The sequence below is a fragment of the Sinohyriopsis cumingii genome, chromosome 6, assembly GCF_028554795.1.
Source record: "Sinohyriopsis cumingii isolate HCF-2022 chromosome 6, ASM2855479v2, whole genome shotgun sequence".
In the NCBI taxonomy this organism is placed as follows: domain Eukaryota; kingdom Metazoa; phylum Mollusca; class Bivalvia; order Unionida; family Unionidae; genus Sinohyriopsis; species Sinohyriopsis cumingii.
Window position 1 is genome coordinate 53,084,197 of NC_142966.1, and position 60,948 is coordinate 53,145,144.

The 60,948-nt window shown below is 37.8% G+C and overlaps 1 protein-coding gene across 1 annotated transcript; it reads right to left on the bottom strand.

The window, feature by feature from the left end:
• Positions 1 to 25,381: 25,381 nt before the first annotated feature.
• LOC149796941 (retinol dehydrogenase 16-like) lies at positions 25,382 to 60,055 on the bottom strand. Its single transcript, XM_089961623.1, has 5 exons — positions 59,927 to 60,055; positions 34,897 to 35,236; positions 34,050 to 34,311; positions 32,479 to 32,642; positions 25,382 to 26,906 (listed from the first exon to the last, which is right to left on the bottom strand). The coding sequence occupies exons 2-5, from the start codon at positions 35,219 to 35,221 to the stop codon at positions 26,662 to 26,664; spliced, it is 996 nt and encodes a 331-aa protein (XP_089817749.1). The 5' UTR covers positions 35,222 to 35,236; positions 59,927 to 60,055; the 3' UTR covers positions 25,382 to 26,661.
• Positions 60,056 to 60,948: the final 893 nt, after the last annotated feature.

The window sequence follows — 60,948 nt, forward strand, 5'->3', positions numbered from 1 at the left end:
CGTACTGAGTTCTTATTGTGGTTAATATTCTTATTTGTACCACGTATCTTATTTAAAAAATCTTTATCACCTGTCCACAGGATATCATCATAGTTACTATAAAGTCTATAATTTTTAGAACTATATTGTTTTCGTAGTCTACATCTATGAATAAAATGCTATTTTTGTTATACTTATAATTTTTGCATATTTTCATGATTAACTTTGACCTATTGTGTTTAGTTTTATCACATTGGGCAATCGTATGTAGTTTGGTGAAGTTCTATGTTTTACATAAAGGGCATTTCGGCATTATCCTGATCATACGACGTTTCATTGCTCCTTCGCCTGTTAGCCAGGCGTTGTGCAGGTATTTAAAAATTATACTTTGTGTTTTGACATATCTTATTTTTTGGTCCAATTTACACCCCAGTTGTCCTGCTCTGCTCTACATTTTATATTTCTGGTTACCTCCTCACTAATCCTAGCGTGACATTTACTTATTTCTACTTTCCATAAATCTGTTTTGTCCCTATATGTTAAAATTAGTGCTCTTATTTGTATAAATTTGCGTGGTACTTCGAATTTGTTTTATTAATTTGTTATTTTTGTGTATCTCTGGTCGGTTTCTCAAGGTAAGACCGAGCCAGTAGATGTACAGTGCTTCCCACGCTGTAGCCGGGTCTGATTGTAATTTTTTATAATCTATTGATTATGTTAGTTAATTTTAGTAGTAGGGGGCTCGGCAACCCCAAGCCTCCTCTACTTTTGTCACTATATAATGTTTCTTTTATTACATAATGCATTTTACGATTCCATGTATAATCTATTATTTCATTGTCTATTTTGTTTAAAAGTGTATTATCCATATCTATGGATTTAAATATATAGTTAATATTTGAGTATAAATAAGTCCTGGCAACTTCGGCCCGCTCCATGATACATAATGGCGCCATGGCCCAGATTGTCACATTTTCTCTTATTTTGTTGATAATATGTTTATAGTTTTCTACAGCTTCTTTTTTACCAAAGTAAACCCCTAGAGCCTTTACCGTGTCTCTCAGTAGTTGGGGGTGGGTAATCCAGGGTGGTTGCCCCTCCAGTTACCTATTTTTACGATTTCGGTCTTGTCTTGGTTTATTTTGGAACCCGACGCTTTACCAAATTTTTCAAATTCTTCTATTAGATGCTTATAGCATTTCCCCTCTCTTATAAAGTTGGTGCAACCATCTGCACGTTGAAGCATTTTTAATTCTGTTTTTTAGGTTTGGTATTTGTATGCCTTGTATTTCTGGGTTGTTTCTTATCTTGTGACTTAGAATTTCAATTGCCATTACGTATAATAGCATTGATAGTAGACATCCTTGTCTCACTGATCGTTGTATTTTAAATTTTTTCGTGCATTTCCCGTTTACCTGTACACATGAAATTATCCCAGTGTATAGGATTTCAGTCCATTTCCGGAAGTTGGGTCCGAAACCAAATTTTTTTAAAACATTCTGTATATAGTTTTGTTCTAATCGGTCTAAATCTTTCTCATGGTCGAAGGGTACCATAGCACCCTTCGTACCAGTTTCATTTATGTAGTAAATTATAGTTTTACTGCTTAAAATATTGTTTTGTATATCCCTCCCTTTTCCCCCACAAGTTTGATTTACATTAATTATTTTGTTTATCCCACCCTTTACTCTATTTGTTAAAATCCTACTTAAAATCTTATAGTCCGTGTTTAAAAGTGATATCGGCCTCCAGTTTTTAATCTCGTCTCTATCCCCTTTCCCTTTGTATATAATTGTGATAACCCCCTACGTCATAGATTTAGTAATTTTATTTTTACTTAAAAATATATTATTATACAAAGCGTTTAAGATCGGCGTTAGTTCACCGTGGAACTTTTGATAGAATTCCACGGTGAGTCCATCTTTCCCTGGCGATTTCTTTTTAGTCAGTGTAGCTATACTCTTTGTGATTTCTTCATCTGAGATGACGTCATCACAATCGTCTCTTTGTGCTCTTGATGTCATCTCACAGTCGACATTTTTTAGGTAGCTGTCGATTGTGCTGAAGTCTATGTGCTGTGTGGTTTATAATTCTTTATAATATTGGGAAATACTATTTAGAATATCTTTTTTTACAGTATGGGTTACATTGTTTTGATTTTTGTTTAAAATTGTATCACCTCCTTTTCTAAATTCTTCTCGTTTATATAAGTTTTTTGCCTTGTTGTAGATCTCTGTAAATTGTCCCGCTCTTATTATTCTCCTCTGATTTTCGTCTTCTTCAATCATTTTAATTTTGTCTGTCAATCGTTTTTTTTCATCGTCGTTTGTTATTTTGCTTAGTTCTTATTTGAGTTCGTGTTTGTCTTTGTTCTGTTTTTCCGCCCTTCTTTTTGAGTACTGAATAGATATTATTTTTATTATGTTTTTTAAAACATCCCAATCATTTATTATATTAATACTTTCTTCATTTTTGAAGGTTTCCATTTCTTTTTTTATTATTACTACATATTCTTTGTCATTTAAAATCTTATTATTTATTTTCCATAGTCCTGGCCCCCATTTTTCTCTTTTTTCATTTTTAGGTCCATAGTGACCATGAAATGGTCTGATAGTTTTTGGTTGGTTATGCAGTATTAATATATATTAATGGATCATAAAAATTACCCTAAAATTTATCAATCTTTCTAGACTGGGTTTGTTTGTAGTTAAAGGTAAATTCTCTTCTCAATATGTTCAGTTTTCTATAAATGTCATGTAAATTGTGTTTATTTAACAAATTTATCATTTCAGTTCGGTATATTTTGTCACATGTTGTTAGGTCAGTCATTCTGTCAATTTATTCCCCTTCCCAAATGAAATCTCCCCCATGATTAGATTTTCCATCGAGTATTGTTGTACGTAGTTAGATAAGTTTTCTATAAAATTTAGTTTCTTATTTCTATTAGCTGGCATGTACACATTTATTATATGCCAATTTAACATTTTAACATTTAGCAACTGTCCCTTAAAAAATTATCCCTCCTCAAACGTTTCCCAGCTTACTCCCTGTTTATTTTTTATTATTGTTGCTACCCCTCCTCTAATATTATTATTTGTAAAATTGTTACATATCACTATTGCGTTAAGTTTGTCTTCTAATAAATATTTGAAATCTGGCGTTATTCCATTGTGTGTTTCTTGTATCATTATTACATCAAAGTTTGTCGCATGAGAGAGAGAGAGAGAGAGAGAGAGAGGGAGAGGGAGAATGGCGGTCTTTCATTTTAAATTTAAAATAATCGATTTTTAGAATAAGAATATGTTTAAGAAAGAATAACATCAACAACAAAGCGTTAAACATATTGCAGTGTGTGTCTTGTAACCAAAAAAATGACCCTGTATTTTCGACATTCTATAGCAATTTATATTATTGATTATATAAACACTGTAAACAAATCCAAGGGAAAGTGTACACATATCGTTACAACAAAACATATTCTTGCAGGTTACCAGGTGTAAACACAGTTACAAGGTTTTCATATAGCCTAAATTCTTTTTTCGTCACTTTAGATTTCTGCGTACTTTGTTCCTTATGCAGGAGGGAGAACGGAAAGCAGAAAGGATTGCGATGAAATTATGTACCACTTTAAATTCATTTAGAAAACGGGGATTATTAATACTTTATATCATTATTTTAATACGTCACTAATGATTAATGAATGGAAATTCATCATTGATCTATAGGCCTAGATCAAGAGCACCCATTATCAAAATGTTTATATGTGCGTATTATTGCTCCACGTGCGAATAACAATTGTATTAGTATATCAAATTGCTTTATACCAATACCTTAAAATCCATGTTACTTGTATATATATATATATATCTATATACATACATACATACATATATATATATATATATATATATATATATATATATATATATATATATATATATATATATATATATATATATATATATGTGTGTGTGTGTGTGTGTGTGTGTGTGTGTGTGTGTGTGTCCTTTCTATATAGCAGGCGGTGTTTGCAATGTATATATATATATATATATATATATATATATATATATATATATATATATATATATATATATATATATATATATATATATATATATATATATATATATACGTGTTGTTTCAAATTTGCATGTGCGTTCGTTTAACCACCGGACGTTTTATTGAGGTCGCACTCCCTCTGCTGCGATAAATGTATGGGTAATTAAATCATTATTCTATCAATAGTGGAATCTTACACAAGTAGATTAGTTCGAGAAAGATTAGAAGCAATCAGAAGATATATGCCTGTTCGTGACGCTCTCAAACAAACACAGCAAGAACGTCAAGAAGCATAAGTTGAATATGCAGAAGGTAAAGAACAATTTTTTAAACATGTTACAAAGATAACTGAAAGAATTGCAGATGCTACGGAAAAGCTTCTTCTGGCAGCAAAACAAACTGCTAATCAAACTGAAAAGATAGCAAAAACAGCCAAACAAAGAAAACAGATTTGAAAAGATCTTCAAGATCTAGCTGTCTCTCAACTTCCTCCTGCTCCTGAACTTTAAGGCGCTGTTGGTGAAGAAACAAAACCAATAACAGAAAAAGAAAACTTTGAAATGCTTGATAAATTTACTGAAAAAACTATTAAGGTAATACAAAACAGCAAACCAGCATATTTAGCTGCATTTGCTGCTGAGAGTTATAGTTACAGAGAAAGATTTTTAAAACCGGAATATGATAATAATCCGGTTTAAAGAGACAATTGGCACAATTAAATATTTCGAACAAAAAACGGAAATTAAGCAAGCTAGAAGAGTTGATTTTGATCATGTTGTATATATGAATGAAATAAAGAAATATTTAGCGATAGGACAACAGCTTAGAAAAAGACCTTTACAATCTAAACCTGAAGTTGCTCTTCAAGATAAATTGAATATTAGAAGACGTTTATAATATTGCTGCAAAATATAAAAATAAGGACAAATATGTAAGAACGAAATATACTGATTATGGGACAAAGGATGATTGTGTTTGAGATGTATATATTATCTCTGTTAAACAAGATTCTCTCAAAGCTGATGATCCTGCTTTTAAAAATTGAAAATGTAAGAAAAAGCGAACAACCTCAACAAATACAAATTTTAACTGAAGTTCCATAACGATCTCCTCGTCGACAACTTCCCCAACTTCCTCCACCGCAGCAACAAATAGAACGACAAAAATTACAGGCAAAACCTGAACAACAGTTACCTCAGCCAGAAGAAGAAGATTTAGTACTAATTAATATTAAATATAACTTTAAGCCTGAAGGTATTACACAAATCATTAATTTAAACCGCATAAAATTCTTAGATGATGCTGCATCTGGAGGCTTTGCAACCAGAAAATATGTAAAACCTGGATATGTAAATGATTATTTGATAGACGACAATCTTTGGGTTAAGGATTTAAATTATGTACATCATAGTAACTTTCCCAGCCATAATGACCAGACTTTTATTGATTTTAAACATGATTTAGACGTACATAAAAGACGAGCAGAGGAGCGAGAGAAAAAGACGAGAAAAACTAGCAGCAGAAGTAATACTTGTATTTCCATCGTCAGATAAAAAAAGAAAGCGCTGGAAGTGGTTTTTCTACCCAAAGAAGTGGAACAGGAATTTGTTCTGACAGTGTTCTTGCCGATGTTGACCGACTAGAAATTTTGAATGGAGGAAAACATTCAGGAAATAATTTTCCAGACATTATTAATGACATATCTCATATTTGCCGAAGATTGTTTACAGGACGTTTTATGGATCATAATAGTTGTCATTCTCTCATTAATGTAATTGGTAATGATTATTACATCGATTGAAAACAATTAATTAATCAGCATGTAATTTTAAAATGATTGTACATAATGCTCAACGTGGGTCTGTGATAATTAGAGTAGTAAACGCACGATTGCTACGTACGAAGCAATTTAGGGGGATGGACTTGGTGATATTATTCAAGGTTTATTTAAGAGAATAGCCCCAAAATGTAGACAAAAACTATAATACAGTAAATACTAAATTAACAACGCTGCGAGCTGGATATGAAGTTCACGTAAACATGTTTTCAAATCTTCGTAGAAATTTTCAAAAACGTCAGTTCGTTATTTGTTGACGTGAAATTCTCTGCAATTAACACAAAACTCTGTAATATTAAAACAGCTATATCAGACATTGAAATGATCAATAAACGACTAGGTGTTATCAGAGATCCTAAATCATTTTCATAGATAATCACGATATCGCAGAGTCATATCAATGATCATAGAAACAAACTAGGATATGTTATAAATGAAATTCCTGATATCGTTAAAAACTTTAATCTGACTAAAATTCCCTACAAGCAGATTATCAACGTGGTATGCACAGTGTCATAAATTTCATCAACATGATCACATCAAAATAACACTATCAAACACACCGCAGAAGTCACAGGTGTGTATAGGCTTTCCGTGTTCAGCAGAGCAAAATTTACTATATTCACCACGTATCCATGGCGTCATTCAACCGACAGTTTTTCTGGAACCGTGTCTGTTATGTTAAATAAAGTTGACTAAGAAACGTTTATGCTGGAATCATCTGATGCAAAAGTAATCGCAGCGTCATACTGGTGGTGTCTGGAATTTGTCGCTGAAACACCTCAACTGGTTACTAAATAATTAAAACATAATGAGTATTCCAATCAACGTACAACGTTTTAGATAAAAATCAAGAACGTGAATGTCAAACAAACTAAACATTATCATTGACGAGTATACATTAAAAGCAAAATATATGACATATGTGTATTAGTCGTTGACATAACTGTTTATTCAGCATCTGCTGTTATCGCTGGAACCGGTGTATTATTATCAATAATGACATCATCGCTAGTGATAGCATCAGTAGTTGTAACATTATCATCGCAATAAAAATGTACATGCACAAATGGAAAATTGCATGATTATATACTAAAATTACACACATCGACGTTAACATACTCATAATTATCCTCGTTAGTATCAACAATCCTTAGTGATGGAGGAAAAATATAAGATTTTGAGTTCACGGTGATTAAAATCTACAAAGAAGAAATGACTGTGATATATTCCACGCTTGATTTAAATAATAATACTACTAATAATGTCAACTCCTAACAAACTGCTACAACACATTTTCCTTAACACAAGTCCATAAAAACAAGCTCAACTAATCCAGAATTAAGTGTTAATTTTCCAACTGCAATTCCAGCCAGAAGAAAATACCGCAAGCACAATTACGAGAATATTACAGCTGGTCAAATATTAGATCAAAATCATTCGGTGGACAACCGACGAATAATTCGATTGTATTTGCATGCAAAATAAAGATGATGGAACTCCCGATTGGCAAATTGTCGAAATTTCAACAGGTAATTATCGATTTGAAAAGTCAAATGGAAGACAATCAAAAATAGTTATAACAGTTCACGAACCAACTTTATCAGCTGCGATATAAATATATTCACAAGATTATGTTGTAGATATTTATCAATCATCGAACAGAAGTGTGTTAGGGTTGCTTTAAAAAATACACCAATGTATAAAGAACTGCCTGAACCGCCTCGAGATGATTTTATCACAAATGATAAAATATTTATAAAACTTCCAGAATACCGAAAAAGAAATCCATGGTGGCATATAGTAAAACCTGTAGCAAATCCTAGTGATCCTTCTGGAACACGTAGCTATACTACGTCTGATGGTACAAAACCTGCAGTATTATTCACAGCAATATCTACAAGAGACATTCTAAGTTATATTCCATATATCAATGAACAAGTTAACGAAGCATTTCCTGACGATATTAAACCTAAATACACACGCGTAGTTAGTACCGGTAATCTACAAAATTTATATTCCAGTATCATACAGTACTAACGTAACGATGTCAAACAACAAATCATCGAATCAATACACCATTTAAATCAGGTTATATCCGATCTTGAGCTTGAGAACTGTGTTATAATTGAGAAATTATTATCAAACGAATTTGCGTTAGCACATAAAAAAGGATATGTAGTAACTCAACACAGACTAAAATAATATGTCTCGGTAATTATAAAATAACTGAAGCAGAATTACCAACATTTCTGATACATGGATTTCAAACTGGCGAACGAAAACAATCAGTCAACAATCTTATTAATGAACACTTTCCAAAAATTGTTGAGTCATTGATAAAAAATGCGCCCGCCAACATCTCTTTTCAAACATAACAATAATCCACACGGTGGCAGCAGATATATTCCACCAGGACTTGTAAATACCACACCAAATATTGCAGTCAATCTTGTATGTGATGCAATTGAAGACAGCTATCAATCTTTATGTACACTGACAGTATCTCCTAAGATATTTGATTGTACAAGAGCCTATTAATCCTGTTTACATGTATTATCATAATCCGTGATTGTCAATGATACATTCCAAACTTACTGACCAATCCGGACGTTTAATTTATTTACGAAATGAATATTTGAATATAAATATCTACGTAAGATCTTTACGATTTCATGAGTATATTCAAATTCTTGAAAAAATATTGCACAATTCAATTTTTTTAAATATTTCTCACGTAGAATAAAGTGAGACGAGTCTTAACCACGACATGGATCCCAGTTGCAGTAACCTTCATTTTCATCAGTGACGTTGTCAATACTTTCACCTTCAAAATCCCCTTTACTATTTTCCCTTTCAATTTCACTAATAACTTTGTCATTGTCTTCATTTTCAAGATCGGACAAGATCATTTATCTGCCTCACGCGCGTGTTAATAATTTGTTTTGTTGTTTCGTATTCCTGAACTAATTCTGATATAATTTTCTCAATCACGCTTGAGAGAGATATGAAATTTTGAACTTCTGTATAATTCATAGTAGCCAAAGTTTGGAATATAGCCTGCTGGATTTGCTTTATAAATCTGTCCTCCACTGGTAGCGTATATCTATCTTCAAATTTAAGTACCTGTAATAATTCAAAATCACAAATAACTTTTTCTTGATCAAGTCGAATTTTTATGCCGTCTTTCTATAATTTTTAATTGCAGAAATATATCATTAATATTATCGTAATAAATAATATAATAAACATATACATTTAAATTATATTCATCAACCAAGATGATATAATACAACTGTGTCATTTAGCGCAAAAACCCAACCTCTAGATTACTAAATAAATGTTTCTTTACCTCTGTTTACTCCCGATGCATTTCGAGACTGACTAAGGGAGAGCGATTCTGTGTATTTCATAGTCAGGAATACACCCACGCAAATGTTCTAGAAAATACGTTGGAAATTCAGTCATTTTGTGTAGATGAATGTTTCAGAATGTTCCAGAAAATCACCTGAAATAATTTTTATGGAAACTCCGTCATTATTAGAATATTTGCGTCCTTGTATTCATGACTATTAAAGCCGGCCAGAATCGCTCTCCCCAGTCAGTCTGGAAGTGAAAATAGGTAAGTGAAATATTTTCATGAACCTTTTTGTGTCAATTATTACACAGACGGTTAAAATATTTATAAAATTAGTTACGATGGCACAAAAAATATATTCGTAATTAGTAAATTAGTAATTTAAATATTGCATGGTAATAAGCGACGTAACTACTTAATTGTTCTGCTGGAGAGAGCTTTAGCTTGACAGAGTTATTTCCCTTAAACAATAGAAGTCTCAAAATAGATAAATAACCGTTATATTATGACATTCTACCCATCATAAAAAAACACCTTCCCTGTTTTATGACTGGCATATATATATATATATATATATATATATATATATATATATATATATATATATATATGTGTGTATATATATAAATGTATATGTATAAATATATATATATATATATATATATATATATATATATATATATATATATATATATATATATATATATATATATATATATATATAGCGATGTGTGTGTGTGTGTGTGTGTGTGTGTGTGACTCCGGTTCTTTCCCCACGAATGACTAGAAGTCTAAAATGAATAAATAATTGTTCTATCAAAAATTATTCTGACAATGAATATAATGACACATGCAAATTAAATAAATATTAACATAATATTAGTAGCAACAAGCAAGGTAATTACTTAATTACTCTACCGGAGATATCTTAGCTGCACAGATTTATCTCCCTTCAACAATAATGCAAACTTTTCTTTTGTTTATATTTCTTAAAGAAAGCAGATCCGAATGCGCTGAACCGAATGCATGCAAATATCAAAACATTTGCCAGCTGCAGACATCAATGAAAATATAATATCTTCGCCAGTCTCTGTATTTATAGATGTAACCGCGCTCTTTCCGGTTGTTCTATGCCTACCGGTATTTCCAAATTTACACTTCTAACTCAATATGAGAGTAATATTTTTTCATCCCATTAACACCAAACATTAGATAACCAGTATTAGTGACAAAAACGACCGGTTCTTTTATTTAACATTTCCTGTTTACACAATCATCCGATGCTTTATAATTCCTAATGATAGGATGTTTCACAAATTAGTTTTGCTTCATTTACATATAATACAATTTGTTTACATAATGATTTGTCTAAATCATTATTTGTAAATCTAGCTAGATAGTATTAAGCATTTCTTATAACTCTGACATCATTATCAATGTTGTGTTTTATCATATCATCTTTTCAGCTCTGTATTTTTTCCACCACATTTCAAAACAAATGGGGGCCCCGGGTGGCTGAGTGGTCTAAAGCGCTCTCCGTTACGGATCACTGCCATCTCACCTCTGTCTGCGTGGATTTGAGTCTCGGATTCGGCTAATGTGGGAATGTGAGAAGGCTTGCCAGTAGCTTCTCTTGGGTCGGTGATTCTTTCTGGGGTTTTCCTGGGTTCTTCCTCCACCATTAATACTGGCCGCCATGTATAGCCTATCGTGTGCTGAAAAATGGCGTTAAACCTTATAACAACAACAAAAACAACTGCTTGTCTCCTCTAATCCCAACACCACATTTCTGTAACACCCTCTCCTTACACTTTGTAATTGATATCCGCAGATATATATAATTGTTTTGATTATAATACGTTTGAGATATTATCTAAGATTAAAATTAAGCCTTCTAAAGAGAAATTCAATCTTGGCAGAATATCCCCTGACTTACCAATGCGAGCCCTCTTTGGTCCGATGAATAAAACTTTGATCAATACTATTCACCACGCCAAGAAAGAAATTAGTAAAGATGGTGCATCTCATGTGTGATCAACGTTCGAAAGCATACACAACACCGATGGTGTCGACGATGATATCAATACTACAATGAAAGACAAACGAGTGGCAACGATTATTAATGTCTCGAAGATATGCACAAAAATATATTTTAACTATTAGTACTTTGCTCTTCTTTAGTGCTGTATTTACAGCCCTGAATAAATTGCAAGCAAAAAGCTCATTAACTCTAGAGAAATGCAAATGTGTGCATCTGATTCAAAAGCAACCGTATTACATGATCTTCCAAAGTAAATCATTAAATACTCCGCTAATAATGTTGAGACTTGCAAAATACACATGAAACTATAAAATAAAAAAAAGAAAGAATACCGGTAAGGTTGTAGCTATATATTGTCTAAAATTAATTTCATTAATAAAAGACAATACTGATATATTTAAACGTTATATAATAATGTTAACAACTGATTGCTCTGTATGTATCAAATCATGTAATTCTGTATTTATTCATATATCTTTTGTACATTACATGCGTATGTGTATCTTTGGTTCTTTTATACTGCAAACTGCTCTCTCTCTCTCTCTCTCTCTCTCTCTCTCTCTCTCTCTTATATTATGGGATATACATGCATAATACTAAATCAAAACGTATCTTGCACACGCTATAAACAGCAGATTTAGGCATACCCTCTATAAATGACGCACACCAAATGTTGAGCGATGTTGAATTTTGGGGCTTGTTAGGGGCAGTAAATGCACTCAGATTTGTTCTCAAGGTTCTGATCTGCTCCCACGTGGTCCAGCAATAATGCGTTATGATAAAGCACCAATCAAATCAAGATGAAGTTACTCGAAGTCAAATAACACTGGTCAACAGTGAAATCATTACTGACTTGAAAAGGCCCTAATCTGTAGTATTTTGGTGTGCCGAACACGAATATAACCGTGAAAAATTTGTATTGGCTCTCGTTTTGAAGATATTCATATACCTCATTTTCTATGTTTCACTGTGTAAATTTCTCCAGTAGGACTGCAGCAACATCCGGAATAATGATGTAACATTGCATAATACCATCATGCTCACATCATCCACAGTTGATTGCATCATTTTCTGATGCAATGCAATACTAATGCCATGCGGCTGCTGAAGTAAGTTGACGTCAGCAGTGTACTATACATGTGTAGGCCTATTATACTAATGCCAGGCGGCTGCTGAAGCTGACGTAAGCAGTGTACTATATAAAGCCCAATCAGATAGGTTCAGCATTTAAAATATTTTAGACGTTGTGCGAGACAGTTCAAGCTACTGTTACATAAAACTTATTATTTTATCCATTTACGTACAATAAAGAACAGTAATGCCTCGAAAGTGTGTTAATACCGCGGACAATTTTTGCTATATTTGTGGGGAAGTGACATTTGCCAACCAGAAGAAAAGTATCAATTCTCAAGTGAAGAAGGCATATCATCTTTACTTCGGATGCAAGGTTGGTGACCAAGACAAGCCTTGGGCTCCGCATATATGCTGTGCTACATGTACAACACAGCTTTCACAGTGGTTGAATTGCAAAAGGTCATCAATGCCGTTTGCAGTCCCAATGGTGTGGAGAGAGCCAAGCAACCACCTAAATGACTGTTACTTCTGCTTGGTTCCTCCTCTTTCCGGCGGAATAACGAAGCGAAAGAAGTCGAGAATAGTCTACCCAAACATTCCGTCTGCATTGAGACCAGTTCCACATGGTGAGGGACTTCCTATTCCAGAACCTCCAGCAGAATATTCTCTTGATTCATCTGACGAAGACAAAGGTGAGTCGACCTGTTCTTCTCCTGGTCCATCAGCATGCAGTGATCCAGATTTTCACTGTGGTGCATCATCAACCCCACACAGAATAACACAGGAAGAACTAAATGACCTGATTCGTGATTTGGACTTATCAAAGAACAAGGCAGAATTGCTAGGATCAAGACTCCAACAATGGAATCTTCTAGAAGAAGATGTCACAATTACTGCATATCGAAAGCGCCACCAGCAATTGGAGCCTTTCTTCAGAAAGGAAAGTAATCTGATATTCTGTTCCGATATTGAGGGCCTCATGAATGCTTTAAAAATCACTCATGACCCACAAGAATGGAGACTATTTGTGGACTCTTCGAAACTGAGTCTCAAGGCTGTGCTTTTGCACAATGGAAACATTCTTCCATCTATTCCAGTAGCGTATGCTGTCCACATGAAAGAGACATACGATAACTTAAGGCAGCTACTGAATTCCATTGAGTATAACAAGTACAGCTGGCACCTCTGTGGTGATTTGAAGGTAGTTGCCCTTTTAATGGGACTGCAGCAAGGATATACAAAATACATGTGTTTCTTATGCGAGTGGGATAGCCGAGCAAGGGAAATGCACTACATGAGGAAGGAATGGACTCACAGGCAGAATGTAGCCATTGGAGAGAAGAATATCCAACACCCAGCTCTGGTTGAGGCTCAGAAAATCTTGCTACCACCCCTTCACATCAAACTAGGTTTGATGAAGAACTTCGTGAAAGCCATTGACCGGACTTTGCCAGCATTCCGATACCTGCATGAAAAATTCCCTCGACTCAGCGAAGCAAAGATTAAAGAGGGAGTTTTTGTGGGTCCTCAGATTCGAGAGCTTTTCAAAGATGACCGGTTCAACAACTTGCTGGAAGGTGACGCGAAACAAGCATGGAATGCTTTTCGCCTAGTTTCTACAAACTTCCTCGGAAATGTTAGGGCAGAAAACTATAAGGAACTAGTAGAAGACATGTTGATGAAGTATAAGAAACTTGGCTGCAATATGTCTCTAAAGATTCACTTCCTTCATTCCCATTTGGATTTCTTTCCTAGCAACTGTGGTATTGTTAGTGATGAACACGGCGAACGTTTTCATCAAGATATCGCAACAATGGAACAAAGATACCAGGGAAAATGGTCCACTACAATGCTGGCTGACTACTGCTGGACACTCCTCAGAGATGCTCCCGAACAGCTGTACAAGAGACAGGCGAAGAAATCTAAGATGTAGTCAATGACTTGATTTTTTATAGGTAGGCTATTACAGTTGACCTTTTACTATTGGAATGCATTTCGTTATGTAAACATTAATTTCTTGCAGATTACAAAAAAACTAGAGCCAATTTTGCAATTTGACTGTCATATTCGTGTTCAGCACATAAAAATTGATAAGAATTGACTAATTTTATTTCAGTAACATGACTTTTGTAAAAATTTGTTGTCCAGTGTAATCAAAATCAAGAAAATACTGAAGCAGCAGAGGGGGCGAACAGACCGACTTTGGAAGCGTCCAAAAACCGAAATAAGCCTTCCTAAAAAAAGGGATTAATAACTTTAAAAATCAAAATAACTAACTACAGAGGACTCTCTCCAAGAGTTCCTCCAAGAGTCCCTCTTGGGTTTCGTCCATGTTATTTCTCCAACTAAAAACTTGTTAATGGCGAGTATATTACAAAAACGAACCAACTTGAGGTCCCACCCCCTCTGCTGCTATAATTAAATCATTATGTTATAATAAAATGGTACATCCGGAATCTCATACTGCAAGGATAGCTCGAGAACAATTAGAAGCAATCAAAAAATTTCTTCCTGTTAGAGATTCATTCAGAATAAAACTACAAGCGCAGCAGGAAGCACAAGTTGAGTACGAAGGAGACACTAAAAAGTTATTTAAACCCGTCACTACAGCTACTGAGAAAGCTGCAGCGGCTGCTGAAAAAATTATACGGGGAGATATTAAGGAGGAAGATGAGAAGAGGAAAAAGGGTATTTTTCCAGTATTAGAACAAACTGCAGCGCAGACTGAAAAAATAGCAAGAAGAGCCAAACAAACAAAAAAGATTTTACGAGATCTTCCAACTAATATAGCTGTGGCTCAACCTCCACCTGTCGATGAAGAAATACTTGAAGATATTGGAAAACTTCGTACTGATGTCGTCAACGTGAGAAAAGAACTTGCACTTGAACCCAAACCAATAGAAGAAAACTTAGAATTGATTGCAAGATTTAGGAAAGGGTTTGTCGAAGATATTAGAAATACTAAAAGAGAAAAATTACCCGAAACAATATTATTTGGTATATTTAATAAATCTGATATTTTAAAACCCCGTCATGAAAAAGTAATTGACGATAATCTTATTAAATGGATATATCGCGTATATAGAAACAAAAAACAAGCCAGAGAGCTAGAATATAAAAATCTTGATAAAGAAGTAAAAAGACTCTATAGAGAGAAAATAAAACAACTAGAACAAGAACAACTCTTCCAGCAGGAACCTTCATATCAACTTCCTCCACCTCTGCAACAAATAGAACAACAACAATCTTCTTCATCGCAGAAAGAGATGATGTTGAAACCATCTAGAGAGAAAAGGAAACAGGTGGCAAAAGAAATGAAGCAAAAAGTAGAAGAAGAATGGAAACAAGAGAAGAAATATTCAGAGATATAGAAACTAAACAACGGGAGATATTACGTTCACTGGGTAAAGAAACAGATCCTGGCGATGATTCTTTTGACGCTACTGGAAGTGATCTTTCTTCCCTGAATACAGTGGGAAATAATTTTGTTTGTCCCGATAATATCCTCAATGACGTGTCACGGTTAGAAGTTCTCATAGGGGTAAAACGTGCCGGAAATAATTCACCAGAAATAATTAATGAAGCAGCTGATATTTGTCGGCGATTATTTCGCGGTGGCATCATGGATATCTGCGTTTACCGGGAACTTATTGATGAGCTCGTTGATGATTAGTCACCGCGATTAGATAAATGGTAAATAAAATAAGATGATCGTACACAATAATCATCGTAAATCCATACAGGTCAGAGCGGTAAACTCACGATTACCAATCTATAGAGCAATTTACGGAGATGGACTTGTTGATGTTATTCAGGGATTATTTACAAGGTTAGCCCTAAAAGCAGCGCCTATTGCAAAACAATTATCGATGAAAGCTATTGATATTGTTTGTGAAAAAACTCCTGGTGCAATTGTCAATGTTGCTGGTAAGGTGTTCTCGGCGATCAAAGATAGACTAGCACGATTAATAAGACGAAAACGACAACCAGTAAAATTACCAAGTACTGAAATTATGCCCGCAGATGTCAGCAAAATAATAAATCAAGCTGCAAATCAAAAACTAGCAGCGTTAGCAGATCGGGGACTCGGTGAATCGGGAAATAATATCTCAAGTTTAATATCCGGAAATGGAACTTCCCGAAGTGGAATTTCCCAAAAGCGGTAATCAACGTGTTAGACGAAAATAATTACAATAAAATGTTCAAGCGCATATCTGACACAGCATTTGACATGGAAGCACCTGTCATTAAAGATGAATCGGTACGTGATTATCAGTTTTATTCTTATGACGCACGAATGCCAGATCAACGTGGAAGAATTGAACTACAAGTTCATGACACAAGTAGATATTTTCTACCCGCTGAGGCTTTTATTGAGGTAGAAGGTACAATTGTAAGAACAAATGATGCTAATTACGCAGATGCAGTAAAAGTTGGTTTTGTCAACAACGGGATTATGGCATTATTTGATAGCGCCACATATATGATCGATTGAAAAAATATTGAATCAGTTCAGAAAGATGTCGACGTTGCTACAACAATAATTGGTCTAGCAAGATATTCTGATGATTATACAAGATCAGCAGGTCCCACAATGATGTTTGTGAAAGATAATTCTGGTCACCCTGAAATCGATCCGTATCATATAAGACGACCAAGAAACAATGCTAATAACGCTGATGCTGATGTGGCGCCAGTGGTTCATGGTGCTAACCCAGATTTCAACTTGGGATTTACAACGCGTAAAAATATGTTGCTAGGAGCCAATAGAAGTTTTTCATGTACGATTCCACTATCGCATATTTTTGGATTTTGTAGGAATATTAAAAAGGTTATTTTTGGAGCTAGACACACGGTTGTTTTTGCAAGAAAGGGTGTGATAACGATGCTCTGTGGAGACCTGCTGGTGATGCTGGTAAAGTAGTATTATTGAAACTTTCACTGTGGATGCCGGTGATGACTCCAACGATCGCAGAAGAACAAAAATTGATTTATTTCATGGACACAGGTGGTAAATCCTTGTTGTCATGGTTAACAACAAGCAAGGATAGTATACAAAGTAATACTAACGGTCAGTTTACGTGGCATATAGCATCACAACAACGTGTTTCTGCACCACGGCATATTTTTATTGCGTTTCAGAACTATGATCGTTTAAGTAATCAAGAACGTACTCATATGATATTTGATAAACTAGGTATCACAGATATTTCTTTACGGATAAACGGACAACAAGAACCAACAGAAAATTTACAACTAAATTATGTACAAAATCATATAAGATGTGTATATCATCGTTTGATGTCATTCATGGGACGTGATCAAAATGTAGATACTGAGTTACAAATATCACAGTATGATTTCAGAACTTTGTATCCGAGTTATTATTTTTCACTGGAGCATCTTGATCTATCAAAACAATCTGTCGTTGATATACATCTTAAAGCAACGTTAAATACAGGTGGTGCTAATTATAGAGCAATCGCGGTTATACTCAGCGATAAAGCCATGTTACTTGAAGGTGGTAGTGGTTGAATGAAAGTCGTTGATGCACCAGTGGAAAATCTTTAATCATTATTTGGAGCGTGGCAAGTATTTATCATAAAATGCCATATCATCACGTTAGTGTCAGTCTGACTCCTGGTCAGATTAAAAACCTTCAATCGAATTCAGCAAAAAACTGCGGAATGAAAATATATACAATGAATGAATGAAATCTTAATGAATGAATGACATGAAATATATACAATGAATGAATGACGGCACAAACATATACAATAAATGAAATCTTAATTAAAGACGGCACAAACATATATGGGGCCATTCTCTTCGCTCAACAGAACACACACACACACCCAATAATCAGCCCGTGGGTGATACAAAACATGAAGGGTTCTGTTGAGAGGTGAGGGCTGGCGGGGCCCCAATTAATTATAAAAATCGCTAATAAGTGTAAACCACCGACAGTTTTCAGTCATGGGATTCGATCCTGGGACCTCAAGTATCACGGTTCGATACCTTATCAACTGAGCTATCGAATCATCTAACAATATACGTTTCAGAAGTTATTATATAGCTACGGTTTCTGAATAGATTGTAAGTTATACATATATCTGCATTAAAACAGCGGTTTCTGAGTAGATTGTAAATATTTCTGTATTAAAACAGCGGTTTCTCAATATATTGTAACTATCTGCACTAACAGCGTGTTCTGCCTCGATTTCTCGTAACATATTATACATATCTGCACTAACAGCGTGTTCTGCATTGATAAAATATATTTACATCTCCTACCATTGTACCATCAAACGTTTTACCACCTGCAGATCGGTTTAAATATTTCTGTTTTTCTGAACAGATTGTAAATATCTGCATTAAAACAGCGTGTATTGCCTCGATTTCTCATAACAGATTTAAAAATAACTCGCTATATTGTACGATGTGAAATACGTTTATTCTTCTATTTTCTGAGCTAAAAAACCTTAGATATCTTTCTACGAGCATAATTATTGATATTAATTACGATGTAGATGGTTAATTGACTAATTACGACCATAAAAATCAGAAATCTACGAAGAAAGCTATATTACAGAAGTAATCTCCCTTTCACTCAAGTCGAAAAAATAAGTAGTATAAAAGTGGGAATTTCTGACAAAAGGATAAATAATTTAAAACATAGTTAATAAATATAATTCTACGTAATTACTTGATAGTGATGATAGTTTATCTCATTAGCATTATTGGAAGGTGACCTTCTGTTTATATTTAATGGAAAGAGTAGATTTGGTTATATTTTCTGCGACGTATTTTACCACACGTGAGTTAATATCAAAGTATTTCGCAGCCGCGTTCATTGATTGAAATATAATTTCTTCGCCCGTCTCTATGTTTATAGATTTTACCGCCCTCTTTCCGGTTGTTTTACATCTCCCAGTATTACCCCGTGCAGAGTTATCACTCTGTGTAACAGATTGAAGGTTGGATAAATCATTATTAAGTTTATTTCCGTCAATATGATCGATCACAAAGCCGTCTTTGATCACCCCAAAGAAACACTCGTATGTGAAACGATGACAAAGATAAGTTTTCTTCCCAATGGTAAACTTTAGATATCCATTATTACTAAAAACACCAACTGGTTTTTTCAACCTGCAATTTCTAATCATGCCATCACGATTTGATTAGTAGTTTGTTATTGTAGGATGCTTTATAAACTCGTGGTTCATATTTTGCTCCATTATACAATAATATCATTTGTTTAAATAATAATTTTTTTGAAAACTTAGATAATCCTGCACGGATTTTATAGCTTTGTTATTGACTCTGTCAGGATCGTTATTTTTTTTGTCATAATATCTTTTAAGCTCTCTGTATCGTTTACCACCACAACACGCACAGCTGTGTTTTTTTCTCGTACTCTAGCACAACATCGCACACATGGTATTGGTCTTAAGCTTCCACGGTGAACGTTTTGCATGTGTTGTCCGCAGAATTCCTTTTTACAGGATTTATTACAACGAGTCAATGAACCCACCATGAGCCATTTGCATTGAGACATTGTGTACATAATATTTTAATTTAAATACTTGTTTGAAATATAATATGAACGAATTCGATAGATTATCCCGAATAAAGCCTTGGAAAGCAGATAAATTTAATTTCGACAGAATATCTCCTGACCTACCGATGCAAGATCTGGTTGATCCGAAAAATAAAAGTTTGATTAATAAAATTCACGACGCCAAGAAAGAATTTCGCACAGATGGTGCATCTCATGTCTGGTCAACGTTCAAGATTATACGCAACAAAGATATCATCGACGCTATGATGAACGACAAACGAGCAGCAATTATCATTAACTATTTTGATAATCGCAAATATCTTTTCAGAATAAAATTTGTCGTGCTAACAGAAACAGACGATTGGATTATCCGTGACAAATATGATCCTGTCCACAATAATAAAAAAATTGTCGTCCTAAGTAAAGATTCCAAACCAGGTCTATTGACAGGTATTGACAAACCGTATTATGAACAAGCATATCCTGTAACAGCAGTTATTTATGGAATCTATGTGATAAATGAAAAACCTAGCGTTGATAAACTGGCGCCGATGAAATTTTCAAAAATAAACTGTGTAGCTGAACAAGTAACAGAACATTTTACCGTTTCGACTCGCGGAAACGGTCTAACGGATAAAAGACGTAAAATAATAAACACGTGGGGACAAATGGTTAAAGATACCAGGGCGTCTATCAAAGATGTCGCCGAGTTAGGAAAAAAATTAAAATTTCCAATAACCGTAGCGACGATAACAGGAGAGATTTTGTATGAATCAAAGATAAATCAAAAGGAGCTTCGATTGAAATTATTGATCATAACGCACACGCGTGGACTAACGCAGTAACAATATTTCCACGAGATCGAACAGTTAAATGTTATCCCATAGATAATTCTGATGGAGATATGTTTGATTTTATTAACGAAATAAGTAAAAACGATCCTGTGTCAGTATGGTTATTTCAGAGCTCTAACGACGAATCAGACATGAAAGAAAAAAATAAATTTGATCAGTTTGTAGATCAAATGGTGTTATTTATCGAACAGATCTTCTTCACGAGAAAATGAAAAATCTTGCACTGCAATATACTGATGATACTGACGAACTATTGAGCAACTGTTTTACTGTTTCGTCAGTTGCGACTCATTTTGCTAGAAAGAAAAATTCGTGGAAACCAACTAGGTTTGATTTTCTTGATGACATAGTATCCAGTTGTGTCGAATATGGACACGGCGGATTGTGGAATACTAAATACGATCATAAAGATGTTATTTCAGTTGATATGGTCGCGTGTTATCCCGGAAGTTTTCTCGGGATGGGAGATTGTTCTGTATACTTTAAAAGATTCGGTCATCCGACGCACGAAATGACGCGAGTATCGCTAAATGGACCATTACCGGATTTTGACCTGACTGGATTCGCTTGTATCGAGTCATTCGAGTTTGCTATGGGACTTCATCCAATTTGTTATGTTTGGTTTGGAAAACATTTTTCAGAAAAATGTGGACACCAATAATACTATTACGGTATATGCTTGATTGTGCGATATTAATATCGCTGACGATCAGCGAAGCAATTATATCATATCGAAAACAAACCGAAGTTTGGTTACCACAACAAAAGGAATATTCTGATGATTAAAACCTGGATAAAACTGATTATGGAAATAAGATCACAAAAGATCTTGATAGAAAAATAATTGGCAAGTTCACTCAAGGTGGATCATATCATCATAAACGACATTGTACAAGATTGATCATGGACGATGCTGAGTTAGATTTCATAATCGCTGATACAACGAATAAGAACACGTTTATAAGTCGAGAAATAGCTTTCTTGCCAAATGGAATAACTAGGTACAATTGTGAGCTACATGGACGGTGAGTCACCGCAGTTTACTCACTCAATATTTTCAATGTTAGCGAACGTTTCGATAAATCTATTATCGACGATAAATAAGGTTTCTAAATTTGCTGACAGAGTTGCTACGGATTCGTTTTATATAAGTAAAAAATATTCAATACTGTTAGAAAAATTAAGCATAGACGCTTGTGCATCGTGGGATTCGTGGAGAATAAAAAAGGAAAATATAATTAATTATTCCGAATCCGCTGATGTTGCGGTTAAAGATATTTACTGTAAAAAATATCAAACATTAAAACTATCGACGACAACTTCGTTGTTACCATCGGCGGTATACGATCCAATAACTAGACACAAAACAATTTATCTAAACGGACCTGGAGGTTCTGGCAAAACCACTCGAGCTATCGAACTTTTTCAGAATTCGGATATGATTGTGCTAACACCTACACACAGACTCGCCCGAGAAATGAAACAACGAGGAGTACAATCTTGTACTTATCACAGCTTCTTCCGATGGAAGGGTGATACATGGACATCTTTAAGGATGGGAGAAAAATATATTCCAAGGATCATAATATGGGATGAAATATGCACTGTACCGCTAGAAACATTAAAAATATTTCTTGATTGGTTATTAACAAGAAATACTGCTGTGATAATGTGCGGCGATCACGGTCAACCACCACCCGTAGTTGGACCATCTCCACATGATTGGCTAAAAAATTTCGTTGATTACTATGAAGAAATAACTGATGATCATAGAGCACTTGATGCAGAATTAAAGGAATTTAAAAAATTAATCAGACTACAACCGAATAAAATTCAGTGTGAGGTAATGCGCGAGATAATTTCAGAAACACCCATGAAAGACTTTCTGCAAACGTGGAGACCAAACGATTTGATAGTTGCAAGTAGAAAGATAGTTAGTGATACACTTCAACGGGAGTTGTTTCAGTTACATCGAGAAAAGTTTCCAACGTTGCCAGTTCCGTTATGTTATCGACCAGCATATACACGACGGCAAAATATTGACATTGATATACCAGGAACTTGACAGAGTCAAGGAAACAGAATCTTGTGTTGAATGATATTGTTGCAGTTGATGTTGATGTTGTTGAAGATGCTCTACGTGCTGATAAATCCCCGTGGACGCTTGGATACGCGATGACGATTCATTCATCTCAGGGATTAACTATTATTGATACAGTTGTTTGGATCGTTGATGATCGTATCGAATGGTCGAACTTAGTTTATCTTGCAGTATCTCGAGTTAGAAAAATATCTCAACTGCGGAGAATCGTCATGGACTCGTCAGTGATCAATGATGATATTGACGAATGTCAAAATGATATAATAAGAAAAAAAAATATCTGGTTATAAACAAAGTGACCAAAAAAAACGCGATTTTGATCTTGATGTTGATTTTATTCATGCGCTGAAAGAACAACAGAATAATAATTGTGCAAGTTGTAATTGTATAATGTTATGGCGGTATCTGAAAAATGATCCAAGATAATTTACCGTAGATACAAAAAATAACAATCTTGGTCATACACGAGAAAATATCATGTTGACCTGTCTTGAATGTAACCGACGTAGACGTGCTAGTTAAGTGATTTCGGTGGTAATTGTGTGTCATCGGGAATTATCTGTAATTGTTCACGTACAAATCCACGTTGAGGAGCAGTTGAATCCAGTCTGTAGATTGCGGGTCTACCAGTGGATCTTGTCACGGTGGATATCTTGTGCGTCGTAATACTCCAAATAGGATCAGTCGCTCTTTTTTTACCACCTTCAAGTTCACCGGGCTCATATAAATATCTTACAGTGATATTACCTAATACTGGCTGTGTTGAAAAATCACGTCGTTGTATTGGTATATGCGCTTTTGTAATTGCATGAATAGGTTTCGTGTTGGTTGTTCGAGTAATCTCATTATTTAATGCAGTTATCACATTTGGTAATCTTGCCACCCATTCACGAGATCTCGTATCCTGAATAAATTCCTTCGCATGTTGATATCCAAATAACCGCTCAGCAAGTGTTCGATTAAATCGTTCAACAATTGCCTGATCATGATGAATTGCAGTATGTCCTCGTCGTATTTTGACATTATGTTCCTTCATTAACGATGATACTGGACCAAGAAATTCTTTGCCAGGGTCAACTTGTAACAGCTGTGGCCATCGTAGACCACGTTGTGGTCCGGATCCTCGTTGATAAATTCGTTTAAACGCATAAGCAACTTCAGCAGCTGTCTTTGTTGACAACGGCTCTGCTTCTTTATATCTACTTGCAACATCAACAACGGTTAGCGCGTATTTGTACGTTTTTCTACGTACAGTATCATGTGGTAAAAACAGAATATCAGCTTGATGAACTTCATTAGGGACGCTGACATCGAAATACGCGTACTGAATTTGTTTCGGTGGTGGTAGGTAAATTTGCCATATTGCCTGTTTGGATAACCACTCTTTAGCAGTAACACGTGTAACTTTTGTTGCCTCGGTGAGTTTACTAATCGCTGCGTTACCTTTCCAGTATCCAATTGGTGAATAATAAATCGATTCCATTTATACATTACCAGCCCCTAGCGCAAATTTACCTTTCATCCCGGATCTTACTAAACAATTAGCTAATTTTTCTTTGATATTTTTATTTTTTATAGAATTTAGCGCATGAATTAATTTCACATCTGCAATATGCCTATGTTGTAGATCATTGCTTTTATACGCAACATCATGAGCATGACATGCTTTATCAATAGCGTTTATTGGTTCCTCGCCTGGTTTTGGTTAATCCTGATTATCAAGCCTGATATCGAGTCGAGTACCAGGACTGCAATAATTATATCCTGGTAGGTATTTTTCTACTGGGTATTTAGCCCACGGAGTCCCGGGTAATTTTGTTAATTTTACTGTAATATCACCTCCTGGGTTTTTTTGTGGGGGTTTTTTTGGTTCTTTTTTAACGCTGACTTTGTCTCTGACTTATCACCGGGAATAAATTTAAATTTCTTTGTACCATACCGGGTACACTTACCCGTAACCGCGAATCTGTTATTTTTTGTGGTAATAGTTGTTAGTGTATCCGTCGGGGTACGCGTCCTGCACTTCACACAATATAAATCCATAGGTATTTTATACAGCATGGATATAATTGATTTTTCAGCGACAAGAAAACAAGAACCTGTCAAGCACCATCCTGCGTTACCGAATTCCATCAGAATGATAATAATAGGACCATCTGGAAGTGGAAAGACACAGTTGTTACTTAATCTTATAATGAGATGGTTTCAGTGGGATAAATTGTATTTGGTAGCCCTGTCAGTTGATGATCAACGATGTTATGATGTGCTCAAGGATTTTAATGAAAACGTGCGAATAGATAAAGATAACGATGTTATCCAGTTTATAACCGATATTGATGAAGCACCATCAGTAGATTCCATAGACGGATTTATTAATAATTTAGTTGTATATGGTGATGTGATGCTGGACAAACAATCAAATCCAGCTAGGATTTTTTCTCGAGGTAGACATAAAAACACCGATGTCGTTTATGTTACTCAACGATACACACAAATACCAAAAGTGATCAGAGATAACTGTAATATTTTAGTTGTGTTTAATGGAGTTGATACACATACGTTGCGAAATATTCATCAAACTTGGTGCAGCGGTGACATGGATATAATTAAATTCAGAAATTTCTTTTCACGAGCGCAAGCTACTCCACATGGATTTATAACAATAAATTTGCACGATCCTTGAACAAGATATCGAATCGGACTTGATAAAATATTTGGATAAATTAATAGCAGCAGGGGGGTGGGACCTCAAGTTGGTTCGTTTTTGTAATATACTCGCCATTAACAAGTTTTTAGTTGGAGAAATAACATGGACTAACCCCAAGAGGGACTCTTGCAGGGACTCTTGGAGAGAGTCCTCTGTAGTTAGTTATTTTGATTTTAAAGTTATTAATCCCTTTTTTTTAGGAAGGCTTATTTCGGTTTTTGGACGCTTCCAAAGTCGGTCTGTTCGCCCCCTCTGCTGCTACTGATGAGGGTCTTAAACCGTACATTTGTGCACGGATGTGTTATGGACTGGTATACAACAATTGCAATGTTTTATAAATCGTCAACAAAACAATAGAGGTTCGAAGACTGATTGATCGGACTATATGAACTATATAGTTCGACATCTGATTTGATTACACTCTCCATATACAACATGATGAGCCGTGTTTATCCCAGTGCTAATATTCCTGGTTTAAAGTTTATCAAATGACAATATTAAATGTAAATATACTTGAGTTTCGTTTAGCATTGATTCCGAAAGGCGCCTGAATCAGTCTGGTGTGTATCTCGGTGGGTATTTAAAATATTTATAGAAATTGTTTGAGACTCTCTGATGCCAAATGTGCCGTAGAGAGTACAGGAAAGTCGAGATAGCAACTAAACGATTATATCCTTTTCATTATAATCATAGAAAACTTAGGAGTTACAAAGGAAGCATTTATATTGACTGTCTATGCAAACTGCCAACCAAAAAAGTCTAACGATCGCCATCACACTCCAGTTCAAGGCTGATAATTTACTCATTTGCATCCAAAAGTTAAAACCGTTCGTCAATTTATTTGAGTCTTATCTTGTTCGTTTGCGTTCTTCGAGAAACATTACAAGAAAGAACTACACGTTTTGTTGATTAATGTCTGAGCATCTTACATTACAACAAATTTTTAAAACAACCTTTCTGTCATTTCATAAAGCTAAAATGTTAAGAAAAATTGTTAGCAAATTTTACAATTAAAGAAAATAACAATAAATGTATCAGTATACATTATTAAATAAAGGCCTACTTGTGCAATACGCATAAAGATGTTTTAAGAGTCTTTTTCAGATTGTGGCTTCAGTTCCTCTATCAATTGTCCATACGGCGCTGGCCAGCCAAATATATAATCTGTCACAATGTTAGGAAGGAACTCAAGTGGTCTGTATAAATATTTTGCGTCTATTCCGATATAATAGTCCAGCTTTGGATACTCAGCAAACAGCGCATGCTCCATGGTCTCAGCGACGACTTCTGGGCGACGACCTTTTCGAGGATCTCTAATCAAGTTCTTCATTACTGTAAAGTAGTAAAAAAGCAATGATATTTGAAAACGTACTTCATAAGAAACGTAATGCCTACAATGGATCTGCCTTGATCGAGATCATTCAATTTTTTTATGGTTGCAAATAAGTGTTGTGGATGTTGATTGCCGATGTATGTTGCAATTGCGACATGATTCGCGACAAGCAAAAGACTCGATTGAACATGGCAACGGTACATACTTGCCTCTAACATTGTTATGTATATCTATATTGTGCGTTTAACTTTTTCCATGATCGTAGATTGCATGGGGGAAATTTGTATACAACTTATTACATAGCTAACTTTTGTCCACTTTTAAGTGTTGAACGCAAAGGTAATGTAAGTAAACCTGTTTATATGGCCTTTTGAACACTGAAGGTGCTAGACATAGAATGTGCTTAAGAATTTGATATGAAATGGCTTACAGCCTGGTCATCAATATTGATATGAAATGGCGTACATCCTGGTCATCTATATTGATATGAAATGGCTTACATCCGGGTCATCTATATTGATTCTTAGCATTTTTATAAGGTTTAAGATCAACAAAATTATTTACTCCTATCTTACTTTCAGTGATTGTGGAATCAGTTTTGCTTTTATTCAGGTATAATTTGAGAACAATTTTTTATAACAAATTGTTCATATTTTGAAAATAAAGTGCTTATTAACATTTTTTATTTTAGCATTAATTTGCGATTGCTGTGAATTCTTTCAAAGTCGTTCTGGAGCATACTATGATGATACGTTCCTCTTAAACTTTCACTCATTACCTTGGACAATTAAATTATTTGTTGAAATTATTTGCTGAATTTTAGTAAGCTTGTTGGTTTTGCTTTTTCTGTTAATAAGATAAAGACCAAAGAGTCTTAACAATATAATGAAATTATCTCTCTTTAAAAAGCGAATAGGCATTTTTGTAAATACATGCCCAATTTAAATAAAGACTGAAACAATCATAGACCATTTTTAAATGTAAGTAATTAATAAAGTTGTTTAGAAAATGGGCATACAACATTAACTTTTACCACAGTCATAAAAGGTTCTCAAAAATGTATGCGTAATCTTTAATTAAGCACTGAAAAAGAATACTGTCCATAAATGATTGGATTGTTTTTCCTTAAAACTTTTACTTGTAATTAGGGACAAGTGTCTAAAAGGTATCAATCATTCTCGTCATAGTCACAACATCACAGAGATCAACATATAAAGAACGGCAATTATAATGGTATGTCACTGACTTAAACTATTCAAGCATTAAACCGAAATTGGATCTTAACCGTGTCAAAACTTAATCCTAATGCAGTGCTTTCCAACCTTTTTGACACCATGGGCCACTGAAAAATGTTTTTCTTGACGCAGAGGGCCGCAGCAGAAAACTGAAATGCAACGACTATATAGCTGCTCGAGCTCTGGCGGGCCATTTAAAATCAGCCCGATGGCCTCGAGTTGGACAGAACTGCCGCAATGTATTTACTAGCATGGAAAGGTCATGTTCTCAATGGATGACAAGCACACATGGCAACTGTGTCCCATGGGTTTGCCTAAGTCTCATGTATGGCCTGATATGAATGTATACAAGTTTATGCAAAAAGTGAACTTAAATGAAGGATTCTGCTAATTGTTCATTAGTAGTGCTTTAAACGTATATGATAATAAATACCTTCACGTATTCTAATTGGAATGCACTGGTATATTCTAAGTGGAACAGACTGGTATACTATCAAGTATTCTAATTGGAATAAATTTTCTGTAATTTTGTTACGAGACAAAGATATATTAAGTACCAGGTTACAGTGTCCACTGTAATGGGATCGTCTTTCAATCTTATCTCGTACTTATTTATCTCGAGTCTGAATCTGAAAGCCCTTCAGATATTTTAGTTCAACTATTATCTGGATTCTGTGAAGTCCGCATTAAACAGTTCATGTCAGTATCAGTCTTCCTCTGTAGAGTCCTCATTTGTCACCTGGAAAATTGTTTTGTGAGAAAAGACCACAACAGGATGTACACAAGCTGGATAAATGAGTCACCTTTTTAAACTGTCACCTTTCTCCCATGACCCCAGTATACTGTTAGTCAAAGGGCCCCGGACAATCACTAACATTTGTCCTTGTCATTAAAGAGCACTGTGTATTTCGAGACACTAGGTTCGGTTAACATTTTAATTTTTTTATCCAGACACTTATGACTTAAATGATGAAGCCGTCTCCGACAGAAAAATGACTACCATATTAGGTAAGTGATACAAAAATCTTTTGTCCATGAGTGTTGATTATATTTTATGATAATGAGCTGCAAATAGTTGTCTAGTTGGGTTTGAGTTCGAGAAAATGAACCGTTTATATCGTTTGGGGCAATTTTTCTTTGGATGATTAAGTTCGATAGATCATGTTGCAACATAAGAAATGTGCGTTGTGTTGCGAGATAAGTCAAGTGGGTTGTGGTACAACTTAAGTCACGTGGGGGGTATTGTAACATGTAGTCGTAGAAGAGTCTTCCGGGTGTATATAAGGAGGTAGAGGAGAACGAAAACAGTTATTTCATTCCTATTTCATATTATATTCTTGTTATTATTGTTATATTTTCAGTCTGGAAAAGTAATTAATGTTGTGTTTACATTTTTTTGAGAGAGAAATTGTTTATTTATTTTATTTATTGGAATTGCAATGAGCTGATAACTATCTGGACTAAAATCGGTTCAATGATTATTGTGAACTTATTCAGAGGAGGTCTGGACAATGTAACTGTAATAATCAACACTATTGGCACTTCAGTACATTCAAGGCTATTGGTACATAAGGACCTTAAAAACGAATTTATTAGGAACACGCTATTCTTTCGAAGTTGTGAAAAACGTTTAGAGTTTTTTTTTGCGGTTAATTCACAATACACTAAGTTCCTCTTAGATTTTTATCGTATAGCTAAGGCGATTAAATTACTTGTTAAGCTTTACAAAACATATTGGTTTTGCTTCTCTTTGTTACTCGTACCAATAATGAACACAAAACATGTAACTGTTTTGATGTATAAAAAGGTATGCATGTTATTTTATTTCAAAATACGTAAACAGCTTTTTTAAGGCCTTTTGCTTACATCGAATAGTACACAACATAATTTTCTCTTATTGTGGATGATAATTTTACCATTTTACATGCTCTGCTCTCGTTATGATTCTGCGTGTATAATCGACAAAAATGCTTCAGAATTAACCGAAATTCGGCACTTTTGCCTTGTCCCTATTCTGACAAATGCATTCTCTACATCTACATTCGTATGGAGATGCAAACACTGTACGTTGCCTTTCTGATGACCAAATTTCAATCACGTCAGATGGGATAAATAGTTTTAATTTCGTCTAAAACATTTGGAACTTCTTTTTGTTTGCGTAAACTAGGCTTTTACTCTAAGCATATAACTCCGTATTAGAACCCTGTGGTATTCTTTTGCAGCTGGATATCCGCATAGTTTGACGAAGATTGCATTTTTAAATAATACCGATTAAAACCAACACAAACATTTGTATAATCCCACTTAAATAAGATTTGATCCCATACGTGAAATGTCACAACTCGTTATTTTCTTAGAAATTGCACATTGTTAAAGACTGGAAACAGTAGAATGGAACCTAGGAAAATGACTGATACAGTAAATAACCGAAAAACTACTTTTATGTCAGATTATGCACGCTATGGATTTACTGAACATTTGACAACAGGGCGTCGGTATGACATCTGGGAGCCAGTATGACAACAGGGCGTCAGTATGACATCTGGGAGCCAGTATGACAACATAGCGTCAGTATGACATGTCAAGAACGACCTTCTTTAAGCATTCATAGACAGCATAGTTTTAACGGGAACGAATGAAAGAACAGTTTTTAATGCAACCAATGATATAAAGAGTGAACATTCTAAACTGCTTTGACTTGATTAATTTAACCATACTTGGAAGTGATTGCTTAATATTTCGTTTGATTCAGCCAGTTGTCAAATGCTCATACGATGTGTAAACCTACAACTACTTCCAACGTTATTTCACGACATAATGGAAGTGGCTGAGCTATGTTCCGATCGACTGCACTTGAGTAAATAAGTAAAGTTTCAATGGGAAAAAAAACTTGTTACAATGATGACTTGATTTTATATCTCTTCTTGCACTAGAAGATTAGACGCACATTCTATTCTGTTTTGAGTGACAGGAAAGTCGACTCTGCAATCGTGATTGGACTGTGTTTGTTTGATTTTGGAGATTAATTTGTATTCATTTCATTTCAAAAAGCCTCTATTAAGGGCGTTATATAGTATGGTTTATGCCGTCCGTATGTCCTTCCTTCCATCCATCAATTTGTTCTGTTTGTCCGGTTGAATACTTTCCAATGTCTTGGGGAGATTTTAGGAAACATTACCCATTCGTGCATTTATATCCAGATTAGACGTTTAGTCACCTAACAGTTTCGAATCTCTCCGGTTTCATGGTAAAGGTCATAGTAAGTAATAATATAAAATGTCACATGTTCCCGTGTATGGGCTGAAGCTTTATGACGAATAGAGATATCTGGCAAAACTTCATCCGGATATACGTTACAGGTAAATACAGTGTTGCTCAATATAACTAGGATTCAGAACTCGTAGGTCGCGTTCACAGGGACAATATAACTTTCTCAGCAGTTTATGTGGGACAGATTTTATTGTCTGATATTGAATTATAAAACTGTACATTTTGTAGTGGAACATACTGTTTTTGCAGCAAGACTAGGCGATGTGGTGCCTACCCTAGTCCTCCTATTACCCGACGGTGTAGGTCGAAGCAAGAGACTGAGTTTTCACCAGCGTAAGTGGGCCATATTACAGTACGACTGAAAGTATTTGGACTCAGTATGAACATAATAGAATGCTGCGAACCATTGTTAGATCTCAATTTACTAACTCATGTCCACAGCAGCGGAAATGTAACTTTTATCTGTTTCTGTTGGATCTTTCTCACTTTAAGACTGTTGGACATATTTCAACTAAACTTTTCAGCAACACCAAATAATTTTACGGTGTGTAACGTACATGTATTTTAGTCAGGACCCCAGTTCAGACGGCAAGGTCAACACAAGAGATTCGTGACCAGTTTCTGTGTTTCCCTTTTGGCTTTTAAACTTATGGAAATAATTGAAGGACCAGACATGTCGCAAATATACATCATGACTAAGATGTTTGTCCTATACGCTCCTACGGTCATGGAAAGGAAATATTAATCGAACAATTTGCGTTTCTAATTGCTAGGTATGGAACTATATTTTGGTGAAACATAACCCTTATATAGTCATGGATATAAATGAGTGTCATGTAGAATACGTCACTACCTTAAAAGTTCAAGGACATGCGAATTGAAAAGTCACAAGTAGGACATAACAATCTTTGAGTATCCTGAACTAATACAAATAAGGGTTTGACGTTGGAAATCAACATCAACTTACAAAATTTTTAAACAATAAAGACGGAGCGTCGATTACATTTTTTTGCTTGTCCATTGTCACCTCTATTTGCTTACGTAGAAGAGTTTAAAATTGACTGACCTTCTCTGGTTATATTTCCTCCGTAGAAGCACCTCACGTCTTCGCTTTCAGCTTGGAATGCCTGGATAAATAAGGCACGAAGTTTTTCAACATTGAAAAGATTTGTAGCAAATCCTCCTGGATTGATTGATTGCACCAGTACACCCGACCCGTATAATTCTCGTCTATCAAAGAAAACAGTTAAACAAATGTAATTGGTACAGAAATAATTTTCTTTGATAACAAATATTTGACAACAAAGGTAGCAATGATAGTAAGAGTCAAGTAAGTATTATAACGTACTAATACGTAATACATTATACTTTCAGTCGGGAAGAGAAAATGTACGCAGTACCCAAAGTTGATATGACCTTTGTTCTTTTCTTTGTGATTAACATTAAAAAGTACAAATTATTCTATAAAGGAGTTTCTGACGGGTACGTAGTGCTTCTTCAGTTAATAGAAAAAGGAAATAAAATTAGAAAAGAAAACAGCAGGATAGTTTAAGATTCAAAAGTAACAAGATTGGCCGAAAACTGGGCTAACTGGCTAATGTCAGACTCCGTCAGGATTCAACTTACAATTACACTTCCAGTGATTTTAGTCATGTTGTTCTATCTATAAGAGACTGCTGAACATGATAAAGTAATTTTTTCACCTGCTCCCGTGTGGAATGTTACTAGCGAGTTTAATTAGTGTTGCATAACATTTACCTTAAGAAGAAGCCGTTATTCGTTCTTTTAATTCTATAACTAATTTAAATAGATCTGAAATCACATTAACACAAGTCGCAAACGAGATTTCGTTTCCACTTGCTTCCCAACCAACCATTAAATTTGACTAATCAAATAAATTTATCCACAGTGTAGCCCCAGTCTGCGTGCATGTCAAACTGAAGTTGTACAAATTTGTTCACAATAACAGGCAAGAAGAAGAAAAAAGGGGGCATGGCGAACAATGTTGATGATAATTATAACAATCATTGGTGCCCGCCTTGAAATGTTGAAGCTTTCTTGCTCGCATTTCTATACACAGCTCATATTTCTTTAAAAACTATGATTAAACACATCAACCTCGTTTTTCATTACTAGTGTGCTATGAGATTTATTAAGCATGGTTTTCTGTTTGACAGGGGTTTGCTTGATCGCAAAGTTTATAAACGAGACAATATTGCACATTCACCATCTGGATGATTAATTTACGTTAAATTTAATTTATGTTTATGTTTCTTGCACGCAATTGTATAAAATAAAACTTTTATTTCTGTTTGACAGTGGTTCGCATTTCGCAAATTTTCTAAATGAGGAGAACAAAAGAATATTAGTGTACATACACCATATGGAGTATAAACGTGTGGTAAATTCCATTTACGTGTTCTGTATAGATTCGTTTAAGTTTGTGTTTGTTGTATGATAACCTACCAACAACAGAACGAATAGATCCTATGCATGGAGGTACTTGGATGAGCCAATGGTACTACCAATAATTTTCATTTTCTCATTAAACTACTCTGAACGTTGTTATTTTTTGCCGACGGCGCAGACAGCAACAACAATTTTGGCAACCAAGCGTTTAGTAAATATGTCTCTTACCTCAAACACTGCGTAAACATTCTTATTCCAGCCTTTGAAACACAATAACTGGAACAAATTGGTAGAGCTGTTGTTGCAGCAACGCTGCAAACATTAACTATGCGTCCTTTACATTTGCGTATAAGAGGAAGAAACGTTAACGTTACTTCAATAGGCCCTAGCATGTTAACGTCACAAATTTTTCGGTAACCTTCTGCTGTGACTATCTCCGATGGTAAAAAGCTGTTCAAGATTCCTGCATTGTTTACGAGTCCCCACAAACCTGGAATAAACAAATAGGATGAAACTGTTGTACACAAAAATAAAAATAGCAGATTATTATGGGATAAAGAGAATGGTAGCCCGTATGACTTCAAATGCAAAACTAAAATGGAAAAAAAAATATCCTTAAAGACTCCTAGATCTCTTGATGATTTAGAGTCCTTATAAACTGCAGAAAAATCGTTTGGAAAACAAAGTTATTTATATAGGTAAAAAAATCTGAAAAGATGTATCGCTAGGCTGCACATTTGCTCTCGTACCGCCTTATAATTACACCATTTCGTTAGAAGACGTGGAGCTTTTTATTGTAACTGGATAAACTTATATATTATGAACCAATATTAAAAACAAGTATAGATTATCCCTGCTATTGCCCACCAAATGATATATTTCAGTGTCACAGTAATTTGTGGTATATTACAGCCGCTAGAATATTCGGCATCTTATACAAGAATAAATATTGCTAATTATTCGACAAAGGCATCATATAAAATCATAATGTAAGTTATTTATGTCTCTCTGCCTGTTTTCTGTCAGTCTGACTGTTTTTTGATTTGGTATGCATTTGTCTTATACACAGTTTTACCTTTATGTGGACCCAGAAGAACGTTCACTTTGTCTAATGCTTGCTTGATGGATTGGCTGTTAGTAACATCAAGAGAAATAACTGTTAGACGACTCGAAGTTTCATTTCTTAAACTCTCTCCTCCTTTCTCCGTGAGACAAGCGGCGACAACTGGAATACCCTTGGTATCTAACAATTTGGCAAGAAGGTGTCCGAACCCAGAGTCGCATCCGGTGATAAGGACATAGCGTGAAGCGACATCATGGAGCATTTTAAGATTCCGTGTTTTGAAGGTGAAGTAGATAATGGTAATCGCCACACATACTGCAGCTATGTACAGCAGCATGTTTTAATTTTGTCACTAAATGAACAAGAAGAAAAAGAAAGTTAAACTAGAAAGATCTAAGAAGCAACTATTTGTATTGCCCTTTCATTAAATTATGATATCCGTCAATGTTGGAAGACATGGATTGATATAAAATTGTCATTATATTCATGTTCGTTTCAGTTTTCAGCGGCTTAATAAAAAAGATGTCGGTCGGTCTGTATGTAAATACGTCCGTCCACATACAAAATTGGCGGATATGTTGCATGATAGGCACGATTTCTCAACATTTATGAAATCAATGATATTTGCTTGACAATAAATATACATTTAAATGACTTGTAAACACTGTCACACTCACATCATTCATTTTATTAAAATTATTTTTAATGTAATTCTTAATCTCCGCATGGTTTTGAACGAGCTGGATAACTGGCACATTGCAATCCTTTCGTTCAGAGAGTTGTATTCCTTGAACGGCTTCGAAATATTTTCTCAAAAGGTTTGTGAATACTCTAGTATTCAGCAGATGCCGTGACGTAATCCAGATTTGATGTAAAGTTTCAGCTTAACCTTTGAATGAATTCGACGATCCGCAGCTTGGTAGTTAAACTTTTGAAGGCAATGACCATTAATTGACTGGAGTTGGGCTTGAGAACTGTGTAGTATTATATTTATCTTTCAGAAAACTTCCTCGCTCGAGATACAGTGTATATATGGTTTGTAACTTATCCTTTCGTTAAAAGAAATGGTAGTTCATAGACTCCCAAAATCTACAATATAATACAAGTTTTGTAAATCATCGCTTCTTTAAAACAAATGATACATTATACCTTACAGAATATTTTTTTTGGATCCAATTTTCATTAAGATCTCACTATCGAGAACATGAGAACTTATTAGATCGATTCATTACATCTAGTGTCATTGCAGGACTCACGGTACTAATTCAGTTCCCATTGTAAACCTACGCAAACACCATGATATTAAAAATTCAATAACTTAAAAGTTTTGAGTACTCATGATCAAACTTATATATAACACTATAGATTAAAGCTGCATGTCAGCTTCTGTGTAGAGGAAAGGATATGTGTCGCGGCATTTTCTGCACATGCATGTGTTTGAAACATGTGCTTTTAATTCCGCACCAAAGAGTTAGGAGTAGTTAATGGGGATCTTATAGGGTCTATGGGATTTATCATTACAAACACCCTTAGGAACATATAGGGTCTATGTAAATTTAACATGGAGAAAAATCGTGGGAACATATAGGGTCTATGGGAATTAACATGGCCAAAAACCCTGGGACAATATAGGGTCTATGTAAATTTAACATGGACATAAACCCTTGGGACTGTATAGGGTCTATGTAAAATTGAAACAGGGAGGGTCTCTATTTTTTTTTTTAAAAAAATAAAAAAAATAAAATAAAAAAAGGGGTAGGCAATTCAAAGACTATCTCTTTTCGAGAAATATGGCTGGCCCTGAAAAGGGCCTTTGGTTTATGTTAATATGCCCTTAACATAAAGGGCATTTGCGACATCTTCTTGTCCTCAAACTTCGTCTTACAGCAGGGCCATACATCAGAGTCCTCTTGAGGCAACCTTGTCTCTCTATATAGACTCTTCTTATCCACAGGCTGCTGCTGGTCCTGTGGACAACGGTCCACTTGGACCGGACATACATGAGCATGTCCGTTCTGAACATCATTGTTGACACAAGGGTTGAAGATTCAACGTCGGTCCACATGTTGAGGCTCCGAGAATAGGTTAATCAATGCACTGAACTGCGCTTATTTATAGGGACAGGTAGGATTGAAACGGATTGAGTTCATTCACCAATCCGAACACGCGTTACAAAATTCAGCCAGCCGCATCCAATCCGAAGAGAGCAGTCTGTGACGTCACGTAGTCAATATAGATCTGCTAGCGCTTGTGTGCAGTCAATCTATGCGACAGTGATTCAACATGACGGAAACTCAGAAAACGATCCAATGGGGTGCACCAGCAGCGGAGACCGCCCAAGGGAACCCGGACTTACTTTCAGAAGAGGTGAATTGGGATTTTGTCGATTTTCTCTCCTCGCAAGAATTTGTTCCGGAACCTTCGTTACCTTCTTCATTACCGCAAGTGGAGAATTTTAGACAGAGACAGAAAGAAGAATTGGAGAAATTTATGCAACGACAAAAAGAAGCGGAACAGGCTTTTCTCCTACAGCAACAGCAACAAGAAGAAGAGGTAAGAAAAAAACAACAGCAAGAAGAAGTAGCAGCAAAGAAACAAGAGGGTGAGAATCAAACGGTCACGATACTGTTGGATATTTTAGCGGAGTTAAGAAGTCTGAAACAAATGTATCAGACTTCTTTATCACGACCGAAGAGAATACGACCTTCCCGAGCTAAACACGTCAACCCTGTAACTAAGCCTACCGTACCACCCTTAGTGATTTCAACCCAATCATTATCATCATCATCAACATTACGCAGTCCAGAAGTAGGCCTTGGCCGTGGCAAAGGCATAAGGCAGTTAAAGTTGATTGCTTAAACTTACCCCTACATCGTAAAGAAAAAAGGCCCTTTTCAGGGCCACCCACATATCTCGAAAAGAAATACAATTTCAATTTGCCAATAACTCAAAAAAAATAACCCACCCATTTTACCCTTATAGTACGTGTCTGTGTATGAGTGCGTGAGTGTAGCTTCTTATTTTAAAATCAAAACTCAAAGACTCTTACCTTATATCATTCATTTATTCTTTTCTCCATTTTTTACAATCCAATTCACAATTCACAACACAACACTTTAATAAAAAGTTCATTGACTTCTTCTTTCTCCTTGTTTAGTCTCTCTGTTTTTTGAATTTCTTCACCGTCACACTCTTTTCCTCTTCTTCCTCCTCACTTTCTTCCCTTCTTCTTTTCTTCTCCTGTTTCGTTTTCTTCACCTGTCTGCTTTCTTCCTCTGAAGAATCCCTCTCTTCTTCTGAAGAATCCTTCTTTTCTTCTGACTCCTCTTGTTTCTTTTTTGGGCAATCTGGAGACCAATGTCCTTTTTCTTTACAATAATAACAGGTATCTTGACTTTTGTCTTTTTTAGCTCCTGTTTTTTGACGGTCTGGACACTCTGAAGACCAATGCCCTTTCTTCTGACAGATATAGCAAGTATCTTGACTTTTATCTCGAAAGGAAGGAGAGTAGTCCGTCGGCTGGTCTGAAGAGAATTTTCTAATGACCCCTCGCAAAGCTCTGACGAAACGTTCCATCTGGTTAGTCTCTTCCATCGTTGTGCTCGGCTTGAGAGTGAAATGAATAGTGAAAGGACAAGACACACACCCTTTTATATACGCTGGTCTGCTATGACTATAAAGTAGTTTATGGTGTTTGAACTTGAGTCATTTGACTTTTTGCTTTCAAGATGAAACGATCCCATTCATTCGAGAAGAAAGAAGAAAGTAAGAGGCAGAAACGTGATCTATCGCCTCGAACCAGGGCTGAAATCTTGGCACAAATTCATGCCAGTGATTTTGAAGAGGACATGAGTGAACCAGAATTTGAAACCTCTAAACCAAGTTTACCACCCTTAGTCAACCCTGAAAAATACTATTCCATTCGAGAGACGGAAAAGCGCTCCTCTAGAAAATTTAGAACCACGGCTTACAAATACACGGTGAAGTTTAAAGATTTCAAGTCCGAAGTACCGTTAGAGAAAGCAGAAGGGTTCATCACCGGAGTGTGGGATTCTCTGCTCACTGCACTCAAGCGACAATGTCAACCCAAAGAAGACGATCGCTTGAGACTTTCCATACAACACGACGGTTTGAAATCCCCTGTTTGGATCGAGTTTAGCACCCCTGCAGAATTGACCGCTTCCAAAGTCATGGACAAGATTCAACACGTGCAACAATCTAATGACCAGTTTGACATCACCGATGGAAAAGCCACATTGGACATGACCCACGTCTCTCCTCCTCAAGGGGCCGGACGCAAAAAGATGTTATTGGTGAACGACCTTCGCAGCATTAAGCGTAGCCTTGTCCAAATTCACAATCCTCATGACCAGATGTGTTTAGCCCGTGCCATCGTGGTGGGACGAACCTATGCCAACAAGAACGACACGGTAGAATGGAAAAGAGACTGGGAGAACATTCGACAATCGGACCGAGCCAAACAACGAAGTGAAGCAGAACTCCTGTTACGACAAGCTGGCATGTCCAAAGACACACCCTGTGGCATTCCTGAGATGCAAAAATTGCAAGATGCCCTAGCTCCACGATACACTTTGAAAGTGCACCCTCAAGAAGTGCGCGGGTCTCTGTTGTTTCGAGGGCAAGATTTTAAGGACGGAAAATACATTCACGTTTATCATCACGATGACCATTTCGATACCATTACCAGTATCACCGGATTCCTGGGATACGGTTATTACTGTGAGAAATGTGACCATGGTTATAATAATCGAGAGCAACACAAGCATTGTGGATCGAAATGCTCAGGATGTTTGGCCTCTTCACCCTGTCTGAGCGAAGAACCAGTGCCTTGTTCCACTTGTCTGCGCACGTTTGTCAGCCCTACCTGTTACCAACAAAATCTGAAAACGCAAGGTTCACAGCAGAAATGTGCTTGTCAACTCCTGAGATTGTGCCCTACGTGTGGACAAGGCATACGTACCAATAGTACCAAGGCACACGTATGTTCAGGAAAAAAGAAATGTCACATTTGTCACCACATCGTGGACTTGGAACACCAATGTTACGTGCAAAAATACCAGCCCCCACCAGAGAAAGAGGACGGTCACAAGAAGAAAGGCAATTTCATCTTTTTCGATTTCGAATGCATGCAAGAGACTGGCATTCACATTCCTAATTTCTGCGTGGCTCATCGAGCGTGCGAGAAGTGCATTCAAGAACCTATCTTCAGTCATTGCCCTCACTGCAGCAAGATTCCTGGAGGGCGTGAAAAAATCTTTCGGGGGCCAAACACGTTAGCCGATTTTGCCCAATGGGTCTTAGACCCCATCGACAAGACGTGGAGCCAAGAGGACATCGGACTTTACGGAGATTGTCATCGTCATGCCACGGTGATGGCTCACAATTTCTCCGGATACGATGGACAGTTTCTTCTCAGATACTATACGGAACATGGCACCGAACGTCCTAAAGTGACTTTGAACGGAGCCAAAATCATTTTCATGCAAGTGGGACAAGTACAGTTTAAAGATTCGATGAGCTATTTGGCCATGCCTTTGAGTCGAATGCCTAAAACGTTTGGAATGACAGAAATGGCTAAAGGGTACTTTCCACACTTTTTCAATACGGAAGCCAATCAACACGCCGTTCTACCCCATTTACCTGAGGCTCACTATTACGACCCCGACAACATGCGTACCGAACAACGAGAAGCTTTCTACGCTTGGTACCAGGCTCATGCCTCTGACCCCTTCGACTTTCAGGAAGAAATGCTAAAGTATTGTCGTTCCGACGTGGACATTTTACGGCGTTGCTGTGGAAAATTTCGAGAACTGTTCATGGAACACGGAGGGGTCGATCCTTTGAAAGAAGCTTGCACCATTGCCAAAGCGTGTTCCTTAGTGTATCGACAACGATTCATGCCTGAAAACACCGTGGCTGTCATCAGTCCTCAAACGACCCACTATGTCAAGCGTCAATACTCGGTCAAAGCCCTACGTTGGTTACATTACTTGTGCGACAAGGAAGACAAGTGGATTCAGCATGCCCGCAACGGAGGGGGCGAAAAGACCATCGGAACGTATTCGGTCGATGGCTGGGACTTAGAAAACCCCAAGATCGTGTACGAGTTTAACGGTTGCTTATTTCACGGATGTCCCGTTTGTTATCCTGACCGTGGCACTAAAAATCAGTTTTTGCAACGAACCATGGAAGACTTGTACCAGGACACTTGTCAGCGACGCCTAAAGTTAGAACAGCAAGGATACCAAGTGGTGGAAATGTGGGAACACGAGTACGATCACCGTATGAAAACCGATCCCGAGTTTAAACGCCTCGTGGAAAGTTACCAGTTCATGGACCCGCTGAACCCGAGGGATAGTTTGTACGGAGGAAGGACCAATGCCACCTGTTTGCTGTACCAAGCCGACGAAGAGAACGGAGAAGAAATCAAATACTTGGACGTGTGTTCGCTGTATCCCTACGTGTGCAAATATTGTCGCTTTCCTGTAGGGCACCCGCAATTGTTCACGGAACACATCGACCTGGTCAACATTCGACAATACGAAGGCTTGATCAAGTGTAAAGTTTTGCCTCCCACGAACCTATACCATCCCGTCTTACCTCACCATTGTCAAGGCAAACTGATGTTTCCTTTGTGCCGTACTTGTGCCGAAACGTGCAACCAAGACCAGCCTTGTCATCACAACCAGGAAGAACGTGCCTTGACGGGAACCTGGGTCAGCGTAGAATTGTTCAAAGCTATGGACATGGGATACCAACTGTTAGAAGTGTACGAAATTTGCCACTTTCCCAAGACACAACAATACCACAAGGGTGACCCTACTCAGAAAAGCATTTTCGCAGACTACGTGGATGCCTTTTTGAAACTGAAGCAAGAAGCCAGTGGCTATCCTTCCTGGTGTCACACTCCCGAAGACCAAATACAATTCAAAGAGAAATACTACGAACAAGAAGGCATCACTTTAGACCACATCGAGAAAAACGAAGGCAGGCGATCGTTTGCCAAAGTGATGTTAAATTGCTTGTGGGGTAAAATGGCACAACGCCCGTGTTTACCCAAGACGGAATATTTGACAGAACCTTCCCGCTACTTTCAGATGATTCACGACAAAACCAAATTCATGAAACACGTGGACGTCGTTCGCGAGGATTTGATCTTAGTCAATTACGAAGAAGATCTGGACTTTGTACAAGACGACCCCTTTGGAAATGTCATCATTGCGGCTTACGTGACAGCCCATGCTCGCTTAAAATTGTACGAAGCTTTAGAACTGTTAGAAGAACGCGTCCTGTACTTTGACACGGACAGTTGCATTTACATCCATCACCCGATTCAACATCACCCTGACATCGAAGGAGACCGTTTAGGAGCCTGGACAACCGAGCATCCCGACGACAAGATTCTAAGTTTCGTCAGTGGCGGTCCCAAAAATTACGGCTACGAATACCGGGACAAACAAGGAGAAGTGCACACGACGTGCAAAGTGAAAGGACTGACTCTGAATCATCGTACCAGTCGTGTGGTCAACTTTGGGGTATTGAAAGAAGCCTTGCAATCGGAAGAGGATGGAAACTTTAAAGTGACCACCTATCAACCGAACAAGATTGTACGTTTACCCACTCACCACATCGTCAGTCGACCCTTGGAAAAAGTCTATCAAATTGTGTACCAGAAGCGAGTTCGACTTCCCAATCATTTCACCTTACCGTACGGTAACGTCGGTATTGGTCTGTATATAAAAAGGAACCCTAGACAAGATCGATAGTTCATTGTGACTACCAAGACCGAGCAAACAAGATGAATACTTTGAAAGAGACATCGTTCCAGTTTGGGGATTGTAAAAAAGTTGTATCTTCCTCTAGTGTGACTAATATTGGATGGATAAGACCCAGGCATTGCGACGGAAAATGTCCGGAAGGAAACTGCGATTGTCCATGTGGTTACCATTGTAATTGCGTAACGGAGTTTGCAGACGAGTGCAATTGTGAGCCTTGCGATGGATACGATGCCGTAAAGCATCATGGGAACTTTAGTGCCCCTACCCCTATCATGGAAAGTGATGCTGTGCGTGTCAAACCTGTCGGATGCGAAAGTGATGCCGCTCGTCCTCTTGGACATTTTACTGGGTTTCGTTTTAAAGGGGAATGTTCACCTTCACGTCTACCCCCCTACGGATGTCATCCAGCCTTGAGCAAACTCCTACCCATGTCACTCAACCCTCATCGAAACGAACCTGTGAAAAACGAATATTCGTTTCCTGTGCGTTTGTCGGAATACTGCGACTTTGAAAATCGTCTTCAATCGTTCAAAGGAAAATGGCCAAAGTATCTGGGAGGACCGACCCCCGAAGAATTAGCCAGAGCCGGATTTTTCTACTTGGGCGAAGGAGATAAAGTCAGGTGCTTCAGTTGCGATGTGACACTTCACCACTGGGAACCGCAAGATTCGGCCTACGTAGAACATGCTCGATGGTCACCGAATTGTCATTACTTACCTTTAGTGGGACCGAGACATTGAAGTAACTTCTTACCATAATAATCTGTTCATGGATACTTTACAAGAGAACATTCGTGCTTTGCCTGTGGAGTTGAGAGAACGCATTTACCGAGAGCTGGTCAAAATACAAGTGAAACGTAAAGAACAATTGCATCCGTTACGTCACCGGTGTTTGAACCACTGGTACCTGAAGGCTATACAAGGATTGATTCAATTGAAAGTGTTCCATCGGACAGACATTGATCAACGATCCTCTAGTTTTAAAAAGGATTGGTTTGGTATGGACGATTCTACCTACATCATTGTAAACGTACTGCATCGAATTCCAGAGGAAGAGTTAACGAATTGCCAACATCTTGAACACAATGTCAACTCAGTGAAAGAGGAAACTTCTGAACGAATTGTAATGTGTAGATTAGTGACTCAACGATTTAAATTTGACACTGAAGTGAAACCATGTTTGTGCAAAGAGTACATTTCTTGTGTCAGACCAAAGAGGATTTAGTATGACCTATTCATGGATACTTTGCTAGAGAACATTCGTGCTTTGCCTGTGGAGTTGAGAGAACGCATTTACCGAGAGCTGGTGAAAATACAAGTCAAACGTAAAGAACAATTGCATCCGTTACGTCACCAGATCTTTAACCACTGGTACCTGAATGGTATAAGAGAACTGATTCGTCAGAAATTGTTTCAGTGGTCAGACCTTGTTCAACACTTTGAGTTAGTGAATGATCGAAATGTTCATTATTTTGGTTACTTCGAGATTCACCTACAGCAATACATTGAGGAAGACAAGTTAAAGGATTATCAACATATTTTACGTGGAATCTACTTAGAGGAAGAGGAAACTTCTAAACGAACTCTGAAGTTTCGGTTACAGTATGCAAGATTTAGATTCCCTACTGGAGAACGAAGATCTCTGGCTAGAAAGTACGTGTATTGTTTCCGAAACAAAGAGACTATAAAAACAGGCTGCCATGCCACGACTTATGTCACATGTCATCCAACAGATTCCATGGAAGGAACTCAATGACCATATTCAAACCGTGGATCATTACCATCGATTATTACAAGAACTGTATCCATTCAATTTGGGACGACAAGTGGTGTGTGTCTTAGTGACTTGTTTTTTGGGATTTCGTTTACCAGCCGATTCTTTGTGGACTCTTTACGATCAGTACTTACCACCTCCATGGCCTTAAATGGTCACGAAAAACTCCTTTTGCTCAAAGCCTTGCGTTTTCATCTGGATACTTCTCGACCTCAACAGGAAAAAAAGATTCGTCAACTTTTAGCTACCCAAGACGTGTATGACGATGTGTGTGTAGCTTGTGACTTACATCCCCATTGGACAGATGTCCGTGCCTGGAAAGAATGGGATTTTGAGGCTTGGACCCAAGAAGTGGCCCAGTATGCACGAGAGTTGTTCAAGGAAAAAAGTTACTTTTCAACCCGTGTTAGTGACGGTTCCAGAAGAACCCGTCACCCAGGACAGGACTGTCGTGGACAGACCTGAAAGACCCTTTCGGGAGGACACTTGTGTGACCTTACACCCTGTTGAACTGGTTAGAACATTACCCAAAAGATGTGATTGTTGTACAGACACTTGTGTTTATTCCACGTTCATCGTTATCATGTGCCTTTTATCCTTGTACTTAAGCCTTTGGCTTTTATGTATTTTTGTCTTTCGTATTCATGTTTGAAAAAAAACATTCAATAAACGTGTTCTGAAAAAGTATATAAACTCTTGTCTTGTTCGTTTTCGTGTCACAAGTGACATTTCTCACACCATGGCTACCTCTGCTGTCTCTGCTCCCTCTTCCTCTACTGTCAAAGTCATCGACGAACACTTAGATCGTGCCAGTTGGGAGGCTTTGTATCTTCGCCATCCCTTTAACATGCTCATTGCTGGACCTAGCGGTTCAGGCAAAACCGAATTCGTCAAACGTTTGATCGAACATAAACATCATTTGATCGATCGGCCACCTCAACGGATCGTGTGGTGTTACAAAGAGTGGCAATCGGCGTACAGCCTCTTGCGAGAGGGTCAAGGCGATTCCATCGTGTTTGTGGAAGGCATTCCTAAAGAAGACGACGGCATCGTCTCTGACTCCCGTCAAACCCATTTGGTCATTTTTGACGACATGTTAGGAGAAGACGAAGAAGAAATTAAATTGTGGTTCACGCGCAAAGGGCATCACCGTAATGCCAGTGTCATTTACATCACCCAAAATTTGTTTCAACAAAGTAAAGCCCATCGCACCATCAGTCTCAATGCGCATTACGTGGTCTTGTTTAAAAGCCCTCGAGATAAATCGCAAGTGCAAGTCTTAGCCAAACAGTTAGGAACGCCTTGGCTGACTCAGGCGTACGACGATGCCACTCAAACGCCACACGCCTATTTACTCGTCGATTTGAAACCTACGACCCCCGAGGATTTGCGATTTCGTACCCACTTGTTTCACCACTGGTGCCAAGACGGAGGGCCTGTCCTGTACACGTCTCCGTCCTCGACTTCATTTCACTCCCCATCAAAAAATCTATAAAAACCTCAGACCCTTTTTCGTCTGTCTCACACAGTGTGAACATGACGTCCCTTCAGTCGCATCTTCCCGTCAAATTGATTCGTGCTTTGTATGGCATCAGTCGAGAAAAAGATCCACAAACACGAGCCCGTGTCTTAGAAGCTAGTCTCAAAGAAGTCTTACGATGGTTCACGGTGACGGCACGTCAATTACTCCAAGGAATCATTCAGATTCCTCATCAAACCAAACGCTTTTTCGATCGAAACAAAGTCGCTTTGGTCCAACTGGCCGATCCCCGCATCGACACTCAAACCAAAAAACAAATCATTTTGAAACCTGGAGGGAGCGGTACTCTAGGAGGGGTCATCATTCGCTCACTCTTAAGATGGGATCCTAATGCCCCCAAAGTTATCCCCAAGACAAAAGTCCAACGAAGCCCCAAGAAGAAAAAGAAAAAGACCAGGTCCCCAAGAAGAATAACTTCTCCAGTGGCAGGACCCTCCTCTTACCAGACACCACCCCGGAAAAAGAAAAGAAGCCCCCAGAAAAAGAAACAGAGAAAAAGTCCCCAGAAAAAGAAAAGTCCACAGAAGAAAACTAGTCGCAAGAGAGGCACTTCGGCCAGGACGCAACCTTACACTCGCAAACCACGACCTGCCACGGCAGTGACTGCGTCTCCGGCATCCTCACGTTCATCCACTTCTCCGTTGATGACACCCAGAACTGAAGAGTACTTGGAGACGTTGATCACACCAAGAACATCTCCGTTGATGACCCCCAAAAGAACTTCCCCAGTGGCAGGACCCTCCAATTTAGTGGCAGTGGCTGCTGCTCACAAAGTACCTTCTCCCAAAATCAAAGTCCAAGAAAGATCGGGCATGTTACAAAGTTTACTGGATTTGTCCAAGCAAGAACTGGCTCGATTTAGTCCGTTGCGTACCCCTGCACGACGTGTCATGCCTGTCCTCAAACTGATAAAACGTAAAGACAATCAGTGGCGACGCGTTCCAGTATAAAAAGAGCCTGTGACCAAGTCGGGGTATCAGTGAACTTGTAAAAGATGTCACCTCCAAGAAGCCACAAAAGAAAGAGACAAAGGCAGACGCGTCATCCGACAAAGCGCTTAGCCAAGCATCGACATTACCCTAAGAAAAGACACAGTCGTTCCAAGAAAAAGAGGCGTCAACAAAGGGGAGGATTCCTTGGTGATTTTGGGAAAAACATTGTCACCTTTATGACAAAGCGATAGTCCCAAAAAAAGATAAAAGGGTGTGCGTTAAGTCATCGACGTTAGTGTCTGTTCGGTGAATGTCCCGGAACCCACAAGCAAAAATGTCACCCTCCAGAAAACCCCAAGGAAAGAAAAGAAAAGGACTGCCACCACGTTTAGCTAAACATGGGGACCTGTTATCTGTCCTGTCCAAAGCTTCTTCACCCCTACGAAAAAAACTCATTCAAACGGCCTCCAAAGAGGTCATCGATACCGTGTGCGAATGTTGTTTGAACGTTTTGAAAGGCACGATCCCTTTGTCCAAACACCAGAAACAATGCTTAGGCAAACATCGTCACGTTCTTCGCCAAATGGTTCGAAAGAAAATTCCCATTCGTCAAAAAAAGAAGATGTTGGTCCAACGTGGAGGCATTTTGCCTCTCTTGTTAGGCCCCATACTGAAAGGAGTCTTGGGAACCATGTTGGGAGGACTGGTGGGAGCAAGATAAAAAGGCCCTCGGAAGTCCCAAGATCTCAGAATCGACCCCTGACAACCCATGGAAGGACGAAAACTAGCTTTAGTGCCTTACAAACGATGGATGGAATACCATCGATGGCAAGAACAACGCACCCCGCATTTACCTCCCAATCCCCATTTGAGCGAGATGTCCCAGTTACAACACGAATTGCAATCCTTGATGGATCGCCAAGATTTGTCCGAAACAGAAAAATCGCAAAAGTACGGTCAACTCTTGCAACGACTGCAACTCTTTCACCAGAAAGCTTTAGACGAAACAGCTTTACCCACTCTGAAAGATTTTAAGACCTTGATGAAAAGTCCAGCACCATCATCATCATTACCACCACCACTACCATCCCCATGGGTCACCAGAGATGCTACCCCACAAAGACCTGAGGAAGAAGAGATGCGCGAAGTGTTTCAAACACCGTCAGCAGCTCCCATTTCGAGTAAGATTGCAGCATCCTTGTTGACCCCGTCCCCCACACCCCAACGAGAAGAAATGAAAGCTTGGGTTAAAAAGATGATGTCCACGCCTCCTTCGACAGAAGTGAAAAAGAAAGAAGGGAAACCAGAAGTGAAAAAAGAAAAGAAAACCAAAGCCATTCCATTGCCACCTCCACCTCCACCACCACTACCTTCGACTTCTACTCCCGTAGCCCATCGGACACGTAAATCCGTTTCCAAACCACCCTTTCGACCCACCCAAAGTAGCATCACCGAAGAGTGGGTGACTTATTAACACACCAACACAAAAAAATGGAAAAAGTCTTAGCCAGCATTTACTACGATCCCTCGCATCCTGCAGGTTACGCAGGAGTTCAAAAATTGTATCGTGCTGCCAAAACTCGACTGAAAAGTCTCCGTTTACCTGAAGTGCAACGATGGTTACAAGAACAAGCTACCTACACTTTACACAAACCCATTCGACGCAAGTTTGCCAGAAGTCGTACCCGAGTGGAAGGCATCGATCATCAATGGCAAGCCGATTTAGCCGATGTCTCTCATTTGGCCAGCTACAATCGTGGCTACAAATATTTGTTTTGTGTCATCGACGTCTTTTCCAAATTTGCCTGGGTCGTGCCCTTGACTTCCAAATCGAGCAGCGAGTTAGTGCGAGCCCTGCAACGGGTGTTGAAACAAAGCGGTCGTCACCCTCTTCGATGGCAAACGGACAAAGGCACCGAATTTCTGAACCAAGCTTTCCAAAAAGAATTAAAGAAACGTGACATTCATTTTTTTACCACCGAGAATCCCGAAACCAAAGCCAGCATCGTGGAACGTTTTCAACGCACTTTGAAAGAACGCATGTGGAAATATTTTACGCATCACCGCACTCTGAAGTACATCGACATCTTACCGCATCTGGTGCAAGCGTACAACCAATCTTACCATCGAAGCATCGGACGTGCCCCGCAAGACGTGACTCCCGACAATGAAGTGTTGGTGTTTGAGCGTCTGTTCGGTACGTCCCCGACGAGGGCTGTCCCCAAGAAAAGTGGAGAGTTGACCGTAGGAGATTGGGTGCGCATTGGCAAAACCAAACGCACTTTCGACAAAGGTTACTTACCTAACTGGACGACCGAACTGTTTCGCGTCACTGGACGAGTACATGGCCGTCATCCTGCCGTCTATAAATTGGAAGACATGAACGGAGAAGTACTCAAAGGAACGTTTTATTTGCCCGAGTTACAACGTGTCACCAAAAAAGAAGACGACGTGTACGACATCGAAAGCATTCTCGAACGCAGAACCCGTAAAGTGGGCAAACGACGTGTCAAAGAAGTCAAAGTACGTTGGAAAGGATATCCACCCAGTTTCGATTCTTGGATCGACGCTTCGCAAGTCATCGACTATAAAAAGAAGTGACCATCATGCCCTTTCACACAGCAGACGCAGCTACGTCGACCAATCCTCCTTCACCTAGTTCTTCTGTGCAAGATTTACAAAAACAACCCTTGTGGGTGTGGTGTGGAGAACGTGTGCCTAAAACGCAAATCGTCTTTTTCTGTCAAATCTTCGTGGTGTATTGTGTCATCGGGGCAGCCATCGCCAATTTGAGTTTGCAACAAGGAGACAAACAATTGTGGACCATTTTATTGAGCAGTTGCATCGGTTACCTGCTTCCCAATCCCTCCCTGAAATTCTCCTCGAACGGGAACGTTGTGTCCAGTGCCAGTGCCAGTCACCACTCCAACAACCACAACCAGAACCCCATTTTGGGCGGAGACACACCTCTGACGTCCAGTAATATCCCCTCGGACAACCACAGAACTCTGGAATTATGAGTCACCAAAACCAATTTTACTTAACTTTACCCAGTGACAGTTCCATGGAGGTGTTTCCCCACAACACGTTGTGCTGTTACACGGCCAAATTACCTCAAGCCATCCCCTTAGATCACGAAGCCCATTGGGAAGTGGCTTTAGTAGAAATGATTCACCCTACACAAATCCAAAACATCACCGAAAAACAAAACTTTTTTGAGGTGGAAATCCTGAACCAACAATTACAAGAAGCCATGACTGACATCGGGTTTTCAGGGATCACAAGACCAGCCAGCAAACCAGCCTTCAAAATCTACACCGTGAAAATTCCAGCAGGGTTTTATTTTAGTGGCCAACATTTGGTGGACACTATTGCGGACAGGTTCGAGTTCGCCTTTGGCAAAGCCCTGAACAAACATCCTAAACGTGTCACCCTGGAGTACCATAAAGCGGCTCGTCGCTTACTGATGAAATTTCCAGATACGGACACATTGTCCTTCAGGTTCAATGGTAGTTTGTTTGAAATTTTGGGTGGACATTCAACAATGGTCACAAACAATTGGAGCCCCAAGATCAACAGTAATATGGATTTTTACAAAGCTTTTGGAAAACCGGTAGAACTGAACCAAGGAATGAATTTAATGTTCGTGTACTCCGATGCGGTGGAGTATAACGTGGTGGGACACACCTCTGTGCCATTACTGCGTGTCATTCCTTTCAAAGTGGATTCTACCACGAACGCTGACGAGGAAGGTGGAAACACTTACCACGTCCACCGCGAATTTGTCCATCCTCACTATTTGCCGGTCAGCAAGTCGTATTTGGACACGGTCAACATTACTATAAAAGGAGATCTGGGACAAAATATTCCATTCACCAAAGGAAAAGTCACGGTGAAACTCCATTTTCGAAAACGGTTCTCTCACGACTCTTAAGTCATGTATCCAGTGTACCGAGGGGTGGCTCAGCAGCGAGGACACGGTTTAGGAGACATGTTAAAATCGGCCTTTCGTTCGGTGGCCCCGGTGTTGAAACCGATGGTGACACGCGGATTGCACGCCTTGAAAGATGCGGCACTGACGCAAGGCAAAGAATTTCTCCAAAATGTCATCATCGACAAACAAAACCCTAAAGAAGCCTTCATGAGGGCAGGCAAAAATGTCTTGCTGCAAACGGGCAAAGACATTTTAGGCCGACGAGACACACCTATAAATGCCCTGCACGCTACCGAGTCAAGCATTCAGCAAGGACAAGGCAGAAAGAGACGACGAAGAAGAAAACACCCTTTCACCAGACTTCAAGCGAGAAAGGTCAAGAAAAGAAGAACCGTTCGAGACTTAGACGTTTTCGATTATTGAGAAAAGAGACAAAAAAATGATGCACCGAGAATCTTGCGCTTGTTCCAAGACGGAACTGGATCTGTTTGCCATGCCCCCTACCATGATGACGATGCAAGAATCCCAATGGGTGGAATTTCACCCCGTCTCCTCATTGACAGCCTCAGCTCCCATCGAGTTTGAAATCAAAGGACAGCCCGAAGATTACATCGATCTGAATAGCAGTTACTTGTACTTGAAAGTCAAAGTTGTCGATGAGGACAATTCGACCCTAGATGGCGATGAGGTAATAGCTCCCGTCAACAATTTCATGCATTCCTTGTTTAGCGGAGTGGACTTGTACTTGAACAACAATCTGGTCAGCAGCAGCATGGATACTTACCCTTATCGAGCGTACCTGGAAAATCTCTTGACGTACGGAATAGATGCCAAGAACACTCATCTCAATGCCTGTGTGCTATGGGAAGCTGACGAAGCAGGCCAGTTTGAAGAATTCGAAATTATTACAAATGATAAAGATAAACCATACAATGAGGGATTTACAGAACGAAGAAAGAGAATCATGGGAGTCGACAAAAGTTTAGAACTGATGGATCGTTTGCATTTGGACATGTGGTTACAAGAGAAATATTTGCTAAACGGGGTGAATGTCCGCCTGAGACTGAATCGTAGCAGTACCGCTTTCCATTTGATAGGTAAAACTGCTTGCAAAACTGTCATCGAGGAAGCCAGGCTCTACGTACGACGCGTAGAAGTGTTACCTAAAGTGGGTAACGACATCAGTCAAACATTGAGCAGAACGACCGCCAAGTATCCCATACGACGCGTGGAAGTGAAAACGTTCACCATTCCCAAGGGACAGCGATCCATGATCGAAGATCATTTGTTCCAAGGACAGTTACCCAAACGTTTGATCATTGGTATCGTCGAGAATACAGCCTTCAACGGAGATTTAGGTAAAAATCCTTTTAACTTTCATCACTTTGGCGTGTCCAAAATCGAAGTCAGTCGCGATGGCAAGACCTTGTGTACCCGACCTTTCGAACCTGACTTTGCCAACAAAAATTACTTGAGATCGTACTTGTCCCTGTACGAAGCCACCGGCCAGTTAGGAACCAACACCAGTCACGGTATTACGTACGAGGATTACACAGGAGGCTATGCTTTGTGGGCTTTCGATTTCACTCCTGACCAAGGCAGCGGCGAGGGACATTTCCACCCTATAAAATCTGGCCAGATTCGTGTGGAAATTCAGTTTAAAGACCGAACCCCTGATGAAACGGTGAACGTCATCCTGTATGCAGAATTCGATAATACCATAGAAATCAACAGTTTGAGAGAAGTCATTCTAGATTATTAGAAGCCATGGAAGACTGCTATCCCTCTTTACCTAGTGGAGAAACTTTGGACATGAAATGTGAGGAGACTGTGGAAGAAGTGATCATGATGAAGTCAAGATGGCCAGAACAAGAAGCCCATTTAGTCTCCTGTTTTGCCAAACACTTGGTCGACAAAATGACGGAATTGATCAAGAAAAATTGTTATGGATGTCAAAACGATCATCCCAGTCAAATTCAACACGATAAATGCCTGATGTTGAGTCAAGAAGAAAAATTGGACGAGTATCTGGACGAAGCTTGGAGCCTCATCTCGAACAAAGACGTGTTGCACCAGTGGTATAAAGACTTGCGTGAACATTCTTGTCCACCATTAACCACTCAAGAGATCCATCGTATCGAAGCTCTCCTGAATCAGAGTGAGGAAACAGAACGAATAACCGTTTATTCGTCAGACATTTTCAAGCAAAAAGTCAGGATCGAATTGACGACGTATTATTACCTGTGAAGAAGAAAAACAAACACAAAACAATGGATACCTGGGAACTTTATTACCTTTTGAACCACAGTTCGTATACGGCTTCTTGGAATCCTGTCGTCTGTGCTAAAGATGAACTCCCTCATCGCAAACCTAAAGACCATCAAGCTTACGTGATCAACACGGACGACAGTCATCTCCCAGGAACCCACTGGGTAGCCGTCTACTTTCCTCAAGAAGGATGTGTGGAATATTTCGATTCGTACGGATTGCCCCCTTTGGAAGACGATATCATCGACTTTATGAGAAGAAATGCTCAAACCACCCGATTCAATAACGTGAAATTACAAGGCACAGATTCCTTGGTGTGTGGACAGTACTGTGTGTATTTTCTGCATCATCGCAGCCTGGGCTATTCCTTAGAACATTTAGTGACTCATTTCGATCCTCGTTCTTCTGCTAGAAACGATGTGAAAGTAGATCGATGGTTTTGTGACCATTATGCTTATCTTTTGTCTCAAGCTAGGAAACGTAGTGTCCATCAATGGCCTAATGATTTCCAACAGTGGAAATCACAATTTCATTCACAACGTTGTCAGCCCTGTTTAAAGTAGATTGTGAACTGAGAAAAAAATGTTAGTGATTTGAAAAAAATGGTTTGATGTTATAGTGTTGGATTATTGTTAAAAATGTTAGAGTTGTTGTTGGTTAGTGTTAAGTGATTTTTGAATAAAAAATGTTGTGTTTTGAAAAAAATGCCTTTGTGCTTTGTTTAGCTATAAGAATGTTGGATTGATGCTCTTTCATTTCTTACTATCCCTCTCATGACACTCACTGAACGTTGCGACTCGAAAACCGTGTGGGGGATGTTTTCCTTCACGTCCGCGCTTTCACTTTAAGAACCGGGGTTGTTTCCAGTCTAACCATCCATTGTCGACTCATCCTCCTAAGAAGATGTGCTCCAAACTAGCTAAGCTCAACGAAGCCTACGTGAATTTGCATAGGGTCAGACACAGTCTGATACCGAAGCCAGAAGAAATAGAGAATGTGAGAATGTTAAAAATCACTGAAGACCTGATAGAAGAGCTCTTCAGAGAAGAAGTGAACAGGGAAAAAGAAGAATGGACGGAGAAGTACAGACTTCAGAGACAGCAGCAACAGCAGCAACAACAGCAACAGCAGCAGCAACCTGAAGCTGACAGAGGCTTTGTCGATTGCCGTATCGACACCAAAGAGTTCTTCTTCTCTTTCCGAAGAAGCAGACCTATCGCCAGAAAGTCTATCCTCAGAGGACATCGCATTCTTAGAAACCAAAAAAGAATGCCATAGCAAACAAAAAAACAGCCCTTTTCAGGGCTACCCCAATACTCTAGAAAAGAAGTAACGATCGATTTGCCAATGTGTGTGTAGGTAGAGTAGTGTGAAAATAAACACTAACTCTTTTTAAAAATGTGAGGGTATGTGTTGGTGTGTTTGTGTTAGTAAGAGCTCAAAGTAAGTTGGTGTGGATAGTAGATTAAAATGATATCTTTTCTTAGTGTTTGAGGTGTATATTTGGAGTTAGATTGAATTGCTTTGCGTATGTGGATAGTCTATTGAAGTGATTTATAAAAAAATTTTAAAATAGTGATGGGTAGCATAAAAAGTGAGTGAGTGTTTCTTTTAGGTCCGCGCGTTGTTGTTTTTTTTGGTCATGATCTAGGTAAGATGAATTTTATGTTATTAGGGGGATGTTTTCCTTCACGTCCGCGCTTTCAGTATAAATTGAAACTCGTTCGGCAGTCCAGCTACCCTTGTTGATTGATCAACACCAAAAAATGAACACGAGACTTGAGAAACTGTTGGAGCTTCATGTGCATCTGGAATATGCCAGGCGCATATTAAATGAACTGGCCGCGGAAGCCATTGTCGAGGAGGGAAGGATAAGAGAGGAGGAAAGAAGAAACAAAGAAGAGGAGGAGAGAAGATATAAAGAAGAAGAAGAAAGAAGATATAAAGAGGAAAGAAGAAACAAAGAAGAGGAGGAGGAAAAGGAGAGAAGAAATTTCAAAATCCCAGAGAGCGAAAATTGGGATTCTGAAGCGACATATCCTGACTCTGCTCTCTGCCCCCAAAAGGTAAAAAGTAACTGGGGGATAAGATGTGTATGTGGCGCCAGGCCTGGAAGGTGCCACCATTAACCAGGTGTCCATGAAGTTCCAAACAAAACAGCCCTTTTCAGGGCTACCCAATACTCTAGAAAAGAAATAACGATCGATTTGCCAATGTGTGTAGGTAGAGTAGTGTGAATATAAACACTAACTCTTTATTAATAGTGGAAGTGTATGTGATTGTGTGTTTGTGTTTGTGTTAGTAACTAATAAAGTAAGTTTGTGTGAATAGTAGATTATGGGTTTCTTTATTGTTTCTTAGCGTATGTGGAGAGTATAGTTTGGGTTATATTATATGAAATGAGAAAAGTGGGGATGTTTTCCTTCACGTACGCGCGTTGTTGGGTCATGATCTAGGTAAGATCCATTTTATGTTTTTAGGGGGATGTTTTCCTTCACGTCCGCGCTTTCACTATAAGAACTCACAGTGTTCGTTGTTCAAACCATTCTGCAAAGAATAAAAAGAAGATGGCGTCAAACCAAATCGACAAAATTCAAACCTTGCAAGACGTTTTAGACAACTTAGGAATAATGGAACAGATGCTATTAAGACTGGTTGAAGACCATTATTCCTATAGTCCCCATCGTGTGAAGATGGAAATTAATAACTTAAGGAAAGCAAAGGACAAGATTAGTGGTGTCATGAAAGAGATCAAGGAGGAGAAGGAGGATGAAGAGGAAAGAATAAGAATAAGCAAATGGAACGAAAAGATTGAAAAAGAAGAAGAAAATGAAAAGAGGAAGAAAGAAGAGGAGGAAGAGAAGAAGAAAGAAGAGGAGGAGAAGAAAAAAAAAGAAAGAGAAGAAGAGTGTAGGAGATAAAATAAGAACTTGGTGGAGGAAAAGAAGAAATTAGAAGAAGAAGAAGAAGAAGAAGAAAACCCAAAGGCCCTTTTCAGGGCCAGCCATATTTCTCGAAAAGAAATAGTCTTTGAATTGCCTACCCCTTTTTTTATTTTATTTTTTTTATTTTTTTAAAAAAAAAAATAGAGACCCTCCCTGTTTCAATTTTACATAGACCCTATACAGTCCCAAGGGTTTATGTCCATGTTAAATTTACATAGACCCTATATTGTCCCAGGGTTTTTGGCCATGTTAATTCCCATAGACCCTATATGTTCCCACGATTTTTCTCCATGTTAAATTTACATAGACCCTATATGTTCCCAAGGGTGTTTGTAATGATAAATCCCATAGACCCTATAAGATCCCCATTAACTACTGTTAGGTGCTAATTTTAGTAATGATTATTCCAAGCTCAAGACTGTTAAAGGATTGAAATTCAATCAATAAAACAACGTCTCTATTTTATTTTTACTTGCAACTAGCATAAGCATCTTAAAATATTCTTTTTCCTAAAACATAACTTACATTATTAACCAATCCTGGTCAGCCAAACCCATATATACTCTATTTTATGTTCACTCATTTCCAGGCTGGTTCCCTATTTTTCCATATCATTAGCACCGTTTGTCCTTCATAGACAGGCAGCAGGTGGAATGCTTTATCTTAAAAGTAAAATCTTAATTTTCGTTGCCTAAAATAATGTTTGAAAATTACGATCGTAAACCAAACAAAATTTTAGAACAAATTTGCAAGGACAGTAGCATCATAAACCCAGTGCTAATTGTATTTACGTTTCCGTTAAATGTGATAATTTATTGATCATTGAGAGTTACGATTGAGAAAATGCTTCTAAAATCAAGTAATTACCAAGTTTCTAGAAGTAGACGTCTTAATTTACAGTATTCACGAGATTTTATGAAGCATGGATTAGTTTCGTAACATGTTCCCTACCTAATTTTTAAGTATGGAGAATTCTCTGTATATCTAAGGCATACCTCTGCAGTAATTTGAAATACGAATGAATTTTTGTTTTAGATGTTTGGGTTGCGTCTCTTAGAGTCTCGTTACGTGTGGACATTAGATGATTAGATAAATTATTTATAGTGTACGCGCGCATATGAATCATGCAGGTGTGTGTGTGTGTGTGTGTGCGTGTGTGTGTGTGTGTGTGTGTGTGTGTGTTAATGAGTATGTTCTGATATCTTATATTCTCAACAAATGACTTATATTTAAGTTTCTTTGTAACTGATGCTGGAGAACTAATATGGTCCTTAAAGTTAGTTAGATACAGTCTTAATTTTTTTCTCTCCATATATTTTACCTCTCTCTCTCTCTCTCTCTCTCTCTCTCTCTCTCTCTCTATATATATATATATATATATATATATATATATATATATATATATATATATATATATATATATATATATGGGGGGAATTTAGATCAACATAGAACCTTTCCTTTTTGTCTAAGGGAATACAAGTGCTTTGATTTTGTTTCTTAAAGGCAGCTTTACATCCAGTAAACTTGTCGTAAGACTTAATGATCGTGGTCTCAGTACGGATATGCCCTTGTTCAAGTGTGATGCAAATATAAAGTTAATAAAAACGATTGAATGGAAATTAGAGGCAGTGTTCTTCTCACGTGAAACCAATAATTGAAAAATTAGTTCCATAGACTTTGACTTTTTACCTCGCCTCTAAAGTGTAGTTTACCTTTTACATTTTATAAATATTGGATTCGGTAAACTTAAATTATGAAATCATTTCAATGATAATGTGGCAGTGGTGGTTTGTGGGTGTTACGTGTACCGTGTTCTTTGAGCACATGATAGGCTACACATGGCAGCCGTGAAAGAACGACTGACCAGCAGGAAACTACTGACAATCTTTCTCATATCCCCACATTATCCAAGCTCGAGGCTCGAACCCATAAAGATATAGCTTGATCGCATTAGACTCCCGTATCTATACCTGTCCCGTACATGGTAAAGTGCCTATTCCGAGATGCACATTTGCAGGATTCACAGTAGTTTCAGCACATCTTGGAAGAACAAAAATTAATGGAAGCTTTAGTATGTGGGTTCTGAGAACTAAATGCGATCTTTATTCCTGTCAGCAGTCATTTGCTTAACCTTGTTTTGACAGGTCCAATGTTTCAAATTGTACATCTAGTTCTCAGCTTTTTTTTCTTCCTTCGTTTCTTTTTTCTTTCGCCTTTTCAAGTTGATCATGACTTGTAGGCATCCTTTGAATACGTTACAGAGATATCATATGACATACAATTCAAATTTTTATATAAGTATATAGTTTATATAGGTATATAGTTTAATTGTACCGCTTTTTACTCTTCTAAATTCATTGACACCTACATGCAATGTTCCTTTCGTCAGTATTATACTGTAAGTGGGATAACCCAAACCCAATTTAAACCAGAGGCACATACAGGAATTTCGTTTATTAGGCGTATCGGCATGAGGCCATGAAGTTCTTCATTAAAACTAAACATAAGACAACCTCGAAATATATAATTTAATAATTATTGATTTTTTATCGTGCAATATTTTATTTTGTTGTGATTTAGACAATAATATAAAACGAAATTGTCACAACTAAGACACGCATTGTATTCCCATATGTGTAAGTTTTCTGCGCCTCAGTCATTTTAATAAATATCGATTTTTCTTTGGCGGGGGGGGGGGGTAAACTACTTTTCTTTCTTTTTTGTGATTTAGAGAATAATTTAGCAAAAATAACACATCTGTGTCATGTATTGTATTTTGCTCTATGATAAATTTCGGAACATAATTCATTTTATTTTAAACTTTCCTCCAAATTATGTATGAAGTATGATGAATGGGTTTATATGGTTGTATTTAGCTGACGAGGCACGCGCGTCAGTGCTCTTTTGTGTGGAGATAGATTATCGATTCGATTCCCGCTTATAATGACTTGTTACTTCAGTGAATGTAACACAGAAGACTACCAATGATCAGAAGTATTTTCGAATGAAATGGCCTGATTTGTGCCCCACTCTTGGAGGATAACTACACGTAATATTACCGTAACAAAAAGGAGATCTAAATATTGTTCGTCTCTTAGATAAAGGGCATTCTGGTCAACACCTTTCATTTCTTGTATAACTGTTCGAAAATCAAGCAATCAGTGTAGCGACCTAGATCATTTTCTCTCAGATTATTAGAAGCATGTCATACATACATACATACATGCGGCCAGCCCGCCTGTGCGTACATAACCACTTCGCATTGACACGAAATTCGTCTCTTGGAAGTTCATTCCTAGTTTAAATATAATCCTAAAAAGCCTTCTAATGTCACCCATCTGAACAATAATCACTAATCTTTTTATTCCATGTTTTTTCTTCATTTTTTTTTCCAGCATTGATAAGTAAATAAACAACATCGCCTTGAAGCATTAGTTAATTGACTCTTACGTCTTTAGATCTCAGTTGAGTACGATTATGCATGATAATGACGTCATCTACACTTTTAATCTGCTTAGTTTGAAGGCATTCATGCAGTAATGTTTCAGATAAAAATTTAATCAAACTTGTTAAAATGACTTGTATTATGAAGCTGTTGGATGAGATTGATTACGGGTAAGATCTGCATAACTTTATGATGTTTCTTGGATCGGATTGACCGGGTTTCTTAACGATCTCAAGACCGAATTTCAGTCCCAGTTTGATTCAACTCAGTAAATACACTTATATTACTTTTGTCTTAGGTTCTATAATATGTGAGTTCTAAATATATTAATGAGATGATCTGATCGGGTGAGTTTGTTACGTACCAAGCTCTAGAGACAGTATTTATTATCAAGTTTACTTACATTTTATGCGAGGTCAACAAACTCTCCCAGATATGTGTATTCCAAAGCGTGTCCTGACAGCAAGTACTTTATGAACCGAATCGTCCTAGTTATAAATATCACGCGAGTTTTTACCTAGTCCTGGTTCAAGTGTATGCTCTCCCGGTACACGACAAACAATTTTTTTTTATCAAACATTGGCTGTCCTAAACGCGCTAGATCTGGACTAGGTATTTATTGTTCAGATACGACGTACAACAAACAACAGAGACTACATATTTCAACAGAGAGATAATGTATATTAGTAGTTAAGTGGGCCACCATAGGGACAATGGGACTTAGCATTAAAAACACCCCTGGGCAACTCTAGGGACAATGGAAATTTAACATGGAGAAAAACGCTGGGCCACTTTAGGGACAATGGGAATTTAACATAGAGTTTGGGTCTGTCTAGGGACAAGGGAAATTAACATGGGAATAGAGTTTGGGTTTGTCTAGGGACAAGGGGAATTGAATATGGGATTTTTTTTTTTTTTAAAAAGTTTTTTAAATTTAAATTTAAATTTAGAATAGGGGTAGGCAATGGAAAGGCTATCTCTTTTCGAGAAATATGGCTGGCCCTGAAAAGGGCCTTTGGGTTTATGTTAATATTAATATTAACATAGATGGCATCTGTCACATCTTCTTCTTCTTCTTCTTAAACTCCTTCTAACTACCGGTCCATACACAAGTACCCTCTTGAGACATCCTTGTCTTTCTATGTAAACTCTCCTCATCCATTGACTAGTATCTGTCCTATCAACAACAGTCCACTTGGACCTGACATACATGAGCATGTCCGTCCTAAACATCATGGAAGACACAAGGGTGGATGACTCAATGAGCGGGTACAAACACAAACACACAAACACAAACACACAAACACAAATACACAAACACATACGCTAAGAAACAATAAACAAATCCATAATCTACTATCCACACAATCGTACGTGAGCGGGTACAAACACAAACACACAAACACAAACACACAAACACATACG

Excerpts from the sequence above, each read along its gene's own strand:
- LOC149796941 (XM_089961623.1), bottom strand. The coding sequence starts at position 35,221 with ATGCTGCTGTACATAGCTGCAGTATGTGTGGCGATTACCATTATCTAC. Across the intron at positions 34,312-34,896 it reads TCTTCTGGGTCCACATAAAG|GTTTGTGGGGACTCGTAAAC; the intron begins GTAAAACTGTGT and ends TGTTTATTCCAG. Across the intron at positions 32,643-34,049 it reads ATGTTTACGCAGTGTTTGAG|ACGAGAATTATACGGGTCGG; the intron begins GTAAGAGACATA and ends TTTCTTTGATAG.